The sequence below is a fragment of the Calliphora vicina genome, chromosome 3 (assembly GCF_958450345.1).
Source record: "Calliphora vicina chromosome 3, idCalVici1.1, whole genome shotgun sequence".
Lineage (NCBI taxonomy): Eukaryota > Metazoa > Arthropoda > Insecta > Diptera > Calliphoridae > Calliphora > Calliphora vicina.
In genome coordinates, this window is record NC_088782.1 from 6078988 (window position 1) to 6139935 (window position 60948).

The 60948-nt window shown below is 30.4% G+C and overlaps 2 protein-coding genes across 3 annotated transcripts; both read right to left on the reverse strand.

Moving 5' to 3' along the window:
• Positions 1 to 13383: 13383 nt before the first annotated feature.
• On the reverse strand, positions 13384 to 14968 carry loj (logjam). The gene is made up of 5 exons (XM_065503268.1): positions 14770 to 14968; positions 14606 to 14683; positions 14264 to 14527; positions 14036 to 14203; positions 13384 to 13970 (listed from the first exon to the last, which is right to left on the reverse strand). The coding sequence occupies exons 1-5, from the start codon at positions 14911 to 14913 to the stop codon at positions 13914 to 13916; spliced, it is 711 nt and encodes a 236-aa protein (XP_065359340.1). The 5' UTR covers positions 14914 to 14968; the 3' UTR covers positions 13384 to 13913.
• Positions 14969 to 32275: 17307 nt separating this feature from the next.
• Positions 32276 to 60396, reverse strand: LOC135954258 (protein SCAI). 2 transcript variants are annotated; one of them, XM_065504340.1, is made up of 10 exons: positions 60282 to 60396; positions 46186 to 46327; positions 45938 to 46120; positions 39940 to 40170; positions 39724 to 39846; positions 34916 to 35044; positions 34539 to 34852; positions 34213 to 34467; positions 33945 to 34142; positions 32276 to 32637 (listed from the first exon to the last, which is right to left on the reverse strand). In XM_065504340.1, exons 2-10 carry the CDS (start codon positions 46281 to 46283, stop codon positions 32393 to 32395), a joined length of 1776 nt encoding a protein of 591 aa, XP_065360412.1. In that variant the 5' UTR covers positions 46284 to 46327; positions 60282 to 60396; the 3' UTR covers positions 32276 to 32392. The 2 variants fall into 2 exon arrangements, with proteins under 2 accessions (XP_065360412.1, XP_065360411.1); XM_065504339.1 differs by having other exon boundaries at positions 34916 to 35059.
• Between the last annotated feature and the right edge of the window lie 552 nt (positions 60397 to 60948).

A 60948-nucleotide genomic window follows, 5' to 3' on the forward strand; every position in this document is an offset into this window, starting at 1 on the left:
TTTTGAAACACTAACTTCTTTGTTTTATTTCCAGCTTGCTACAGATCACGACAGTAATATAGAATGTATAACCAGTATCAGTACATGTCCAAATACTCATATTATATATGCAAATTTGTATAGTGTATATTTTTTTTTAAATAAGTAAGTACATACTTATTTTGTTACTTACACGCTTCAATTATGCCACGCCTCTAACTAGTATAAATAACACTTTAAAATTTTGATAAGAAATCTATTAATTATTTTGCAAATTATTCCTCCCCTTTAAACGCCCCTTAACGTATATAAAAAAACCAAATTACAAACCATTAAATATACATACTTAAAATGTATAAAAAGAGTATGTTTTGTATGTATTGTACATGAAAACGTATGTCGATAATTAGTAAACACAATAATCTTGGTATTAAATCAGTTTACTAACAAATGTAAAAAACCCAAGTGAAACTGTAACTCATTCCCATTGCTCTTTTATTTATTGTATATATTTTTCTTCTTATCAAACAATATGCGTCTCATTTTGGGATCTCGTTATATAACACGCGCAAAGCCATCCGCCAAGGACTTCCGGTACGCGCGGCAAATACCATTTAAATCCAGCCAACAATAAATGCTACATTTGCCTTGACTTGCAAACAACATGGCTACACACTCAAACACACATACCGCCTTCATTGCGTATACGTTACAGGGTAATAATATCTACCCGTACTTGGAAGTAGCATCAATGATGCGATTCATTCTCATGAATTTAAAAGAATTCTTCTTAGAAAAACAAATAATCGAAATTCATTAAAATGACTCCCTCAATTAACGTATTTGGGTATTTTGAAACATGTTAATGCTTGCAGTTTTATATGAATAAAAAAATGCCTTGGTAAGTTTTTTATTTATTTTCTTTTGGAATATTTCTGTTTAGCTGTTAAAACAGGGAGTAATGTTGATTATTGGTGTGTATATCCATTTATTTTTCAATTTGCGTGATAATCTCTGTCTCAGCCATATTTATACCTTTTTGTGAACATAAATTTACACACAGTTACCGAAATACAAGCAATTATAATGTTTGTTACAATAAAATAGGCGTGTGCAGACAGTTTATTATAATGTCAAAGTGACATTAAGTGGCTAAAAACATCACATTACATATTTTTAACATCTTTAAGATTTCTTCTTTGGAAGCTGCTTGCTAATCAAAGTATTCTTATTTAATATTGTTCACAACAAATTGTGTAGGTGTAACAAATAAACATTTGAGCAAAATGTAGGACATTGTCTTTTTCATAGAAAATATAAGACTTAATTAATTTCAAAAAGTTTTGTAGTGCACAAACTGAAGAGTCAACACATCAAGCATAAAGATGTTAAAATTTAGACCATTCACCAAACAGATTATGTATATAGAAAATAAAAAACAATGTTTCTTCCAATTAAATAAGTTTTTAATTAACCTTAATTTAAAAATGTTTATGCTAATATTTGTCCGTTGTGCTTAGTAAATTGTTATTATTAGGCCTTTTCGTGTGAAAGGCCTTATATATGAAATATAATATCGTGCAAATATCCGCAAAGGCTTCGCTGGATGGCGAATATTCGAAATGTCAAATTTTCCATGACTCTGGCGCATAAATCATGCCGAATTTGGCAGATGTCATGTGTTATGTTGGCTTTGAGGGCTGCTGTGATTTATGGCTAATTCGCACAGACCTGCTACTTAAAAAAGACCCACAAAAAAGTCTCTCGGTGGGCAGTTCACATCACATCCACGTGAGATGACCATGCCCACAAATTGCAAGTGCAGAATGTCCAATGTGGCATGAGCTTTTATTTTGTGGTACTAAAAAGGGACCTTATAGGAGCCCTGGACATTAAAAAATTACTGAGAAAATGTTAATTTTGGTTTTGTGTAAATAATTTGTTTTAAATATATTTTTAACTATTGTAATCAAAATATATATGTATTACACGGTGCGACAGTGACAAAAAAAAACTTGTAAAATGACCTAGCGAGGGTATAGGTCTTGTTGAGAAACATCCTCTAATTCAGAAATTATTCGAAAAAACCGTTTTCAGTGATGTTCGTCAACATAACGAAGTGTAACTCAGTCAGTTTTGTCTGATCTTAATTATACCCTTCACCTTCGTGAGAAGGGTATATATAAGTTTGTCATTCCGTTTGTAATTTCTACATTTTTCATTTCCGATAGCGGAGTCAATTAAGCCATGTCCGTCTGTCTGTCTGTTGAAATCAATTTTCTGAAGACCCCAGATATCTTCGGGATCCAAATATTCAATAATTCTGTCAGACAGGCTTTCGAGATTTCAGCAAAATCGGTCCACAAATGGCTGAGATATGAGGAAAAAACCAAGACAACCCCGATTTTTGACCTATATCTGGATTACTAAGACATTAATATAGACAATATGGATATCTAATGATAGATATTTCAAAGACATTTGCAACGACGTATAAAGACCATAGTAAGTTGGACCTACAATGGCTCAAAATCGGAAAAAAAAATTTTAACCCGAATTTTTTTTCACAAAAAAAAAATTTTAAAAACAAAAAAAAAATTTTTAAATTTAAAAATAAAAATTTAAAATAACAATCGAAAAATTTTTTTTTACAAAAAATGGAAAAAACAACTGGAAAAAAAATTAAATTTTGTTTACCTAAAAATATTTAAAATTTTGAAGTATAATTTGGTGAAGGGTATATAAGATTCGGCACAGCCGAATATAGCACTCTTACTTGTTTTTTAATGGATTTAGAAAAAAACTGATTACGCTTTAAAATGAATTTTATGCATACATTTTATGAAAGTTTAATTATTCGCCTTTCCGTAACTATTTAAAATTTGTTTCAAAATAACTCAAAATTTTGAGGGCGTTTAAAAATCCTTGAAAACGGTTTTAACGGTTTTAAACTTGTTCGCTTTTCAAGTTTAAGGTTTTATTACCTACTAAAAATTAGTAAATTCTTTTACATAGGAAAAACTCTTTCACAAAAAGCGTTGCTTACTGGTATTGAAAATACGAAACATAAAATTTTTCTAAAATTCTCGAATTCATTATTTTCACCTTTGGTAAACAAAATAGAACCATATCATTTGACAAATCTCTTGGTATTTGTTTATAAGCTTCACGAAGGACCAGTAATCGATACATAGTTTATCGTTATCTATTTATTCAGATATTGCAAGCTTTTTTAAATCTTCATTGCACTTCAATTAGAAAATTTTACTAATTTTTTTTTCTTTGGACCAAATTAAAATTTTTATTCAAATGCTTAAATAAATCTGTTGACATTTTTAGATAAAACAAAATTTAACGTACTTTAACGGTTTTTAAGTATCGGTTTCTAAATATGTTAGTGCAGTAAATTATGTGTCAACTTCAGATAAAGCTTTTGTTAATAAGGTTATTAGTATTTTTAACTTTTATTATTAAGTGAAAAGTTTATAAATTCGTCTATTAGATCATAGAGAAACATAGAGCGGAAACTAGAAAAAAACTCAAACAAAAAAATTACTCAAAATAATCACACATACGAGTGTTGTTTTTGTTTTCACATAGTTTTTTCTACTAATACATTCTCACCACTTAGGTTTTTGACAGCTGAGTTAGGTCTCTGACAGAAGAGTTTCCGCTCTATGTCTATTATCTATGTATTAGATTGAATCTGAAAAATTTCAGAGACCTTAAGACGAACTAATGAAATTATGAATTGAAATTTAGTTTTGACTTACAAAAAATATATAACTTTTGCTAGACATGGTATTAACAGTTCTCTATACCAAACTATTTTCTTCCGAAATCAGCATATGTCGGCAGTTTCTAAAAAAAAACTATTTTGCTAGGTTGCCAAAATCAGCATTATCCACATTATATTTAGATATAGCGGAGCTGACAAAAGAACCGCTATTTATGATAATTTTTGTTCGAATATTTAAATAAAATATGAATATGAATATGGAATTCAGCATGAAAAGCAGCTTGGCTCAAATTAAAACCTGGAAGGTCGCAATTAATATTTGGCAAAATTTCTGAAAGAACCAAACAAAAATGGTCTTCTATTATTTTCGAAAATTAGTGTATGTCAAATGTTAAGGGTGATTTCCAAAGAAAAAATTTAAAAAAAATCATTTAAAATGGTCCAGCCGCTTGGCCACCAAAATAGGTGAAATTTTCTATAGTGAATTTCATGATTTTAACTAATGCAAGCCAAAAACTTTGAATGCGTAAATAAACCATAAATGTCTCATATCACAAACTGTAAAAAAAATACTGATCCTCATCGGTGAGTGCTGTTAGAGTTGTCAGATGGTCTTTCAATTGTTCAGTATATTTATCTATATTTATAAAAATTAAATGGTCCATGTATGTAATGACATCTCGTGAGAACGGCTCGAGCGATTTGGCTGATTTTTTTTATTCGATTCGAAATTTTCAGGAGATGGTTTGTAAAGAAAAAAATTCGGGGTAAAACTCGGATTTTTTTTTATTTTAATCCAGTCAACTGTAATAAAAAAGCTCCCTAAAGTATGCAGTACAAATTTTGATATTTTATTTGCAAATAAATAAGAACAGGCTTGTGTATGTGGGTTGGAGAAACTTGAAGAACTAATATTAGTAAATGCTACCGGGCAAAGCCGGGGCGGTCAACTAGTTTTATATAATTTTGTAAATGGTTTATTAAAATCGTAGCATTAACATATTTTCAGGATTTATATAAAAGATCTTCCAATAAGGTTTTCAGAACATATTTCGAATTGACTGTCATTTATTCAGTTTATTTTGCCAAATCACCATGGACGAATATAGCATTCAACAACATGTGCAAATGATAAAATTGTTTTATCAAAATTGGTGTTCTCTGTTCTACCCTAATTTTCATCAAAAATCCTGTTTCGTGATGAGGCTCATTTCTGGTTAACAAACAAAATTGTAGAATTTGGGACAATATCAATCCACATGAGATACAACAGCGTCCAATGAGGCACGAAAAAGTCAATGTTTGGTGTGGATTTTTGGCCGGCTGCGTCTTTGGTCCATATTTCTTTGAGAATAACGTTGGCCAGGCCATCATTGTCAACGGAGAGCACTATAGGTAGATCAATTATCAATTATCCATTATTTTGTTTGGCCTGAATTGAATATATTCACACCAACTTCACGTGGTTTTAAAAGGACGTCGCTACGTGCCACATGGAGGTAAACTGGCCACCAAGATTGTGCGATTTGACTCGGTTAGACTTGTTCTTGTGGGGTTTTCTTAAGTAGCTGGTTTATTCGAATAAGCCGTAAACAACAGCGGCCCACAGTGATATGGGTTCATAAATTTTGTTTGTAAAAAGTAGAAGGAGTGCTCCTATGATTATAAAATTTGGTACACTTGGCTAGTTTCATATAGAAAAGCTAGGTCCCTTTCTGAAAATAGTTTTATCGTTCAAAACTCACATAAAAATAATAGTATCGTGATGAAATTCGACATAAACAATATTTATATAAACCCAAATCTATCTGTTAAGTTTCATAAGGATGGGAGCATAATTGCTCCTATCCCCCATATAAAAAGTGAAAGCCTAAAAGTATGCAAAACCTTTTATTGTAAATATGCATTGCAATTTATTGTAAATATTCATAAAAAATACGTGAGTTTTATCACAAAATTTATAAGTTTGTTCAGCGATCGCAAAAAGTCGCAGAATTTTTTTACATAAAATGAAAGAAAATATTCCAAACTTTCATTTAGTAGTAGTACTAACACGGAGGTAGACCGAGCTAACTTATTTTTTTTTCTAATGAAAACTGCAAATGCTGCAAATTTTTTGATGCCATTTTGATTTGCTTAGATCTCTTAAACTATATATGTAATTTAAATATTTTTTCTTTCCTATTAAACTCAAAATACTATATTTTAATAAAAATGCTCTGAAACTATTGGTAGTTGAACCATATTTATTGTATAAATAACTGAAATGTAGTAAAATTTTCATCAGTTATCGTTGTATAATATTTTTTCGAAAACAAATCATGGTTTTCTACTAATGAAACATTTCTCTACAGAATTGCATCATTAGATTTCTAAAAAATAACTGTAAAAAATAGACTTTTTGTCAAAAAAAAATACCACAGTTCGATGATATGTCACACACACTTTGTTTTATTTAAATTAAAAAATAGGAAGCGCTCAATGAAAGATCTCTCATGAGTCTTCGAAATAATTTACACATGATACACTTATGTTTACAGTTTCTTAAAATAATTGGTTAATTTTTAAAATGAACCAAGTTACGTATGCTTTTGGATATTTAAACTTGCCCTGTCGATACATATGTACATATTATGTACTATGTTTTAAAAATTCCACTTACCTTGTATTGTTTAATAGATTTATCCAAAATGTTAATGTTTGTTTATATTATTTATTTACTATGGAATATCATGTGTGTTTTTATAAATTGCCAACAAATAAAACCGACGGATTTGATTGAAAACAGCGGCGACAACAATTTATAAATAAAAAGGAAACGACTTATCGCATTTTAATTGCGCGCAGTTTTCACACACTTTCACTAACGAAACGGATATTCAAGTAATTTGTCAACGACCACAAACAAATTCAAATAACTATGTATACGAGTAAAAAACACACAGCCAAATCGGAAAGGAAGGTTTGTTTGTTTGCCCTTTAACGTATGCACTATTTATTTTCTTTAAGACGCGTCACTCATTCACTCACTGGCTTAAAAGTAGATATGACTACTTACATACAGGTGCACGAGAATAGAATGGTATGAGTTTGTCTGAGTGTATTAGTTTGAAATGAAAATGAAACTGAAACAAAATTTCAATAATTTCCGCTTAAAAATTTCCGATTCCTCTATAAAGGAAGTAGCCGTCGTCGACTTCTTTGTCGTTCTTATTATTTCTTGTTTTTTTTTTCAGTTTGATTTTTCGTATGTGTCCTGGCACTACACACAAATAAGTAATAAGACAACAACAACACAGCAACAATGTCACCAACAACTACAACAACAAAAAGTCAAATGTAATGTCAACTGTTTTCTGCAAGGAAGCGCGAAGCAACAAGCTCTAGTGGCCAACTTTTTCGTATTGCGGTAACAAATGTGGTGCAGCCAGCACTTTGTTGTCTGATGGGATATGACCACTTGCTGACAGACAATAAAGAGTTCCGTTCGTACGTGGTACGTGTTCTTTTAGCACGTTTGCAAACCGTATGAGAGCGAGCGCACCTTTAAGATTTCAAGTTAATTTTTTTTTTGTCGACCAGACCGTTAAAGGTTTAAAATTTATTTAAACATGTCCTGGCATTGGATTGTCCTGACTAGTTGTTCTACTCATTTGTTTTTATTTTATTTTTTAGTTATTTTAACCACTGAAGACGACACAGACACGGACACAGAGTATATGTTCGAGTGCATTTGTTTGTGTGCTTACAATGTACCTATGTCTGTTTGACAAATCCAAATTGTGGGTGGATGGCGGTAAAAATGTCTGTCTTACTGTTGTTTTTATTTAGTGCCAGCTTTCTCCGACAACACTTACGATGCCAGTTTTTGTATGTGTTTGTAGGAAATTTATCTCGGAGAGTTTGAAAACCGCAAAATACATTCGGAATGTAAGTATGTTTGATTTCTGAGAATGTGTGTTAATGCAAAAGGATACAATTGAACAACAACCTACCAACTACAACCACTTTTAGCCGTAATTGTTTTTAACGGGTTTATTATTGTTTTTGTTGTCTTAGAACTACAACAATGAGAAAAACAAACATAAAACAGCATCTCTGCCTACTCTAACATGTTTTAAAAATGAAAAATAAAATACGATTCTACTACGTACGCGTATTAAAATGGTGTATGATGATGAATGATGGAGTACCGAATTCCTTCGTGCTAACGGTAGATCATCCATCCATTTCATTTAAAAGATGGCGTCATTTGTAGTGTACGTAGTGTGTGTGTTTGTGGGGGGATGGGGATGTGTGAATTTGTGGTTCAATAATGAATTACTCCTCCCACAATACACAGAATTACATATTTGGAATGCAAGTGTTTTACCATCATCATCATCTGAGTTTCCAACCTAAATTATTTCACAGTGTTTCTGTATGTATGAGTAACTGTACGTGTACAATAAAGATTATCAGTGCTTGAACAACCACCAACGTGGTTGCATTTAACAGAGCCATCTTTTCCCATACCGTTTAACACAAATGTGTGTGTGCTGTTGTTGTTGCTGCTGCTGCTTTTCAATAATCCTAGATGAATGAATAAATGTCCTTTTTGTCATCCTTCTTCTTTGGCACAGCCGTTTGTGCGGTTTGTGTTTGGCGGTTTGATAAGCGACTGCGCACATCATGGCTGTTTATCTCTTGATGGTGGGCGGAGTCACGCACTGTACTCATTTGTTTATTCATTCTATCACAGTTCTACTCTAGATTATTTTCAGTTTAAAATTGTTTTTGTAAAATGCCAACAATATTTGCAATTATAAATATCTGTGTATGTCTGTTACAAGAGCTTCTGCATATTCAATGTTTTCTATTTAATAAGGTATTTTATCTCACTTTAATATTCATCTAAAACGCGTGAAAGTTAAATTGTTTAATTTTAAAATTGTTCAGTAGCGAGTAACAACAATTGCTAGTCGTGTTAATATTGTTTAGCTGAAGACATGTAACATATTATTTGTATGAGTTTTTTATGAGCTTTTCATTCATTATCGTGATAAAATAAATAAAAATTGGTTTGTTTTCAGATTCACTGTCCGCATTATTTTAAAATTTGTTCCAATAAAGTAAAGAGAAAACAGATTCGTAGCAGCAACCAAATATGTTGTCAATCGAATTATTCGACTGTACACATACAGTTTTTCGGTTCTACCAACACAAACTCATTTGATAAAGCAAAATTTCGGTTGAAGCAACCAAACTTTTGCTACCATTTCAAAAATTTCGCAGCCTCAACCTATAAAATTCGGTCACTATGACAAAATATTTTGATTGGCAACAAATTCGGTTGCTACTACGAATATTTTAGCTCTGTGTGCGTTAGTTAATTATGCTGTTTTCAGTGTTGGTTTATGTGTGGTTAATTAGCTGTTTACAAATTTCAAAAATCTTAACGTCCTTTACCATCCGTTTACACTCGTAAAAACACTTAAGCTTAAGAGGTCCATAGCAAAACGCAATACATAATACAACTTTTTAAGTTTTTAGCTTTCTCGATTGAATCCAATTCTACACATTAAAATTAGGGTTGTCGTTCGAATAAAATTTATTCGAATATGTAATTGACAAAAAAAAATATTTTTATTCGAATGTTGAAAACATTCTAGGAATGGTTAAAAAATGGTTAAACATTCTAGATATAATTTATTGGTTATGTTAGCCAAACGCTTTAAAAATTCGCTCAAACCTTCGGAATCTAAAGTTCTTCAATCAACAAATACAGGGTGGTTGATGAATTTTGCACATTTAGAAACTGGAATAACTTTTTTTGAAATGCACAGAATTTATTCAATCTTTTTTCATTTGAAAGCCCATTGAATTGTATTGAAAATAGTTTAATTAGTCTTAAAGATAATTGAATTTAAATGCCCACCCTGCTCGTTGATGCATGTGCGGCATCTTAGCAAAAAGTTGTTAATTTTCTGCGTGATTTGACCATAATCGGTTGAGCTATGTGCGTAGTTGCACTATCTTGTTGAAACTACACAGAGTTGAAAGGAATTCTCTTTCGGCGTAGTTCCGGTAGACAATTCTTTTAGCATGCTCAAGTAACGGTCACCAGTAACCGTAACGTTCTACAATACAGCGTGAAGAAACTGCACATCACACTGTGACGCGATTTGGGTGCAGTATTTCTAGGTTGGAACCACTCCATGTGCGACAATTTTGTTTGTTTACGTTGCCGTTCAGATCTAAATGAGCATTTGCAGACATGAAAAGTCAATTCAGTTGTTTTGAGGGAAGCGAATACTCGAGGAAATTTTAAAAATTAATCGATGAACTCGAATAATAAAAAAATTATTAACTTTTATTCGAATAAAATCAAACTCGAATAATTGAAAACCCTAGTAATCATATTAAAGTTAAAAAATTTTAGTGTAATTCCATTCATTTCCAAAAGTCCAACTGTCTTTTATTAAATTTATTATTTTATGTACAAAAATGGAAAAGTGGAATTATTGCGTTTTGTTATACATAGGGTTCCTAGTTGGGACAACTTTGCCAGGAATTTCCGGGAATAAAGTTACAGTATTATTTCTGCACATATAAAACAGATTCTTTATGATTTGTTGCCAATCGAATTTTTCAGCCACAACAGAAAAATTTTGAAAAATTTTGACTAAATTATTTAACATTTCTAGTGGCTCTACTTAAAACACATACAAATTCTAAGTTCTTAAAGAATGTATTAAGATGCTTAACATTAAAACTTCGAAGGTTATTTATTAAATATATTTAGAGAAAATAATAATTTGAACCATTTGTTTATATACATTCTGTTTTGAAAATTATATTTCGCAACGAATCCGCTTGTAATTTTTACATTTTTCATTTGAGATCTCATGAAATATATATAATCAAAATTTCGTTACCACAATTAAAATAAAAATTTCAAAATATTAAAGACATTTTTAATTTTAATAATTGAGTTTATTGAAATCTACAGAATTTAAAATATACTTTTTCAACTTATCACGAGAATGCAGAATAGTTTTCATTTATTTGTACATTGTATATTGAAACACATTCATTTATTTGTCCATATATCACTTGGCGCCGGGATTCAGAAAATAAGGCCATAAGTAAAGATTATCAATCTGATTAATTTTAGTAAGTTTTTATTCGGTAAATAAAATGGTTTGTAAAATTCATTGTATTAAAAATTCAAAGCTTATATTAGAAAAAGTGCATAGATACAAATTTGTGTTGCGATATCTCAATATCAATTGGAATCCAATTTCTCAATTTTAACTGGAAAAAATGCCAAACGGGAAATCCCAGAATTTTCAAATCCCTTAAAACAGGAAATTTTTAAAATCCAGAAATTTTTGTGTTTTGTTCTAATATTTTGTGAAATATAAATTTACATTATTTTAATAAAACACTAAAAACTAAGAACAAGTAAGGAAGTCATATTCGATTGAAAATCATCATACATATGTACATATGTATATACTAGGGTATTCAATCGATTAACCGTTAATCGGGTATATCGTACTAAGGGGTCACGTATCGAAATAAGGGTATATCGTACGTGACATAAAACGGAAGTCATTTTGAGATACATGTAGAAATATGCGAAAATGTACATGTATTTGAAACTTTTTTTGCATTTATATGTACAGAACTTAACGAAACTATCAAAAGTATTCAATATCTAAAACAATCCAAAAAGGACACCAATGGTATAACGATAGATTTGATATGCTTAGAAAAAACTAAAAAAGAAACTGAAATATTGGATATTCTTTATCATGCTTTCGATTTCTGCAACATCTACAATCAGCGAGAGAGTTTTTTCCAAATTATGTTCTATAAAATCTAAAGAAAAAAATCGTTTAAAAGAAAAAAAATAAATTATATTCTTTTTTTAAAAGATTATTTCAGAAGATCTCACTTAAATCCTAAAAAAAAACTCAAATGTGTATACAAAAAGGATCTCAAATACCATATTTGCTATTATTTTTTTGTTTTGTTTGTTTTTTATGTTTTTGTACACAAAATTCGTGGTTGTATTTTTAATATAAAATTAAAATAGACATTATTCGGTTAATCAAATAATTTTAAATTAACTGATTATTAACCGAATAAATCTAAACCCCGATTAATTATTTGCTCGGTTAACCGATTAAACTAGAAACCCGATTAATTGAATACCCTAGTATATACCAACCACATGCGCAAGTTTAATATACGTACATAGTATGTCAACTAGTCAACAGTTATCATTATATGTAATTATTTAATTATAAAATAAATCATTAACTTTTGGAATTGATAATACATTTCTAAGCCAATAGAAGATATTCGTTAGACAAATGGCAAAAGCTCTTCAAGATTATTTACTAAGGATGACATTTTTTTTATATTTTTCTCTGTTAATAATCTACAATATTTTTAAGGTTCTTAATAAATACTAAATTTTAATTAGGGGTCAATTTTTTTGCTTATTCAAGCCCACCACTGTGATATTTATGTGGAAAGCAAAAACAAAATTACAAAAATTTTAAAAACTAGTTTTTGTCTTGGGCCTAACGAGTTTTCCGACTAGTATTCGACTCTCAGGAGGTTCCAACCCTCTCGTCAGGTTGTCAACTATAACACAAACAAAAATAGATTTTACAAAATCTACACAAAACACAACGACACCACGTCATGTCAGCCCTCCCAACCTTGTCGTAGAAACTTCCGGATCCCTAAATTCTACGACCCAATTATTCTGAGTACAAAATCTAAACGATTTTGTTTCGTTCGAGTTTGAACATCTCTTCCAATTTATCCAGCATTTTCCCTCTTCACCCGGCTTTCAGCTAAACATAGTATGATAAATATCAGAAAACTATTTTGATTAAATGATTGTTTTATTACAATCATTTGTTTTACTTTCAAAAACTTCCATTCTTTTATATGAACATTTTAGAATTTATAGGTTTGCCTCTCATGACCATACACTATAATTGACAACAATTATATCACATTTTGAACGAATTTGTTGTAATCTAATCAGATACTTCACTTTTGTTTTCACGTGTCCCATTTTGAAATTCTAATATAGCAATATGAAAAGCCTATTAAAATATTTTTTTCTATTCCAAGTTAATAATCCAATAAGCCTCAAAAATTCAAGCACTTGAACATTTTGTTGAAATTTGACTTGAATGCAAATGTAATTATGTATGTTTTAAACTTGAAAAATATTTGAAATACATATTTGGTCAATTCACAAGGTATCTTATCAGTCACATTGTCATGATGTCCTAATATATCACGACACGGCGGCTTGGCTTAACCAACTCTTAGGCATTCGGCGCAGGTCTCTGCTGGTTGGTTACGATAACACAATAAACATAGCATACAAAATTATATTATTTTAGGACATTTTTTGCTTGAAAAGCAATAAAGACCATTATGAAATATTAGGACATTATGACAATTGTGAATTGACCAATTATGTAAATATTTTTCAAACAAAAAACATGTGGCTTGAATTTATGTTTCCTTTTTACTAGAGAATGCTATTGATATAAAGTTTAATACATACAATTGCAATTCAATTGCTTGACTATAATTCAAGGCTTAATTACACTTGCTTTCAACTTAAATTCCAGTAAAAATATTGATTCCTCTTAAAGTAGGTTAATTTTTATTTTTTGTTTCTATAAAAATACACTTCATTTATGTTTTACAAAATAAAATATTTAAACGCATAAAGTTATAAAGTAGATCTCAATATTTAAAAATAATGGAACAATGAATATGGAGTGCATACAAACATACCAACGAGTACACAAAATCAAAAGATGTAACATGAGCACACTGGCAACATACTGATTAAAATATAAAATATAGCAATATAAAATTATGTAAATACAAATTGCAAATGCATAGAAATTTGATCTTAAATACACAAATTCATAAAATGGAAAAATCACTTATTACAAATCAAATTATTAAATAATTTTGTTAAGATAACAGGCCGAATTCCAATGAAGATCAAAAGGTATAGTTAAGGTCCTTGGACGTAGAAAAGTGCAGTTAAAAACAAGTAATGAATGATACAATTTTTACTAATGTTCATGATGGCAAAGTCTTTTCTTTCATTTATTTTGTAAGGTAGGGCTTTTGTTTTAATGATTTCCTCATTTCATTACTAAATGCGACTGCGGGAACCTTCTTTCACACTAAACAATTTACGAACAAAGAACACCTTGAAAGAAAAAGAATATTTTAACATAATTTGTTGGAATAAATAAAATCAAAGATAAAACATACTTGGACAGAACAAGTAATCATAATGACTATAATTTGACAAATGGAAAACGATTGTATGTAGGAATTGTTATCAATAACTAGGGCATAATCACGGGCTTCGCGATTTCTACTGTGATATTGATAGGCCAACATGTCATTGATGTTACGTTCCACAGTTCCAATGGTGGTCTAAAGAAATAAAACAAAATTAGAAACATTGCAAATCTAATAAATTTGTATAAAACTCACTGTGAAATTCTCCATATTGAGCTGCAATTCTTCAATTTCTTTGGCGTATTTATCCCAGGCATCATACTTGACCACCGTAATGTAGATATTCACGAGTTTGCCAGCAAAACGTGAAAATTGGTTGTCAATGCACACAGAGTAATAACCGCCAGGCGACACTTGATCAGTGTAGTCAGCAGTAGCCTGCCATTGGTAGGGCTTTACTATTTGGCCGGCGGGATTACGAACGGCGAAACCAGCCATGCCATCACCACCACGAACAACCTTTTAACAAACACATATTGTATAAAATATTTAATAAATGAACACAATTTCCTAGGTCTTCTTTTTTTAATAACTCACACTAAAGGACACATAAAACGTTGCTCCCGGTTGCACGTACTGATGGTAGCAATCTTCTTTTCCGGCATCTATGTGGACCTGTTGCATGCGAGGATGAATGAAGAAAAACGACAGGCATGAACATTTGACACTCTGTTTTACTGCGGAGTTTTTGCAATATTTACCTTGTAGTCCATTGCTACAGCCGGTAGATTTTCATACCATGGTTTAGGCACTTCCTGTGATACAATTTGTGTTGCAACAATTTTTAAAAATATTATTAAAATAATTGCGCAAAGGGAATTTGTTTGCCACGTCGAAAAATGCATTTTGTCTTTCGTCTTGTTTTGATTAATAAACAACACAAATACAAATTGGCTTTCGCTGTCAAACGAATTGCAACAACAAAAAGCACTTGATTGACGTATTTGTGTTATTACTTTAAAGTGAATGTCTGACGAATTGTCAAAATATCAACTCTGTGTATTTGCTACATTTTACATACTACTAAATAATAGATGGCGCTAATAGCAATGTGAGGAGAGAAGTGCAAGTATTCTTGACAACAACCCATCAGTGATTCAGTTATATTCCAATTGTCAATATGTGTTGCATACATCAGGGAAAATTTAATTATGAACTGGGATTTGGAAAGTGGTGGCAAATAATTATTTTTGTTTCGTTTTTAAATAAATAAATATATTTTTAGTTTTAATCATTTTATTGTTACATCTTTCTCACTAAACATTTTGCCAAGAACGCTATAAAAGAGAAATTGGCATATATATATTTGGTCGATTCACAAGGTATCATATCGTGTCATATTGTCATAATGTTCTAATATTTGAACTCTATATAGTTCTCTACGAAAACCATACTGTATATAGAGTCTATATACAGTATGGCTTTCGTAGAGAACTTTCTACCCTACCTCTCTTTCAACCCTATCTATTCTTTTGGTGATGACTTTAACATTTGCCATTCATATTTATTCAATTGTAGATCAAGCCTGTAGATCAAGACTTGGGGCAATGAGGCAAAACATGATAACGCTTAACCAAATGCTCTGCTTCATCTGGTTTTATGGATGGTGTAAATATTATAGAATCAGAAGCTCTTGATGTTCTAGGCATGAGTATTCAGTGCGATGTCCGATAGACAAAACATATTTTTCAAGTGTCGAAGGAATCATTCAAGTGCATTGGTTTTCTAAAACGGCATAGGAAATACTTCACTCCTTCTGATATCCTTACTATTTACACCACTGCATCGACGTCTATTTTGGAGTTACTCGACCGCGTACAGGAGAGGGCGAAGGTGCTTATCTATTGACTCATTGCAGCATCGTCGCAATGTGGGTTGTGTTTTACTATTCTACCGATACTACAATGGAATGTGCTCTGTAGAAATTAGGAAACTTGTTCCCGAAACTCGACAAGGGCTCATCAATTCGTGGTCGACTGGACCGTAGATCGCACAACACATTACAGGGAAAATTCGTTATTTAGCCGTACAGTCCGTATGTTGAATAAGCATCCTTCTTTCCTGTCACTTTCAATATAGGAAAATTCAAATCAAATGTTCACAAACACTACTCCCTCTATCCAACCTCTCCTAACCTATAATATTCCATAAGTAGGGGTCATCCCCTGAGTGCTGGTCCAAGCAAGTCGACATAAAATAATTTGTTTGCAAAAGTCCTATGTTAATTTTTCACATATTTCAATTTGACAGTGAACAGTGGTGCAGAAAATTGTTTTGGAAATAAATCTGGCATTTCTAAATGGCCGCTCAAATCGGTATAAAATTTTACGTGGGCGTAGACAAGGAGTATTCGAGTTTATGTTATTAAAATGGACCCTACAAATGCCATTTTTTTTGTTTCCCATCCGATTTCAAAGATTTTTATTTTTTTATTTTTGGAAAGCGCTCGGCTAGTTCTTGAAAAAACGTGCTTTATAATTTCCGAGTTATAGGCATTTGAAAATTGAAATTTGGCCATATATTGGCCCGCTTATTTAAAAATATAGTTCGTACTTTTGGACCGAATGGACAGTTAGACAACTAAATTACCAGTAATATACAAAATATTTCAAAGCAATATCAAGCATGGATCCAAAAATAAACGATTTTCTATTTAAAAATTAAAAAATAGTAGATTTTTGCTGTTTTTTGTGTTTTTAATAAAAACAAAACTTTCTTTAAGAGCATATAACAATTTTATGTTTTTCTGTAAGGTACCTTTACGGTACCTATTTTTCGAATAGGCGTAGGGGAGCCCTTCGGAATTTAACCAATTTTTTATCAAAATTTCAACTTTGGGACACATGTTCTAAAATCCCAAAGCTGGGATCAGAAAACAGAGAGCAGCTTTGGAAACCTTGATGTGTTCCCTATTTATCCCCAAAGTATTTTTCCAGCCCCAAAGGAAATGTCGACCGGGCAAAATTTTAAAATTACCTTTTTGGGATTTTCGTTCCAATTGTTAGGAATTGCGGGATTCCTTTTGACAAGTTTTTTAAAATTTGTTCATTTTTTGGAAAAAAAAATTTTTCGAATTGTTTTCTTAAAATTTTTTTTTAAAAAATTTCGAATTGTTTAAATTTAAATTTTTTTTTTGTTTTTTTTTTAATTTTTTTAATATTTAGCGAAAAAAAACTTTTGGTGAAAAAAAAAATCGGGTTAAAAAATATTTTTTCCCATTTTGACCCATTATAGGTCCAACTTACTATGGTCTTATATACGTCATTGCAAAGGACTTTGAAATAACTATCATTAGATATCTATATTGTCTATATTAATGACTTAGTAATCCAGATATAGGTATAAAAATAGGTCATAAATCGAGGTTGTCTTGGTTTTTTCATTATATGTATCTCAGCTATTTGTGGACAGATTTTCTTAATTTTAAATAGCAACTGAGCCGGAAGAATTCCGGAGATGTTGATGTATGAATCGTGTATGTAACTTATTTGGGGGCTTCGGAAAGTTGATTCAACAGACAGACGGACATGCCTTAATCGACTCCGCTATATATAAGGATCCAGAATATACATATATACTTTATAGGGTCGGAAATGAAAAATGCAGAATTTACAAACGGAATGACAAACTTATATATACCCTTATCACGAAGATGAAGGGTGTAAATACTTTGAAAATTTCATTGAGTTTTGTTAATAAATAAAGATTTTATTGCATTTCTTTATGCCTATAAGAAATGTTTTTTCAAGACGTTTAAAAATTTTACATGTCGAAGGTACCCTACCACCATAGCGCCGTCCCTGGAGCATTTGTAAAATTTTATACCGATCGGACCAGCCGTTTAGAAATGCCATATTTATTTCCAAAAAATTTTGATTCTTGTATGCCCACCATCAATATGTGACAATAAAATATTTTTCTAATATAGTGGTCAATTATGGATCGATCCTTATAAAACGTTGGTAGAAAGATTTAGGTTCATATAAAATTTGTTTATGTCCAATTTCATCACGATATTAATTATTACAAGACAATTATGGGGTACATTTGTATGGGGCCAGATGGAATCATGGACCGATATTGCTTATTTTCAATACCAAACCTTTGGGTCCAATCGTATTTTCAACAGACAGTCAGACGGGCGGACAAGGCTACATCGTCTTAGAATCTTATGAGGACCTAAAATATATATGTGGGTATGCGACAAATAATTTGATGTGTTACAAGCGGAATGACAACATCAATATACCCCCAAATTTGTTTATGGTGGGTATAAAAATAGATTCTGAATGCAATGCTTCCCAGCTTCGAACAGAACGGAACAATAGCTTAGAGATGTACATTAGAGTGACAATCAGTTGTATGGAAAAAAAATTTTGTTAAAATTTTGAACAGTGCCGGGTGGAATATTGTGACACTAGGCCTAAATGTTAAGTGCTAAAAATTTGAGCCAAATCGGGCAACGATTTCTGGACGCGCATCGAGGTCAAAGTTCAGATATATGCAAAATTTTACTGTTAATATGGAATAAATAGGTGAAACTCGTTAACTTTCTGCATTGTTTTCTAGAAATGTGTAGATTTATTTATATTAATGAATATTACATTAAAAAAAAAATTTTTTAAATTAACCCTGTATCTCCTTTGGTTCAAAATGACCCAAAAACTGTATTATCGCCAAAATTAGAGAAAAATGCAAATTTTTCAGTTTTTGAAAAAATTTTGCTACTAAATAAATACTTTTGCAATTGAATGCAAAAGAATCGAAATATGTACGTAATTATCGTTGTAATGAGATATAAATGACAAAATTTGATTAAAAAATTTTAAAGTTATTACAAATTCGCCAGCCCATTAATGTGTTTCAGGCCACTTGAACAAAAAATTTAGGAAAAAAATTAAGATATTTCGAGAAAAATTAAAATAAAAGCTCATTTTTACTTAAAATATGTCCATATTTACTTGTATATGAGTTTTTGTCTTCGTAGGATACCGTTAACCTATTCGAAGGTATGACCAAAAAAAATAATTTTGTTTAACGGCTGTTTCAAAACTCCATTTTCAAATTTTTAAAAATTTTGTTAAACAAATTTCAGATTTTTTCGATCATCACATTGGGGTTTATTTAGATCAAAATAGGGAATAAAAATATGAAAAAATTATGTCAATACCTCTTACAGTTTTTCCGTACCCGCGATTTAAATTTTGCGTTTTTCAAGAAAAACTAATTTTTTGTCCATATTCAGGCGAATGAGTCCAATTTCCTTAATGTTATAAATTTTAAGTAAAACCTATTCACAATATTATAGTCCTTGTAATTTTAAATACGTTCTGAAAGTTTTACTAAAATCGGAAAACGATAACCTTTGAATCGTGAAGGTCAAAGGTCAAATTTTTCAATATTTGGAATTTCTAAAGAAAATATACTGAAATGTTATATACTTTTGGGCCGATTTTCATGAAACTTAAGGAAAATATAACATAAAGTCCAGAATTTAAAATAACGGCAAAAAAAATGGAAATTAACCCTTAGCAGCACTTGGGGTCCAAATTACCCTCAACTTTTAAAATCACGAAAAACACAACCATTTTGACCCCAAGTCCTCTTAAAGGTTAAAATCCATTTTTGCACTGTTGTTGTAAATGCTAGACACCAATATATATTTTCCTCAAGTTTCATGAAAATCGGCCCAAAAATATATAACATTTCAGTATATTTTCATTAGAAATTCCAAATATTGAAAAATTTTACCTTTGACCTTCACGATTCAAAGGTTATCGTTTTCCGATTTTAGTAAAACTTTCAGAACATATTTAAAATTACAAGGACTATAATATTGTGAATAGGTTTTACTTAAAAATTATAACATTAAGGAAATTGGACTCATTCGCCTAAATATGGACAAAAAATTAGTTTTTCTTGAAAAACGCAAAGTTTAAATCGCAGGTACGAAAAAACTGTAAGAGGTATTGACATAATTTTTTCATATTTTTATTCCCTATTTTGATCTTAATAAACCCCAATGTGATGATCGAAAAAATCTGAAATTTGTTTAACAAAATTTTTAAAAATTTGAAAATGGAGTTTTGAAACAGCCGTTAAAAAAAATTATTTTTTTTGGCCATACCTTCGAATAGGTTAACGGTATCCTACGAAGACAAAAACTCATATACAAGTAAATATGGACATATTTTAAGTAAAAAAGAGCTTTTATTTTAATTTTTCTCGAAATATCTTAATTTTTTCCCTAAATTTTTTGTTCAAGTGGCCTGAAACACGTTAATGGGCTGGCGAATTTGTAATAACTTTAAAATTTTTTAATCAAATTTTGTCATTTATATCTCATTACAACGATAATTACGTACATATTTCGATTCTTTTACATTCAATTGCAAAAGTATTTATTTAGTAGCAAAATTTTTTCAAAAACTGAAAAATTTGCATTTTTCTCTAATTTTGGCGATAATACAGTTTTTGGGTCATTTTGAACCAAAGGAGATACAGGGTTAATTTCCAAAAATTTTTTTTTAATGTAATATTCATTAACATAAATAAATCTACACATTTCTAGAAAACAATGCAGAAAGTTAACGAGTTTCACCTATTTATTCCATATTAACAGTAAAATTTTGCATATATCTGAACTTTGACCTCGATGCGCGTCGAGAAATCGTTGCCCGATTTGGCTCACATTTTCAGCACTTAACATTTAGGCCTAGTGTCACAATATTCCACCCGGCACTCTTTGAAATCTAAAAAAAAAAAATCGGCTGTCACTCTAATGTACATATGTACATATATTGTGGATTTAAATTAAATAATTACTCAATTGACCCTTAACATTTTTACCATGATTTATTTGAAAAAAATTAGATCATTAAATTAAAACAACAGTCTTTTTTTTGTTTCCAAACATGTGCTTTTTTATTTTATTTACCAATCATAAATCTCCTTCTCTTTTCTTTTCGTTACTTTTCTATTCATTTTATGTTTTTTTTTTGTTTTTTTTGGTTTTAATATTATATAGTTGTTGTTTTGTTTATTTATTATTATTATTTTGTATAATTTAAATGCATTGCTATGTTTTTTTGTTTGTTTGTTTATTTGTTTATTTATATTATTATGTTTTTTTTTGCTTTTGTTTTTATTTTTTATGCTCAATGAATGATTATTATTTTGTGTGTTCTCTTTGTCTGTTCTCTTCTGTATTGTTTGTTTTGGTTTTTCTTTGCTAAATATTTTTGCTAAATATTCATCAACGTCATCATGATTTTGTGAAACGATCAGTGATTGAAGTTCATGAATGAAGTTGTTTTTGCCTATAAGTGTGTAGGTATGTATCTGTGTGAGTGTAAGTTTGTATCCTTGTGTGTAAATGAGTGAATGAATATTTATTTTGTTTGTTTGTTTGTTATTTATGCATGTTGTATGTATAAAGATGCGATTGACAATTTGTTGATAATACTACAATTTTGTTTGTTTATTTAATTATTTATTTGTTGTTGGTTTGGTTGCATTTGGTTGGTTGGTGATTGATATTTTTTTGTTTGTTATTTCTTTATTTATACAATGAAAATAGTTGTTACTTTTTTGGAATTATTTGAAATTTACTATTTTTATATTCAAATCATTAGAAACGCCAATTCAAATGTAGCAAAAGCAAAATATACACAATTTTATAAAGAAAACGTGGTTATTAATGAAATGAGAATTTGTTGTTGATTAAAATTGAATAGCATGAGAATTTTTAATTGTGAGCCTTGATTTTTTTGTATTACATATTTTTTTTAACTTTAAATTGAAAAATAGTAAAATTAGTTTTTAAATTTTATTTAATAAACGGGGCAGAAAATATAAACAAACATAAACCAAATTTATTTATGCATTTTTCTTGTTATACTTTTTGGTTTAAGATTTTTTTTTGTTAGAAATAGAAATCGTAAAAAGGACAAATAGTAAAATAATGCTTGGCTTACGTATGGTTTTTTTTTTGTTTTGTTTTGTATTATTTTATTTTAGCTTTAACTTTTTTTTTAATTTTTTTTTCAATTTGTTTTTATATGTAAATATAATTTAGTTATATATAATTTTTATGTATATTTTGTTTTGGTTTAATTTGTTTTTAATTATTATTATTATTTTATTGAGTACAAATGCTAATAATATACATACAGTAATTTGTTAATAATTATTAATAATATTCTTTTGTTTTTAACTTTCAATATTGCGCCTATAATTCTGAATGACACCCCGAATCTGTCTGGTCCGTCCAAACTCATGTTTTCTTTTGTTATTGGTCATCTTCTGTCCCCATTTCATTTTATTCGTTCTATTAAATTACATGTTTTCGCAAAAAAAAAATCGTGATGAAAAAATTATAATTTGAAAAATTTAGGTGAACAAAGTAATTTTGCTTTTGACAGTGGAATCAAAATCTGATTAAATTACTACTTGTCCTACAAGCCTTAAAATTTTATTAAAACTTCACATTAACTGTCTTTCTCATACAATTGTTAACATTTTGGCAAATTGTCGTAGCGATCTTAATGGTGAAGGAAGTTTGACTTAAACAGATCCAAATACGTGCATAGCAAAGCTTCTACGCTAGAAAAATGTCTAGGAAATTCCCGGAAATATTTTTTTTATAAATTTTCAGGAAATTCAGTATACTTTTTCTTCTTAAAGCTACACTATTCAGATTCGTAGTGATGACCTAATTTGATGTTGATCGAATGATTGCATTATATTCATAGATTTTTTCGGTTCTAGCAATGGATAGGCAGTTTACAAAGAAGTATTATGAAATAACCGAATTTTTGTCACCCCAACTAACATGTCCTAATATTTTTTAATGAGATATTAATAAGACATTGTTGATTTTATGCTAAAGATCAAGATCGGTCAATCATACCAAAAATAGTTATTTGATCCTTCTTTGAAAACACAGGCAAAAGTCTATGAGACTTTTAATTCCAAAACATTTTAGTGGTTTTTGGTTTATTTTAGTATTCAAAAATGTCAGGGAAAGGATTTGATTACTACTTCTTGGGAAGGGATAAAAATGAGTCATTAAGTGCGTAGGTTCAAAATCTTAAGGAATCAAAATCTCCACTCATAATTTTCAAAACCTTATAATCAGAATAAAAATGTATGTATGTATGTATGTGCTTATTTGTTTTATTCCTTTTGTCAAGCATTAATTGAGGTTATAATTGTAAAAAATTTAAATGAGGAAAAATGTCAACGAATCAAGGCAATTGAAAATTCTCTCAAAATTTAACAAATCCAGTATTTTTTATTTAGCCATTATGTTGCCACATTTCTAAAGTCTTCGTTTGACCAATGATAAGACTTCTAAAATGAAAATTATTTTGCATTGGGGGTCTGGTGTCTTTGTGCCTGCAAAATAATGCATTTTCACAGTCACAAAATAGTTTTAGGTGGATAAAGAACATGCGTGATAGCTCTGAGTTATACAACTCAGGAATTGTGCACCGTTTTCCTAAAGGAAGGCTAATTCCAAGATCTTCTATGAGCCTTTTTAAGCGGAATCGGTATTTTGTCATAGGTTTATGAGGACAAATTTGTTAAGATAAGTTTGTTCTACAAAACAGCGTAGTAACTCACAAAGCCTAGACAACAGATGCCTTTTTTATCTATCAAAATAAGTTCAAGTATAGATATTTTGATTTAAAACACAATTGTAAGCTACATTTCCGTTCAATATTTTTTGATTTTTCAAGAATTTAAGTCTAAGGCCGGGTAACTTATTAAATTTTGAACAAAGTTTAGGGTTAATAAAAGATAAAATTCATTTAATTTGTATGAAAAAAAATAGATTTAAACATTGATTAAGCCTAAACTATGTTTAAAATATTGATAAGTTACTCGGCCTAAGAGAGAGACAAATGTCTTTAAATATAGCGCTACACTTTCCTAGTTAAAAATAGACATTTATAAAATTATAGCTGCCTTTCAGCCAAAACCAATCCCAGACATTGTGTGTTTCAGAGAAAAAATTCTAAAGTACAAGGTGGCGCAAAAGTAATCCTCCTATCAGAAAATGCTATAAATTTTGCGATTGGCCCCTAATGCCAGTTCTGTTTTGACATTTGTGTAGTAAACACATGCGAAATACACGTTAATAAACAAAGTTACGCTACACTGCTCCAGAACGCCATCCTTAATCACCACTAAGAGGAAGATGATTTTTCATCAAAAATAATCATGAGTGATGAGGCCCATTTCCATCTTATCGGGTACGTAAATAAGCAAAATTTACGCTTCTGGGGCACTGAACCCACGAAGAGCCATTACACCCGCTCAAAGTCACTGTATGGTGTGCTGTTTTCGCTGGAGGAGTCATCGGACCTTTTTTCTTCGAGACGTCGCGGGCCAAACGGTTACCGTGAATGGTGAGGATGCATTTTCCGGGCGCCTAATCTCCCGTTTTGGCGATTTGCACTGGCCAGCAAGATCGCCAGATTTGACCGCTCCAGACTTCTTTTTGTGGGGCTTTTTGAAGTCGCTGGTTTATGTCAACAAGCCTCAGACTCTTGCAGCTCTTAAAGACAATATCCGTCAAGAATGTGAGGACCTATTGCCGGAAGTTTTGGGCAAAGTGATGGAAAATGCCATAAAAAGGGCTCAAATGACAATCAACTGTGGCGGCGGCCATTTACATGACATCATATTCTCGACTTGATGTAAAAAAGTTAAAAGACCAAATAAAAATAATAATAATAATAATTAATAATAATTAATTACAGCCAAAAAACATCGGAAATTTACTTTTGCGCCACCTTGTACAATAAACATTATTTATCACTATTACCCCCATTAACACGAAGCCTGGCTAGGTGTTAACTAATAGTTATACTGTCGATTAAAATTATTTTTGTATGAAAACTGTCAGAATAACTATTAGTTAAAACACAACCAGACTTCGTGTTAACGGAGGTTATTAGTATAAAAAATACTATTAATAATGTTGAGAAATATCTGGATTACATAAATTACAGCGGACCGAAAATTCCATTACTGTCACTCTGTTAACGGTTAACCGGGTTTTTCAGATATATCCGTACTCGAAATCGGCTTTTCAGATAATACACCAGTTGCAGCTAACGAACCAACAGCTAACCCAACATATTTTGGAAAACATCATTAAACAAATCATTGATAGCAGACTACGTCGTGATTGGGGAGAAATTGGAAAAAGTGAATTTCGACTGCTCATTAATAATTAATCATATGATAAATACTATGGGAACTCATCCTCATCATCAATTTCAATAGTAAAAAAGTTGTTTACAGAATTTCGTTGTGGCCGTACAAGCATATGCCGAACGTTCTGGACGCCCAGTTGAGTTCTCTACCCTCAAAACAATTCAAAAAAATCACGATATGCTGTTGGCCGATCGGAGATTGAAAGTGCTAGAGATTGTGGAAGCCATATGCATCTCACATGACCTAAGCCGAGAGACCTTAAAAGACGATTTTGCATGTCCGAAATGCTGTTTGAACTAAAGAAAATCATTTTCGCACCGAATTATTGCGAAGAAAAATGGATCCATTACGATAACCCGAAGCGTAAGAGATCGTATGTGAAGACCGGCCAACCAGGCGAATCACCCCAAAGCCAAATATTCATGGCGTTAAGGTAATGCTCTATATTTGGTGGCAACAAATGGGTCCCAGACCAAATGCAACTGTTTCATTTGTAGCGAGCATTGGCCGAGAAACGCCCATAATATGCGGCCAGATATGAAAACGTAATATTACATCATGACTACGCTCGACCACATGTTGAAAACCCCGTTAAAAACTTTTTAGAAACACGTGGTTGGGAAGTTTTGCCTCACCCGCCTTATAGTCAAGACCTTGCCCCGTCTGACTACTATTTGTTTCGATTGATGCAGAACGCTCTCTCTGGAATGCACTCCACTTCAAAACAGAGCATCCGAAATTGGCTTGATTCATTCTTGGTCTCAAAAGTAGAGCAGTTCATTTGGCGAGGAATTTATATGTTGCCGGAAAGATGGGAAAAGGTCATAGCTAACAATGGCTATGAGTAAATTTATATTGTAAAAATGTTTCAAAATAAAAGCTAAAAATTTGAAAAATTCATGCATTTTTTAATCATACATCCAATATTTCAGATGTCTTCAATTGTAGTAAGAAACTTCCATACGATATAATTGGAGAATTCAAACGGTCTGATATTAGGTCGTATTGTCATAATGTCCTAAAATATTTTTTTAGTTTAAACAAATTTTTGTTGTGTTTGAAACAAAAAAGTTCTAAACTAATAAGACTTTTTGAACTATGTTTATTGTTTTGTCACAAAATAACACATTTTTTGTTTGCAGCACAACAACAATTTGTTTAAACTAAAAAAATATTTTAGGACATTATGATAATACGACCTAATAGCAAACCGTTTGAATCCCCCAATTTACAAATCTCTGACAAAATTAAATATAATTACACATTTTTTAAATAAAGTTGAAAATTGTGTAGTTAAAGTGTTAAATATTTGTTTAAAAATCCCACTGTCTTGAGTATCTTTCAATTTGAGGAGATCAGGCTGTTAATGTTTTGAAATATGGTCATGTCCATGCACTTGTTTGATATATTTATTAAGTCATTCGTTCCTGCTAACATTCCTTTAAACTTTCCTAAAATGTTTGTTGTTTATAAATTATTAAAAAAATCATTTAATAAATGAAAAAGAGAGAAAATAATAAAATATTTATATAATTAATTTAATAAATAGTTTTTTTATTTTTTTTTTTTGGTTTTTCATAATTATATTTATTAAAGTATTTTTGTTGTTGTTTTGCCTTATACTTACACACATACAAACACACTCTATATACACATATGCACTTTAGAACGACTGATAGAAAAAAGTGTTTTTGTTGCTCCTTGATTGATTGGAATATTTGTATTTTCTTCCAAAATATCACATACAACGCTATTCGTCATGTTTAATATAGCCCTTTACATTGTGATATTCCATAATTTATATGAATTTTCAAGAATTGTTAAGGAAATGTTTAATATTTTGAAAATAAATCTAAACATTTCCACTAAAGATTCTAGAAAAATCATATAAATTATGGATTATTACAATATTAAGGGAAAGCGGTTAAGGGACAGGAGGAATATTGCGATGTACGAGGTTTGAAGAGCCCTTTCAAATGCACCTCATATTATGCGTGTTGTTTTGGAGAAAAACTACAAATATTTTCAAAAATCTAAAAAAAATGTTTTTTTTTTAAACGAATTTATCACTACACTAGGGTTCCAAATTCTCCATGGGGCAGAATCGAAATTTTTTGGAAATAAATCTGGCATTTCTAAACGGCTGGTCCGATCAGGATAAAATTACGTGGGCGTAGCAAATTTTTTAGTATGAAAAAGTGCAATATTTTGGAAGGACGAAGTTTTAAGGTAACATATTTTTGAATCTAATAGAGATATTGACTTGAATTTTTTTTTGTAAGACCAAAAATTAACTCATCTAAACAAAACAATACAGCTCGGCATAAATGTGGATCAAATTGTTCCTAATATTTGCAATTCTATTAAAATTTTGATATAAATTTTAGTTTTAGAAACTCAATGAATATGTAATATGTAATAAAATCTTTATTTATTAACGAAACTCAATGAAATTTTTAAAGTTTTTTATGTTTATCATTCTAAATAACAAGGTGTAAAAAAACTTGTCAAAACGTCAAAAGAAATCCCGCAATTCCTAAAAATTCAAGCGAAAATCCCGAAAATGGTATTTTTACAATTTTGCCTGTAGGGCAATCTCTCTCGGGTCTGGGAAAATACTTTGGAGGTAAATAGGAAACACATCAAGGTTTCCAAAGCTGGTTTTTGTTTTATGATCCCAGCTTTGGGATTTTAGAACATGTGACCCAAAGTTGAAATTTTGATAAAAAAATAAGTCAAATTCCGAAGAGCGTAGGGATGACATATTCGAAGAATAGGACATGTTTTTTATATCAAAATGTTCTCCGTAAAGATATCTTTCAGATAAAAATAAAATTGTTATATGTTCTTAAAGACATTTTTTTTTAATTAAAAAAAGAGTTAAGTCACCTTTTCGCCCCAAAAAAACAGCAAAAATCAATTATTTTTTGAATATTTAAATTGAAAATCGTTTATTTTTGGATCCATAATCGATATTGCTCTGAAATCTTTTGTATGTTATTCATAATTTAGTTGCCTAACTAACAAAAAAATGCCAGTCCATTCCGTCCAAAAAAACGACCCATATTTTTAAAAAAGTGGACCAAGGTATGGCGAAATTTTAATATTTCAATTTTGAAATGCCTATAACTCGGAAATTATAAGAGGTAAATAGCAAACGCAAGACCTAGCCGAGCTCTTGCCAAAAATATAAAAATGTTTGAAATCGGATAGGAAACAAAAAAATTGCACGTGTTTAAAAATGTTTCATATCGAAGGTACCCTAATTTGAGCCCCCATAGCGCCGCCCCTGGATCATTTGTATGGCCCATTTTAATATCTTAAACTCGAATACTCCTTGGCTACCTCCACGTCAAATTTTATCCCGATCGGACCAATCGTTTAGAAATGCCATATTTATTTCCAACAAATTTTTATTCTGCCCCACTGTGCATTCCTGGGAAATAATAAAAAAATCTTTGTATTCTCGGAAATTCCAAAAAAAGTAGTATTTTTCCAATTACCTTAAATTACCACCTAGTGATTCTAATATATATTTCACGTTGACGGGGCGGTTCATACGAGACAAAATTTGCCAACCACTTTGATATTAATTTATCAAAGACGACTGATACAAATCGGTCAACCCATTTGTTTCGGAACAAAATGAATACATTGTACCAGCAACTTCGGGCTGGTACAAGTTCATTTATTTGTATTATATACTAAGTATCTAAAATATTACAGCTTTAGTTATCCCGATTCTGTACCGAGATACATATCACCAGAACCGTCTGCAGCCTGTACCGACGAAACGCATCACCAGAAATATTGCTTTTGACAAACTGCCCAGTTAGAGTGTCATGCCAATACATCGTACCTTCGAAGATTATTGAAGTCCTGCAGAATCCGATATACGCATTGCTAGAACCGTCTGCATCCGATCGTGTTATCGTAGCTTTTCGTAATTCGTTATATAAAACGTATTATATATAAACTGTATTAAATATTAAATCAATAAAGAAAGATATCATCGACCCCAGAAAGGATAAATCACTTGTGTTTTCACTTAAGGTTTGTGGATCCGTAAGTCTACCCGGGACTTACACAGAGACAGTGGGGAATGTAAGAAAATATAAAATCTCTGTTAATGGTTGGTGCTTTGTTTATGCTTTGATATTTATAAAAATTAAGTTTGAGTGTCTGTAATTTCCATTCACTCTTTAGTTTTATTTCTATTATATCTTTAGTTTTTCTAAAGCCTTTTGGGAAAAGGTATCCTGATTATCTGGCCTAAGCAACTAGTGAAATGCGCATAGGAACTAGCTTTTTTTTTTTGCAAAAATGTCGAATTTTTTGACAACAAATCATATGCGGAAAATTTTGCTTTACTTCTTTAATTTGATTAAAAGCGCCGCTGAACACACCGATTGCTCTCCGAAGCTTATGGTAAATGTGTTCCATCGGTTTCAACGTGCCAAAGGTGGTTTGTGCGGTTCAGAAGTGCTGATTTTGACAAGGAAGATCGCTTAGGCCAGCCAAAAAAAGTTGGAAGATCATGAATGTGAGTTATTACTCCATGAAGATTTTTGTAAAAGCTACTCAAGCAGCAATTTCAAAACGTTTGCAAGCAGCATGATTCATCCAAAAATTGGGTAAGATACGAATTTAAGCCGAGAGACCTTGAAAGAGGATTTTGCATGTCCGAAATGATTCATTACTATAAACCGAAGCATAAGAGATCGTATATGAAGCTGGACCAACCAGCCGAATCGAAACTAAATCCAATTATCCATGGCGCTAAGGTAATGCTCTATTATGAGCTGCTGGCCACCATCACAGGGAACCTTTCCGAATGCAACTGATTCGTTTGAAGTGAGCATTGGCCGAAAAACGCCCAGAATATGCTGCCAGCCATGAAACCGTAATATTCCATCGTGACAACCCTCGGCCACAAGTTGCAATACCTGTCAACAACTATTTAGAAATAAATGTTTGGGAAGTTAAGCCCACCCGCCTTTTATACCAGACCTTGCCCCGTCCGACTACTATTTGTTTCGATCGATTCAGAACGCTCTCTCTGAGATACGCTTCACTTTGGAACAGAGTACCCGATATTGGCTTGATTCGTTCTTGGCCTCAAAAGCTGAGCAATTCTTTTGGCTCGGAATCCATATGTTGCCAGAAAGATGGGAAAAGATCATAGCAAACAAAGGCCAATAATTTGAATAAATTTATATTGTACAAATGTTTCAAAATAAAAGCTAAAAATTTTAAAAAAATCCGCATTTTTAAGTCACACACCCAATAATTAGCTGGAAACGAAAATATCAATGAATATAATCGAATCATTCAATTAGCAATAAATTTGTTTTCTCTGTGTACAAATAATAATGTAGCTTTATAACAAAAATTCCGAAATTTCCCGGGAAATTTTTCCCGTCTAGGAACCCTACTCTAGACTTAACCCAATTAGGACCAAAGCCCCAGAAATTACTTACACTTGCTTTCAACTTGAATTCCAGTAAAAATGCTTATTGGGAAATATTTTTGAAAACATCATCCCAGTAAGCACCAAAGCCCCAAAAATTCAAGCACTTGAACATTTTGTTGGAATTGGACTTGAATGCAAATGTAATTATGTTTTAAACTTTAAAAATATTTGAAAAAATTAAATATTTTTCAAACAAAAAACATATGGCTTGAATTTATGTTTCCTTTTTACTGGAGAATGCTATTGAAAGAAAGTCTAATACAACTGTAATTCAATAGCTTGACTATAATTCAAGGCTTGAATTACACTTGCTTTCAACTTGAATTCCAGTAAAAGTGCTTATTGGGATAAATCAAACAAAGTGTTATTTTGAGGGGGGGTAACAATAACACTTTTTTCTTCACCATATGAAGAGAGTCGCTCTATATATAAATGTATATAAGAGCGTGTGGGTATGTCTGCAGTATAAATGGTTGGTGTCTAGACTAGTATCATCGTATAAAATTATTATTATTTATTTATTTATTTGTTTATCGTTATTTTTTTATCATCATATTTAATATTAATAATAATTATTATTAATTGTTTTTAGGCAAAAATATATGTATGTATACACTATAAAATGAGTATATTTTGGTAGGACAACAACGGAATTTTTGCAGTAACCGGCAATTTAATATTTTTTTTGTTTTGTTTTAATATTATTTAATTAATTATTTAATCAGTCACTTCCGTGTTGTTGTTTAAAAATATATATTTATATATATATACTTTTATTTTTATTTATGTAATAAATATGTTTTTTTTTTATTTTTAATAATTTGTTTTTGAGTAGAAAATTAATTAAATTTATTTTTAATTAAATATATAATTTTGTTTTTTTTTTTTTGAAAAGATTTGTATGGCCGCTTTAAAAAACAAAATGAAACGGTTAAAATAATGTTTTAAATTGTTTATTTATTTGTATCGCTCTATAGTTTTGTAATTTTAAACTTTTTTAAATTTTATTTCTCAAAGTTTTTTTTATTTAATTTTTTGGTATTTATTTATTTGCATCATCAGTAATAGAAGCTCAGCATTTAATTCAACTATATTTTTCTTTACTTTTGTTGTTGTTGTTTGTGGTATTTGTTGTTGTTGTTGCATATAATAAATATGTTTAATGTTTGTATATATGTATGTAAGTATTGTATATGTATGTATGTGTTGTTATTATTATGTTTGTTTTTTTTGTTGTTGTTGTATGTATAAGTAGATTTAATTTAGTATAAGTTTATGTATATTTCTCTTAATTTCTCTTTTTTTTATATTTTGAGGAGGGTTTTGTTTTAAAAAAGTCATATTTTTTTATTAGCAAAATATTAAAAAAAGTTAAAAAAAATAATAATAGTAATAATAATGATAATAAAATCAGAAATTAGAAATTAGAATTTAGTTTTGAAATTAGAGTATTAAAGAAAATTCCATACTCTTATTATTGCAGCGGGAGTATTATTGTTGTTGTTGTTATTATTGTGGTTTTGTTTCCAAGAATCATATAGAATTTGTATAAAATATACTAGACTTAGAATCAGAACAAGTAGCTGTTTGTTGTCATATACAACACATTTAGGAGTAAATCATCAGTCGCATTCGGGTCCGTCGGAGAAATGACCGCGCACATCGAGCGCTGTTGCCAATTGAAATATGATGTGTGACAGTGTGGGATGCTCCAGTAAATCTGTGGATGGCAATGGTGGTTCGCAGCGTGGTCTCATATGTCGTCCACGGAAGCCACGATGTAATCGAAGCACAACATCACAGAACACAAAACGTAATATCAGCGTACGTAAGAAATCGTCACCAAAGAACTGGACATACGATGAATCTGAAATATAATAGAGATAGAGAGAGAATAATTAAAAATATGTAATTAGCAGGGAAAGTAAAGAACGGTTATCAAGAAAATTTTAAATCAACGAAGACCTATGCTGTTATACTATATCAATATAGTATTCGTATTGACGAGCTCTTTCAGAATCTATGGTGGTATTAAAAAATTATCTCTACTTGAGATAATTTTGAGAAGGTCTACAAAAAATATGTGTAGGTTATCGCTATTAGTTGAAGAGATATTCAGGTTTATTGATTCATTTTTTTTTTAATTTTGCTCGATCTTTTCATGGTTTTTTTTTAGATTTGGCGGGCCTACGAAATTTATTTTTAAAATATCAGCTATATTGGCGATAAAATTCTAAATAAAATAGATAAAACTTGCTAACAGTTATCTGTTTCCTATAAAAAGTTATACGCATCCAAAGTTGGAACTTGTAAAAAGGTCCGTATTTTTTAAGTTTTTTCCCAAAAAAGCCCATTTATGTTTTCTTTTGTAGAAAAAAATTTTCTTCGGGACTATAAAGAATTTTTATATGATCCTGAAAGATAACTTAATGCAAAAGCGTGTTTTATCTTCATCGAACATATCAGCTGACATATCACCCCACAGACCTATCCAAACTTGGCCAATTTTTAAAAAAAATTTGGGTTTGAGTAAAAAATTTTAAAAAGCCAAAGCACGGATCCACGAAAATGCTCCATATTTGTATAACCCCATATGTTTCTTAAATACTTACTAAACTTGTTTACTATCACACGGTAAATAACGTCACAGTAGGCACTTTTCTGAAAAAAACTCAGTTTTTGGAACACATTTTCCCCGTTTTAGGAATTTCGGTATTTGAAAATAAAAAATGTAAAAAATTCTAATGCCATTGCTTTAAGGACATTTGAGCCTATATTGGTTCCAAATTTTGTTATGATATCTTTAACTATTAAAATTTTACATTAAGTCAAATTTTATATTTTTATTCGTGGAAACTCACCATATTATATTTTTTTAGTTTTTAAGGTAAATGTAGTGCCAAAATTTTATAAAATTATTTAATTTTACTAAAATGTCAATCATCAAGTCATAATGTTTTCAACAATATCAAATACTTATATAAAAAGCCTATATTTACTCCTCAGAAGTTCCACAAACCTTGCCCCTTTTGACAATTTTGTACGTTTTTTCATATAAAGCGTAGTAAAGTATGAGCAGATTTGAAATATTTGTACTAAATAATATAAAACAAGAAAGAGCGAAATATTCGTCTATAATCGAATTTGATATATCGTAAAATTTAAGCTAATTACCTATATAGCCTTGGTCAATTTCATCGATGCGACATCTTGTTACTAAACGCGAAGCTTCGGTTATAAAATGATCCACATATGATTGACAACGCTCCCAGTGGTGTATGGGCACATCGCCAACGTTGCAAATGTAACACAATGCAGTTAGAGGAGAATGCAGGAATAGAGTAAATAATGAACCATGATGCTGGACTTCAGCTAAAAAAATAAAAAAAAATAAATATTTAAAAAAAATCATTATATTTGAAGTTTAAAATTAGACAAAAACCTTGAAATGCTGGTGGTACATCTTGAGGTGACATGAGAACAACTAAAGGTTGGCCAAAATAACGGGGTATATGTTGAAAAACAAATGAATTATCTGAATCGATGATAATGAACATCGGTCTACGGGTGAAGGGATACAAGTCGCCGGGATATAAACAGTGCGTTTCTTTATAAGACTTCCCTCGACATGCCAAACCGCCACCATCCACACCGTCACGTTTAACGCTGGTGGCCAAACCACCCAATTCATAACCATCTAGAAATTGGGAAAATATAATATTTATCAAGATATTTTTGTATTTGAATATTGTTTAAATTAATACTAACAGTCTTCTGGATGTTTTGTGGTTGAAAAACAACCATCTGCCGACATGTATAAAAGTAAAGCGCCTCCTGGAGGCAATTCTTTAAAACCACTAGCTAAGAATACCAGAAGTTGACTTATCGAAGGCTTATACAATAAATATTTATGAGGATTGTCTCGATAATGACGGCTATTTTCTAAATAACCCTTGGAACCTGGAACACCATATGGTGGTATACGACTGGCCGCCGGACTGGCATCGTGCCCGTGCAGGCCATGTGAAGCACTCATAGGATGTGTAGTTTCAGTTGGTTCCCGTTCTAAGGTCTGTAACATTCTGTTTAAACAAATATCAATGTGTGCTTATAATATAATGAAAGTGTACGGATATAATACTTACCTAAACATGTCCATTGTTAACTCGGAAAATTTGGCTTGTTCACATGCTGAGCCCACTATAAGTATCTCTTGCAGACTTAGAGTCATGTGGGGCGATCTTTCACATGGCGGTGTCGTTAACGGCGACAACCTAGAACCGGAACCACTAATCATCAATGGGTGAAGTTTTACTATTTAAAAAAGCTCTTGCAAAGGCCCGTGCTTTCACAGAAGAATTGATTTAATTAATGTGAGAGATGCTAATGATATTTGTGATTTACAGGTGGACATGGATGGATGGAGATGGTGAATTCATTTTGCAAAATCCTTGCATTTCACATCCAAAACACACACCTTCTTTCATTCTTCTTTTTTTTCTTTCTTTTGTTTTACTTTAACATAAATGAAACATTGAACGTGCAAGAATTTTGATTTTTTTTTTGGTATCGATTCGTGATGTTTAATGTTTTGGACAATGAAAAGGTACGAAATCGAAAATATGAGGATTAAGAGGAAAATTGTGAAATTTTAACAATTCTGCCAAAAAAAAAAAATTCCTTGAATAACCACTATATAGATTTGATGTATCATAGCTACCTACATATGTATGTACAAAAATGGTAAAATTTTTCAATTCTATGAAGAGATTTTGTTGTAAAAACTTTTAAGTAAAATAACATTAATTACTCCGTTTGAGAAAATGAGCGAATTCACTTTAATGTGAATAAATTTGAAAAAATTATTAGATTTTTATGGTCGATATTTTATTTTGTTGTTATTATATGATTTCATGATTTTTTTAAAACAAAATAAAATGCTATTTTCATGTAAAAAATATATTTTTTGCTTCAATTTGTTATTATAACTCCGAAACTACTGAGCCGATTTAAACGCAATATATGTATGAAAATTTGTACATAGCATGAGGAAAATGTTTTCAAAACTCAATCAATCGAAAGAAGAACATTAACTACTCAATTTTATGTATATTAAACAAAAAACTAAAAGTTTGTGAAAATGAGCGAATTCACTTAATTGTGAATAAATTCGAAAAGAATCAATCGATATTTATGATAAATATATCATTTTGTTCCTATTTCATGTGGCTTTCTGATAAAGCAATAAATCTGAACAATTTCTGACGGTTTAGATTTTTCATGATTTTTTTAAAACAAAAAAAAATTGCTATTTTCATTTAAAAAATATATTTTTTGCTTCAATTTGTTATTATAACTCCGAAACTACTGAGCCGATTTATACGCAATATATGTATGAAAATTTGTACATAGCATGAGGAAAATGCTTTCAAAACTCAATCAATCGAAAGAAGAACATTAACTACTCAATTTTGTGTATATCAAACAAAAAACTAAAAGTTTGAGAAAATGAGCGAATTCACTTAATTGTGAATAAATTCGAAATGAATCAATCGATGTTAATGATCAATATCTCATTTTGTTCCTATTACATGTGGCTTTCTGATAAAGCAATAAATCTGAACAATTTCTGACGGTTTCAATTTTTCATGATTTTTTTAAAATAAAAAAAATTGCTATTTTCATTTAAAAAATATATTTTTTGCTTCAATTTGTTATTATAACTCCGAAACTACTGAGCCGATTTATACGCAATATATGTATGAAAATGTGTACATAGCATGAGGAAAATGCTTTTAAAACTCATTCAATCGAAAGAAGAACATTAACTACTCAATTTTGTGTATATCAAACAAAAAACTAAAAGTTTGAGAAAATGAGCGAATTCACTTAATTGTGAATAAATTCGAAAAGAATCAATCGATATTTATGATCAATATCTCATTTTGTTCCTATTACATGTGGCTTTCTAATAAAGCAATAAATCTGAACAATTTCTAACGGCTTCGATTTTTCATGATTTTTTTAATATAAAAAATTGCTATTTTCACATAAAAAAAATTTTTTTTTGCGTCAATTTGTTATTATAACTCCTAAACTACTGAGCCGATTGAAACGTAATATATAAATGAAATTTTGTGCATAGCGTGAGGAAAATATTTTCAAAAATTTGTGAATATGAGCGAATTCACTTAATTGTGAATAAACTTGAAAAGAATCAATCGATGTTTATGATCAATATCTCATTTTCTTCCTATTACATGTGACTTAGTAATAAAGCAATAAATCTGAAAAATTTCTGACGTTTTCGATTTTTCATGAGTTTTTTAAAAAAAAAATTCGTTATTTTCAGATAAATAATATTTTTTTTCATCAATTTGTTATTATAACTCTTATGTAGTGGTTTAAAAAGCCTTTAAAATTTTTTCAATGTTGTTGCCTTGTGTTATTGAAGAACTTTTGAGTTTTGAAGTATTTAGATCAGTTGTAGGCATAGAGAGAGAGATTATAACAACAAGTTATTTATTTTATTTCTCTGTTGTACTCTGGCCAGCTATTGATTATAATTTGTGTTGCTTATTTGACCAATTTGATGAACTTGTTCGCATTAGTTTCATGTTCGCATTATTTTCGACCAATGATTTAGATTTACTCAATTTGAACAAAACATTATGATCAGTGCCTATTATTCACAATGAGAAATCCTTATAATTCTCGAGTTTGGTTTGATTTTACTTGCGAACTAATTTTAATTCATTTTCTTAAATTGCTATACAATTAAAGTGTTTTATTTATAACACACTGAAATATATATGTACATGATCTTTTTCCAATATAGATATTGAACAATTTCTTCTGTCTGCCCAAGACATTGAATTGTTTATTTTATAGTTTAACGTCGAGACTGCTCCAACATTCAAATTTCAAAGTAGCAGACAGATGTTCTGACTTGATATAATATAATTTAAAAGATTTTCAGCTATGTTTCATTGTAGCGAAAAATAATAAATATGTATTTCTGATTTCGTACCTTCTCTTTATGTTTTTCGTATGCATGATTTAAGGTGGCACTTATTTTAAATTTACTTTTCTCATCCGATATTTGGAAACAATGAATTTTGAGGCTTGATAAAACAAAAAACAGTTTGGATGAAAATTCGTTTTTTCCTAAAAATTATCAATCAGATGTTGGAATCGATGTAATGTATTAAGTATATATCAGAGCTGTTAATTAATCATTAATTTTTCATTTTAATTCGTTACGAATTAGCTGAATTTTGAATTAATTCTTTTCATAACAAAAAATAATTGAATGAAATTTGAAACAATTCAAAAGAATTACTCAGAAATGAATTTCAATTCATTTCCAATTCAAATGAATTTGTAAAAATGAGTTTTAATACGTTTTCAATTCAATTGCAGTTCAGTTTGTCATATTCATTTCAATTGGAAACGAATGGCAATTAATTTTTACCAAATTCATTTGAATTAACTCAAATTAATTAATTCGAAATTTGCTAATTCTGTGCATGAATAATTCGCGAATTATTTCAAAAATGAATGATTACAACTCTGGTATATATCAACTGAAAATGGATTTAAATATAAATGCCTCTACTTGTCCGATCCATAATTTCCAGATGTTCAAAGACAAAGTCGGATCCAATGGAAATTAATTTAACAAATCTTCAAGTTTCATCTCTACACGCAGAGAAAAAATATAATTGGGCATGGTTACTGTAACCATTTAAATAGTGTTACAAGATTTTTAACAATATTATAGTCACAGTAACTATTTACATGATTGTGGTAACCATAATATGGTTAATTTACGATTCACATGATTGTAGCAACCATATATATGGTTACAGTAAACAAATATATGTTTGTGGCAACCATATTTATGATGAATAATTTTATCATAATATGTTGTTCTCAGATTATGATAAGCCTTAAGCCGAGAGCAACATAATATGATAAGTCCTTCATCATAAATATGGTTGTCACAAACATATATTTGTTTACTGTAACCATATATATGGTTGCTACAATCATGTGAATCGTAAATTAACCATATTATGGTTACCACAATCATGTAAATAGTTACTGTGACTATAATATAGTTAAAAAACTTGTAACAGTATTGAAATGGTTACAGTAACCATGCCCAACTATATTTTTTCTCTGCGTGTTTATCAAGGAATATGCTCTTAGGACTCAATTCAGATTGAGACAGAATGATCAAATCAATATTGAATTGTTGAAAATTCTTCATTGGAGGAGATAGTGCTTCCAGTTTGAGGTTGAAAATGTTTGGCCGACTCAAGTTCGGCTTGTTGAGAAGCGATAAACAAAATCGAAATTATTTGTATATAAATTTTAATTTATTAAAAAGTGCCACCCTAATTATGAGTGAATATTAATGTAGATATGTTTGGTACATATGGAAATGATCGATATTTTGAAAGAGTGAAAATGTATGTGTGTGGGTGGGTGTGTGTTTGTATTTGTGTGAAGGTGTGTGTGTTTATTTTTGTATGTTTGATAGAATGTTTGTAACGGCAAATGTTTATTTGTGAATGGGTGAAATTGTTTCAAGTCTTCTGTGATAAGCACAATATTATTTACTGCCATTAACAAAAAAAATATAAAATATATTTCAACTTAAAATTTACTTATAAATAAAATCTTATACGATAGTAATAATAATAATTAAGGAAACTTAAGCAAAACTAGTATACCTCCCCAAATCATATATTCAAAAAAAAATATTTAAAATTTAGTTTATTTTTCAATTTGGAAAAATTGTAATGAAATCATAAACAAAATTATAAAGTTAAAAAAAATTAATCGAATTATTGTTTTGATCATATATTTTTAAATTTTTCCTTCCCAAAGAAAGCACGGGCAAAGTTGTTTGTAACTTAGAGATAATGGTCTCAATAAATTATACCTGTGTGAGAGTACGATGGGATTGGAATCCGCATGAAGAACGGCTACAGCTGCCTCAGCTTTAATAAAACCTTTGATTTCTTCCAAAACTAAGGACCATTCTAAATGATCTTCAGGTTCATAACTGCAAAATGTTTGATATAAATTAAATTATTAATCATTTAATTATTAAGTACATTTTTTTTAGTAATTATTTTAATATTATTTAAATGTTTACGTGGTGGTATATTCCTGTATTTGTTTCTCCAGTTCTGTAACCAATTCGCGCACTAATTTCATTTTCTTCAATAATAAACAAACCACTATAAAACGTGCATAATAACGCAGCTTTTTCACCATTAGATCGGGCCGATCCTCTTTAATCGCTCGGGAATAATACGCTCTACCTCTAATAGCGGCATAAAATTGATACGCTTCATTCAGGTAATTCGTTTCACTGGTTCTTAAACTGTAAAGGTATTAAATTAAAAAAAAAATAAATGTTTACTAAAGTGGTTTTGTATACAAATTAAATAAATTAATCATTAGTTAAATATTTTGTAATTGGATATATTGATTGGTTATATTGGCTAAAAGTAATTCTATTATTTTTTTTTAACAAAATATTATTTTTGCAAAACATAAGATTTTTGTTTTCTTGAAGACCTGATCAATATCGAGCCCTTAGCGCCAAATTATCGTAAGCGACAAAACACAAATTTTACAGGAGAAGGTTTTTTTGATTATTTTGAAATTTATACATAGAATTAAAAATGTTATTATGCGATATAATATAATTTCGTTCAAGCTATTTGTCTATTTTTCAAAAATATTTATAACTTTTGACATTTAAAAATTCATGGAATACTTTATAGAAAAATATGACAAACAATTTTTAATATTGGATTTTTGCATAGATAAAAATTTTTCGAATTGAAATAAAATATTTATTTATGAATAGTTTTTAATGAAATTTTACAGTTATGTAGATTTTTCTATTTAAAATGGAAAAATAAAAACGAATTTTGAGATTTATTATCAGCAATCCCGCAATTCCCAAAAAAGTGTTGATAAATTCCAAAAATGCTAATTTTTAGTTTTTTGGCTATAATATCCATACCAGGGTCGGGGTTATCGGGACCCTTTACAAAATAATTAGAAACATATTGAGCCACCTATAATCGGTTACTATATTTTGATATCGGATACCCAATTTGAGAATTTTTGCCCAAAGTTTTATTTTACATAAAAAATAGGTGTTTTTTGAAAGGACCTGGTCCCCTCGGTAACAACAATTTTGAAATTGGTTTTCCTTTAAAATATTTTATCAAAACTTAGTTTTCAGAAAGTAGAAATTCCTTATACATCCTCTTAGAAATGTTTTGCGACAACTTAAAAAGAAAAAAAGTTATTTTTTCCCAAAAAAAATAGCGAAAAATCGCTTTTTAAATTTTTTTTTAAATTCAAATGCATATAACTTTGGATTTAGTCATTATTTTTAAACAGTTCTTTTTCCATTTGACACATACATGTGTTGTTAGTCCAATAAAGGAAAACTAGAGAAAATCGGGAAATACTTGGATACGCTGTTATCAAAAAAATGGAGTAGGGTGGGTAAAATGTTGAAAATTTAATTTTCAAATGCGAATATCTCCTAAGCTATTATAGATAATTGATAGCTACGCGGAGGTTTTTTGTAGTACTCGATGAGAAGATTCTACATGTATAATTTTTTTGAAATCGGAACTCAAACCAAGAAATAATATCGTTTTAAAAATGTAACATACCCGAGGTGTCCTACTTTGAGGGCCCTTGGTCGCGCCCCTGGTGGGCCCATGAGGTTCACGTTCAAAACTTAAACTCGACAACACATCTTCTTTGCGCATGTGAAATTTCATTCAAACCAATCTAACTATTTAGAAGTTACAGATTTATTTCCCTCTTTTTTTTCTATACCACTGTGTGTCGCTTACGATAAAATTTGTTTACTGTAAAATATAAACATTGACTTACGATAAAATCTTACCCCCTATATTTTTGATGTTATTAACAATTTTGATATTCTGAGAACGCCATGTCCGTCATTCTGTTGAAATCAACTTTTCGAAGCTCCCAAATAACTTACATTCATGATTGATACATCAATATATCAGCTATAGACCAACTTAGGGTGCTATTTAAAATCGGACCACAAATGGATGTAAAATGGTATAAAAAATATAGCATGTAAGTGGCTGGAATTTAGTCCAAAAATAAAGAATAAAATATGTGATCGAAAGAAATTTGGTCACTCAAATTTCGGATTACATATATAGGGTTTGGCCCAACAATCATGGACGTTTTAAAAGTTAGGTTATTCATTTAAATGCCTGAAATTTAGTCCAAAAATGAAGAATAGCATAAGTGATTAAAAAAAATTGTCGTACAAATTTCGGAATACATATACAGGGTTTGGCCAAACAATAATAGACGTTTTGAAATTATCGGAAAAATTAGGTTATTCATTAAATGCCTGAAATTTGGTGTACATTTAAGAACAACACACTTGATCACTCGCAAAAAGTATTAGAAATTGCATGCAACAGGGGTTGGCCAAATAAACAATGACGTTATAAAAGTATCAAAAAAATATTTTGTAAATGGCTTCCATTAGGTTTATAATTAAAAATAACATAAATGATACATTGAAAGAATTTCGTCATACAAAAACATGGTTTGGCCAAATCAGCATAGACGTAAATAACTCTCAAACTTACATAATTTTTAAAATTGACCAAAAAAATAAAATGTGTAAATATGAAGGCACTGAAATCGTTCTGGTTATTGGAATGGCAAATAATTGCAGCTGAAATTTATAGTTCTTACTCTTGATACTTAACAGTATTATATGTAATTTACACGTAACCTCTAATAGCCTCTTTTAATTTGTGCTGGCCTTTCAAACTTATTTTTAATTTAGTTTCTATAGATTTAAAACTAGTTGCTAATCACTTCACTTTTATATAAAAAGAACACACAAAAACTCCGTAATAACCACGTGTTATGGCTAACTGCTAAATGTTTTACAACAAGTAAGCTATATTCCCTTACCGAATGCCAAATTGTATTTCACCCTTCACCAAATTGTATTTCAAAATAAAAATTTTAAATATTTTTAGGTAAATAAAATAATTTTTTTTCCAAAGTTGTTTTTTCATTTTTTGGAATTTTTTTTAATTTCTATTTTAATTTTTTTTGTTGGTGAAAAAAAATTCGTGTTTAAAAATATGTTTTCCGATTTTGACCCATTGTAGGTCCAACTTACTATGGTCTTATATACGTCGTTGCAGAGGTCTTTAAAATATCTATCATTAGATATCCATATTGTATATATTAATGAGTCAGTAATCCAGATATAAGTCAAAAATCGAGGTTGTCCTCGTTTTTTCCTCATATCTCAGCCATTTGTGCACCGATATTGCTGATTTTAAAAAAGAAAACTTCTCGAAAGCATGTCTGACAGAATTATTGAAGATTTGGATTCCGAAGATATCTGGGGTTTTCAGAAAATTTATTTCAACAGACAGACAGACGGACATGGCTTAATCGACTTCGCTATCTATAAGGCTCCAGAATATATTTACTTTATAGGGTCGGAAAATTATATTGTGGAAATTACAAACGGAATGACAAACTTATATATACCCTTCTCACGAAGGTGAAGGGTATAAAAACATATGCTAATTTGCAAAAAAAAAAACTTTAAAGAAAAAAGCACAGGCTACTTCGATTCAATAGTAAAAAAATCACATTTTTCTAATATTAAAATGACAAGAAAAAACCTTTGACTTTACAGCACTATAAATAACCATATAGTTACTTTATTGCCAAAATAATAATGATACATACTGTATATTCTGAAGTGTTATGAAAAATTTACCATCAAAATTTTATAAAAATTAAAAAACAAAAAAAAAAACATTTTTGGCCGGAATTTATACAATATAAATTCCGGACATTGTTAGTTATGATCTTTTCCCATCTTTCTGGCAACATATGAATTCCGAGCCAAAAGAACTGCTCATCTTTTCAAGACAATAACGAATCAAGCCAATATCGGATACTCCTTTTCATAGTGAAGCGTATCCCAGAGAGAGCATTATGCATCGATCGAAACAAATAGTGCGGGTGAGGGAAACATCCCAACCACTTCATTTTAGATAGTTTTTAACTTGTCATGATGGAATACTACAGTTTCATTTCTGTCATGTTCTGGACGTTTTTCGGCCAATGCTCGCTTCAAACGAATCAGTTGCAGATTTCAGCAGCTCATAATAGATAGGACCCTTTTCGTCTCACCAAATACAGGGCATTACATTAGTGCAATGGATATTTGGCTTTGGTTTCGATTCGGCTGGTTGGCCGGGCTCCACATACGATCTCTTACGCTTCGGGTTATCGTAATGGATCCATTTTTCATCGCAAGTAATGATTCGGTGCAGAAATGATTTTCTTTTATAACATTAAAGCAGCATTTCATACATGAAAAATCATCTTTCAAGGTATCTCGTCTTCAATTCGTATGGTACCCAGTTTGCCTGCTTTTGAATGAATCCTACTGCTCGCAAATTGGAATTGATGCTTGTTTAGCATTAATTTTGCAAGTTCTTGTTGAGTTTTACAACAATCTTTATGGAGTAATGCCTCCAATTCTTGGTTTTCAAACTTAGTTTAGCTGGCCTGGGTGATCTTTGTCTTTCGTGTCAAAATCACCACTTCCGAACCGCTAAAACCATATCAACCAAACCAAACGTTGATACCGTTGAAACACATTCACCATAACCTTCGATAAACAAATTAAAGAAGTAAAGCAAAACCTCCCGCATATGACGCTTTGTTGATACAAAATTTGACATTTTCGAAGCAAAAAAATGTTGTTGTTTAATGTTCAATAACTAAGTGAGAATAAATCGCAGATGTCTACCCTTCAAAATCAAGACGAAAGCCGCGTTTAAAAGATTCACCACCTATTCTAAATCCCGCATTTTTAAGTCAATATGTTAAAAATTTACTCTTTTTTCGCCGCTAATGGGAAGGATAAACGTTATGCTAGTAAGAAAAAAATTCATATCAGAGTTTTTAGTTTTTTTTTTTACTAATACATTGTCATCACTTAGGTTTTTGACAACTGAGTAAGGTCTCTCATAATTTTTAAAAAAAAATTATTTTTTATATATAAAATCCCAGCTATTTTTCAAAAATGTATTTTAAGTGTGATACAAAATTATCCAAACTTTATTAACCTCGGCTGGTTGCCCAGTAGTTTATTCTGCCAAACTTTCTAGCTATCTTAAGAATGGAACGGATGGTATAAGCTTTTACGACATTGATAATTTCAGACTATAACGGCATCCTCTAATAAATTCTAACAAAGTCTACACGCAACTCCGAGGCGAGCAATTGACATCATTTTACGAATGCCATTTACTATAATTTTCTTTTGTTAAAATTTCACAAATTACAACTCTTTTAAAAGATTTGCATGGATTTATTATTCGCTAAAACATGTGAATTGTAACACCCTAAATCACGATGGCTGATAACATGGTTATCGAATCTCGTGAGGTAGAATCGATACTTTTAAGATAAAACGTGTTCCATGAATAATGGAAATGTTAAAAGATACTTGTATTTGGACTACACCAAGGCGTATTCATTACAAGGTGCTGTCGATAGCACAGCTGACTATTTTTTTCATCACTTGTTTACTGACTATAGTTGTCAAATTCACTATCCAGCAATTAAGCAAGTAGTCAATGTAGCTCTTTTAGACAGTAATTGTTATTAATGTCTGAGCACTTGGCTGGCTCCCATTTATATATCTTGGGTCATTTGACACGTCAGTGCTCTTTGTAGTGCAGAGATGAGTCAATTGGTTACTCTATACATCCCATGTAAACTAGTATAAATGCAATTGTCACCTAAGTGTCTCTAAGTAATCTATAATGTTGCCACTTTAAACGTATATTTTGTAATGCACTTTAGAAAGTAGTTCTTTTACGCACCAGAAGTAATCTATTGTAGAGTTGTCGGAGGAAGGTTTGTTAACAAGCTTTTGGTTATATGAGAGATGTATTTTTAACTGACTATTTGATGTCGAAATAACAGCTTAACAAATCCTTAATCCTAACTTATTAATATCAGTTATAATATTGTAGGGGCACCGTTCTGCTCTAATAAATTTCAATCACACTTACTAGTAATGATAATAAAGCTGTCCAATTTTGCTCGCAATTTCTCCAATTTGCCACCGTTTCAAGCCATATTTTGAATCTAAGACCATGCGATGTTGTTGCTGAAATTTCCATAATTTGGTGTAGACATCAAAGGTGCGACCAAAATAGGCCTGCCACTGACGATGGCCGTACTGCGGCAAATCTCTGCATTAATAAAATTAACAAATTAAATATAAAATCTTAATTTCTAAAAACAGTAGAAAACATACCTTAAACCATTAAATAGTTGTTTGGATTTTTCCAGCAAATGTATAAACTCCAAGACCAACTTTCTATCCTGTTCTTCTGTGGATTCCATTTTCACCATACCGTTCTTTAATTCAGTTGTGTTATGTTGCTGTCGTTAAAGAACTGCAATGAATTACAAATATTGAAATATTCAAGCATAAATATTTTATATTTATACACAGATTTATTTAAATTGATAAATTGCTAACGAACACAAAGAATAAATATATAAAAACCATAATACTACTACATACTAAATCGTATTAAATAAAACATTGGCTAAAGTAATTTAATTAAAAAAAATAATAATATTTAATAAAATAAAAAACGAAAAACAGTCAGGCAGGCAGGCAGGCAGCTTTTGTTAACAATAAAATAAGCATTTTGATTGAATTTTATTAAAGTTGAATTGATTTTTCTTTTACCCTATACTCTGTACTAGGACACTATGATCGAGGAAGGAGAACTTTAATTAAATAGTTCTTGTTTTCTATTCTAATGACTGATGGAATCAATATTGACCGATTATAGTTTGATTTTATTATTTCTTTAGGTGATTTTTTTTTGTGTTGTGTGATTGTAATTGTTTTCAAACAATCATAAGCATATTTCCACATGTTACCATATGACTACCAAAGAGGCCTCTAAAAACACTTGATATTTTATAAACGAGAATATTAGTGCACTTATTATTGCCAACAAACGATTGAGTACTTAAAGTATTCATTCATATGCTACACACAGATACAAACACACACTCACACACACACACACTTTTGTATTATTAAGTCCCTCAATAGTCACTATCGGTGGTGCCACAAAAAGAAGCACAATACTCGTAAAACCTACAAACTAAATCAACCAGCCTAGACTAAAACTGATTTTCACACAACCAACTATTCATTCATTCATTCATCCCCATTGAGATGAAATTCAATAATTTTTTTTTTGTTGTTTTGTGTTTTTAACTGGGTGTAAAAGTAGTCACTCATACTCGTACTATGATCTATAGAAAAGGAAGATGATGATAAAGATGACATCATATGAAACAATATCTGATTTTTTTCCCCCAACAATGTTTGTATGATGTGCAAGTATTTACATACAATGAGATACCCAGCAGTTAAGCAAATAGTCAATGTATCCCTTATTGTTAGTAATTGTCACTAATGTCCCATCACTTGTCTAACTCCAATTGATATATTTTGGGGCATTTGAAATATATGCGCTCATTGTAGTGCAGAGAGAAGTCAATTGTTTACTGTATATATCCCAAGTAATCTAGTGTGAAGTCAATAGTCACTTAAGAATCTCTAAGTAATCTAGAGTGTAGTCACTTTAAACGTTTATTTTGTAATGCACTTTAGAAAGTAGTTATTTTACCCACCAGAAGTAATCAATTTGAGAGTTGTCGGAGGAACAAGCAATCGGTTATTGAACTGTCTATGAGATATCTATCTAACTGACTATTTGAGGTCAATGTAAAATACATGTACATGTAAAATAACTAGTTATGTAGCTAATCAAGTAACCAGTAAAGTAACTAACTGGCTCTATGTAACCGGTATTTACATCTAATGCTTTGATTACACTGTGTGCATTTTTTTAACCCTCTAACCGGCCAATTTTATTTCGAGGTAAAATAATATACCAGGTTATTATTTGAAAAAAAAAATACGTTGGAATAAAAACAAACAAAAGGCAAGTGCACGTTCTTGTTTATCATAATAAGTAAATTGTTTGTCTCTTTACACATATTTACCGTTATAACGGGAAAAATAACCAAATAAAGCAGCATTACATACATTTAACATACCCGCCTAAAAGCAGCCTTTCCGGTTAGAGGGTTAAGTCATGGAAATATACCCATATACGGACACCAGTACGTGATAAAAGACCAAAAAAAAAGACCCGTGTCTTCCAGTTTTGCCCAAAATCATGCACTTTTTTATGGGCCCCCAAAGAAAAAACTAAAGGAATTAAGTGTTTTGGGCCATAAATTATTATAAACTAAAGCATACTTTTAAGGCAGCCTTAAAAATATTTAAATAAATCAAAATTCCGAACTGTTTGCAAGATATGAGCCTGAGAAAATTATTACTTTTTGCGAAAATGACATCGAGGCCCCAAATCTTTGGCGGCCGATAAAAAAGTGCATGACTTTGGGCTAAATTGGCAGACACGGGTATTTTTTTTTATCTTTTATCACGTAGTGTTGTCAGTATATGGTTATTAAACTTTGGACCAGCTATTAGATAGTCTCATTGTAATTAAAAATGGTCTATTGACCCCCTATTTAAGACATATATTAAAAAAACTAATCACATAGGTAGTTATAGAACTAATTGTCACCCTAAATGATAAGTAAAATCACTAGTTCTGGACAATCACCTAGAACTGCTGGGTACAGCTACATCTATAAAAATGTACATATGTATGGACATTTTAGGCTTGGCAATTACTCGATTAATTGCAAATTCAATCGAATAATCTATAGTAAAATTAACAATAATAAAATCTAGAGAAACAAGTAAGAGAGCTATATTCGGCTATGCCAAATCTTCAATATCCTTCACCAAATTATTCTTTAAAATACAAATTTTAAATATTTTTAGGAACACAAAATTAAAAACTATTTACCAAAATCTTATTTAATGTTTTTAAAAAATATTTTTTTAATTTTTTTAAAAAAATTAATTTTTTTTTTAATTTTAATAAAAAAAATAAAAAAAAAAATTAAAAAAAAACTATTTTAGAAAAAAAAATTTTTTTTGTTTAAATGTAAAATATAAGTGCCATATATAATCACTTTGTAATCAATTTGGCCATTCTTGGCTTACAGATTATCAATAAATAAATTGAATTGAATTGAAAATATTATTTCCCGATTTTCACACATTATATGTCTATTGTAATATGGCCTTATATACGTCGTTGCAAATGACTTTGAAATATATATCATTAGATATCCATATTGTCTATATTAATGGCTTCGTAATTTAGATATTGATCAAAAATAGGACAAAAATCGAGGTTGTCCTGGATTTTTCCATATATCTCAGCCATTTGTGGGCCGATTTTCTCGATTTTAAAAAGCAACCGAACTAATCATTAGGTGGCGGATTTTCATGCATTTATAAATAAAATTATGCGCCTAAGAATATGCTTTATTAAAAAATAATTATTAAAGCATGAAACCAAACATACAGAACCAGTATTGATCTAGTATGTTTTTGTTGTTTTTCGTTGTAATAACTATTTCATTTAAAGATAGATCCCTTGCCTACCTTTAGGCGCATAAATTTATTTATAAATGCATGAAAATCCGCCCCCTACTAATCATGTATATAAGTTATTTGGGGCATACGGAAAGTTGATTTCAACATACAGACATGAGGACGGACGGACTAGGCTATATAAAGATCCGGAATATAAAGACTTTGTGTGGTCGCCTTGCCACTCATGGTGAAGTGTATCAAAATGAATTAAGTAAAACTAAATTATGTAAATTATTTTTAGAGGTATTTAACAAAGTCCCATTTTGTAAGTCTAACAAAACTGAATAAACCCAACATTCGTTTAATCGAATAATTTGTATTCTTTTGAAAACACTAGTATAGATTTACAAATGCATATGATTCAAATATAAATTGATTGGCAGGCAGACAGACAGGCCAGGCCGTTTGACTAAGCGAAACTTTGTATTTACAATATATACAAATGTATGTATGTTGTCATACATTTACGTTTGCCTATTAGTACAAAATTGTATTTAAGATCTTTAATAAATAACAATCTAATCACTCATATAAACTACTACAATAACTTAATGCACTTGCCATCTTTTCATATTATAACATTATTATTCAATAATTAGTTGTTTGTTTGTGAGTGTTCGCCTAAAGTAATCGATAATTCACATAATATTCATTCAATATGAATAAATTATTGTAGATGCATCCATTTCTATTTTTTTTGGCATTAAATTTGTAATCAAATAGGAGATGAAATGCAAAAGTAAATATTTATGCCAGAGTTCACTTTGGCACCAGCTTTCTATTGAAGCAAATAGTTATATTGCTCGAATATAAGTAAATACTCCAATTGTGTGGAAAATAATAGCAGTGTATGGCATCCAAAATATAATCTACCGAGATGAAAATTTCAAGGAAATGTAATGCCATGCTGATTTGTATACTCTTCAAGTAGTATATTAATTAAGGTTCCCCTTCAGATCTGATATAAATAGCTGATCTGGAATCTGATATAAATAGCTGATCTGTCATCTAATTTGATACCAAATCTGATATCTGGATAACGAAAATATGTCAAAAGTATACTAGCTAGCTGACATTTTCCACAAATGCTCTCTGTTGATAAAGTTTGTTTGGTATTGAAAATGGGCAATATCGGTCCATGATTTCACCTAGCACCCATACAAACGTCCCCGCGAAATACTATTTCTGCAGTCATAACCTACATAAACTGCACAAACTAGTCTGAAATTATACTATAAAGTATGGCCATGAAATCGGGTAATATTTGTTGTCCCTAGTCCCCATACAAGGCCCCCACTCAGAAAATGACTTGTACATTCATAATTGTCTTATAATAATTAATATCGTGATGAAATTGGGAATCAACAAGTTTTATAAGAACCTAAATCTTTCTACCAATAACTGATCAAAACCCCTAAATAACCCCGATATCTATATATATAAAAATGAAATGGTCCATCTATGTAATGGCATCACGTGAGAACGGCTGGAGCGATTTGGCTGATTTTTGTTTTATTTGATAACTCGGAATTTTTTTTTTGAGTCCAGTCAACTGGAATAAAAAAGCCCCTAAAGTATGCAGTACAAATTTAGATATTTTATTTGCAAATAAATAAGAACAGGCAGGTGTATGTGGGTTGGATAAACTTGAAGAACTAACATTAGTAAATGCTACCGGGCGAAGCTACTAGTTTTAAATATAATTTATTATCACATATTGATGGTGGGTATACAATATTGGGTACAGCCGAATATAATACTCTTAGATGTTGTTATAATTTATTTCACTTCAAAGGCGTACGTTCTTGATCAAGGGTATACCTTATATACACAAGTTGTTTAAGGGTCTCAGAAAGTTGATTTCAAGAGAAGAAGATAGTTAAATGGAAGAAAAAAAATTTATGTAAATCTTCAATGGGTGTTGGAAAATGTTTCACTAATATTTACTTTTAGTAATACCATACAAATTGTTATTTTACTTAAAGCCAACTTGATCAAGTGAATATATTTTAATGAAAATAAATCATGTTGACTGGGTTAAGCGAAAAACTGTTGGCGCCTTTGTGAAATAATTGTTGGATTTATACTAACTAAAGTGATGGCCCTAAATAGTATTTATAAACATACATCCATGCATATACATTAGGGTGATAGCCTAATATCAAAGTGTGCCTGGTGGAATATTGTGACACGAGGTTTAAAAGTTAAGTACTCCCGAAATCGGACAAAGATTTCGGGACGCACATCGATGTCAAAGGTCAGATATATGCAAAATTTTACTATTTATATGAAATAAATTTGTAAAACTCCTTAACATTCTGCATTATTTCACAGAAATATGTAGATTTATTTATATTTATGAAAATTACAATAAACAAAATCTTTTGGAGATTAAACCTATATCTGCTTATAAACTGTATTATCGCTTAAAATTCGGAAAAAATGCAAAATTTCAAGTTTTTGTAAACATTTTGCTACTAAATAATTAAATTTGTAACTGAATGCACAAGAATCGAAATGTGTAAGTAATTTTCGTTGTAATGAGATATAAATGACAAAAATTCGCTAGAAAATGTTAATGTTATCAAAAAAATCCCCAGACCATTAAAGTGTCTCAGGCCACTTGAACAAGAAATTAAGGAAAAAAATTAACATATTTTGAGAAATATTAAAATAAAAGCTTAGTTTTACTTAAAATATATCCGTATTTACTTATTTATGAGTTTTTGTCTTCGTAGGATACCGCTAACCTATTCGCTGGTATGACCAACAAAATTTAATTTTTTTAAAGGCAGTGTTAAACAAATTTCAGAATTTTTCGATCATCACATTGAGATTAAAATAGTGAATAAAAATATGAAAAAATTATGCAAATAACTCCTACAGTTTTTCCATACCTGCGATTTAAATTTTGCGATTTTCGGGAAAAACTAATTTGTGGACCATATCGAATTTCCTTACAGTTATGCATTTTTAGGCCGGCATACTCTGTTCTGAAGTGGAGCATAGCCCAGAAAGACCGTTGTGCATCGATCGAAACAAATAGTAACCGGACGTGGTGAGGTCTGGACTATAAGGGGTGAGTCAAAATGACTGAAACTCCTCTTTCTAAATGGTTTTTTAACAGGTATTGCATCATGTGACCGATCGTTGTCATTATGAAACAATTCGGTTTTATGTCTGGCCGCATATTGTGGGCATTTTTTGTCCAATTCTCTTTACAATAGATATGACCCTTTTGGGCCCACCATAGACATAGTTTTGGTATCTATTCGGCTGTTGTTGCATCCATTTTTAATCGCAAGTAATGATTTATTTGGCTGCTTGAAGCATTTCGGACATGCAAAATCGTCAAGATCTCTCGGCAACAATTCGTATGGTACCCAACTTTTCTGCTGCTCCTAAACGTTTTGAAATTGCTGCTTGAGTAGCTCCCAATAATTTTGCAAGCTCTTGTTTAGTTTTACAACAATCTTCATGCAGTAATGCCTCCAATTCTTGGAACTGAAACTTTTATTGGCTGTATGGGCCGATCTTTGTCTTCCGTCTCAAAATCACCACTTCTGAACCGAACAAACCATCTCTCGCACGTTGAAACAGATGGAACACATTCACCATAAGCTTTGGTGAGCAATCAGTGTGCTTCAGCGGCACTATTTTTCAATTTACATTTAATAATTGCCAAATATATCTCTATTGGACGAAGATTTGGGCAAATTTCAGTGTTTTGGTATAACAGTGTTTTGGTATAACATCAATATTATATGAGAAATGACAACTTGTCAGATGTCTTATAAATGACAGAAATCGCTTGTCCAAGAACTCTTTTATATATAATTCTGATGTAAATGTTAAACATGTTAGAAAAGCTTGACTCTTCAAACCTCACCAGGGGTTTGCATGCCAAATTAATATTTTTATCCAAATTTACGTATGTACATATATTTAGGGGCTACACAACTTCGAGCTGCAGCGACGTAATATTTTTGATCTGGTATCTGCCGAAAATCAGATTTTGACTAACTTTGAAATCGACAAAGTCGGATTTTCTAGATATTTGTTCACAATTTTATCTCAAGCTTGTTTTAGCATTGTGTCTACACTTTTTAAAACTAAACTTAATGACTTGCAAGTCATTTTGATAACAGGGGGCGTTGCACAGTGGGGCAGAATCAAAATTTTTTGGAAATAAATCTTGCATTTCTAAGCGGCTGGTCCGATCGGGATAAAATTTGACGTGGCGTAGCCAAGGAGTATCCGAGTTTTAGTTATTAAAATTGGGCCTACAAATAATCCAGGAGCGGCGCTATGGGGGCTCAAAGTAGGGTACATTCGACATTTAATATTTTTAAACACGTGCAATTTTTTTGTTTCCCATCCGACTTCAAAGATTTTTATATTTTTGGAAAGCGCTCGGCTAGATCTTGCTATCTTGGGTGTGCTATTTATCTCTTATAATTTCCGAGTTATAGGCATTTCAAAACTGAAATTTTTTAAAAATATAGGTCGTAATTTTGGACCGAATGGACTCGAATTTTTTTCGTTAGTTAGACAATTAAATTGCAAATATCATATCATAAAATAAACGATTTTCAATTTAAATATTCAAAAAATAGTTGATTTTTGCTGGTTTTTGGTGAGGTGAAGAAAAACTTTCTTTAAGAACATATAACAATTTTATATTTTTCTATAAGGTATCTTTACGGAGAACATTTTGGTGTAAAAAACAGCAAAAAACGTCCTTCGGAATTTCACCTATTTTTTATCAAAATTTAAATTTTGTGCCACATGTTCTAAAATCCCAAAGCTGGGATCAGAAAACGAAAAGCAGCTTTGGCAAGCTAGATGTGTTTCCTATTTATCGCCAAAGTATTTTCCCAGCCCCAAGGAATTGTGGACCCTATAGGCAAAATTGTAAAAAATACCATTTTTGGGATTTTCGCTTGAATTTTTAGCAATTGCGGGATTTCCTTTAACGTTTTGACAAATTTTTTTACACCTTGTTATTTAGAATCACAAACTTAAAAAACATTGAAAATTTCATTGAGTTTCGTTAATAAATAACGATTTTATTACATATTACATATTTATTGATAGTCTAAAACCAGAGACCGAAAATAATGGGTTCACTTTCATTTCAATGGTAAATTCTCATTCGCAGCCATTTAAAATTTTTTTTTTGTGATATATCACTGAGAGAGCGATTTATTCGAGAACATTTTAGGTTTGGGGTGGAGAGAAACAGAAAAGAAACAAACACAAATAATCTGGATGAGTGATTTATAATTTATTTTTTTCGTAAAGGTCATCTTGTGACTTTTATTTGCGAACATGAAAAATAAATCGCAAAAATGCATTTTAAGCAAATCAACGCTTAAATATATAAAATTTATCAAAAGATTAATAACAATTTAAAAAAAAATTCTGTTTACTGTTTTCTGTTACTCAGTCTTCATTACTTCATACTTATCATATTATTTCCATAATTTGTTAAAAATTACTAATAATATGTGATTGTATGTAAATAAAAGAGAAAGTAACAGTTATTAAGAACAAGAACAAATGAATTGTTTATCTCACACCAAACCATTAAAAGACAACAAAAACGAATAAAGGTCATACCAAACCATTTAAATAAAAATCATTTTATAACTGTTATTTTCAGTGATTTATTTTTATCACAAAAATATAAATCACAATTTGGGTTTTTTGGTATATGGACGAGTTATTTTCGATCTCTGTCTAAAACTAAAAATTGTATCAAAATTTTAATAGGATTGCAAGCAAATATTAGGAACAATTTGATCCACATTTATTTTTTTGTTTACACAAAAAAATATAGTTCGGAATGATTATAGTTCCGATGATTATGGCTACCGAAAAGTGGGCGAATCGATTTTTGAATTTTTTGTGGCAGACGGATGGAGAACCATTTTAGACCTTGGCAGCATCGAAAATTGCAAAAGAGCAAAATAAGGGTCATCCTAATTTATATCTATTATATTCTATTTGATTGTTTGTGTGTACCAGAGAGTTTGTATGTGCACGTGTAAAGCTCATAGTGGACACATTGATTTTCATTCTATGAAAACTGGGTCACAATAAAACCCATCATTGTTATTAGCAGCAGATCCGAATTTAGCATCACGCAATAATAAAAAAAATGTTTGTAGTATTTGCATAAAACAAAAAATAATAGAAAAAAACCAGCCGCTTGTTTTATTTTATTTTTACTTTTAACTCCACAAACATTTAAGGACAAACTCGGAAGCATATATTTACGCATACAAACGTAAAACTCACACATTAATAGAATAAACATAGAATAGAATATGATGTAGCTAAGAGTTTACATATGTATGTAAACTAAAGGTATGGGCACACATTTATGTATGTAGGTTTATTTCTAGCAGAGCTTAAGGCAATTTGTTATTTTTAGTTACATATGTATGTATGTTTTTAATCATGTAGCGGATGGATTTAGTAATTGGCTTGTCTGTCATTCCTGTTTTAACACGTTCAAATATTTATGTTTCGCTAAGCGTTCTGGAACGTAAAGCTCATTGAGAGATTTGAATTCATTAACAAATTGTGTAGAGAGAGCCTTTATACTAGAGATATCGTTTAATTATAGCCAACCAACCATACGCGATCACTAGATCATAGAATAGAAGTGATCTTCTGTGTCGTGTGCCTGTGTAAACAGCTTGTGGTTGCTAGACTTTTAGACTCCTTTACATCTGGGTTGTATCATCTACTCATACTTATGATGTTGATTTCTAAATGAGCTCTTTCTTGGCTCTTGAAAACAAAAAAGATGAAATAGTTCCATACAAAATACCAAATTCATGTGTGTGTGTTTATGAGAGTTTGTGAGTTGGCAGACACATTCATTTATTCATTCATCTCATCTTATGTGTTAAACTCTCAGTCGTATGAATGTTTTTCTTGTTTCCTGTTCTGTTCTGGTTTTAGACGTTGTTTTTGTGTGTTTTTTCTTTTTAATTTTCCTTTTCATCTACTCTACCGCCGTATGACAAGTAGTTAACTTTGGACGAGATGATGCTGCTGCTGCTATTGCTACTGCTATTGCTACTGTTGTTGTTGGGGTGTTATTCAGTGGTATCTTAAATGTCAGACAGTTGGGAGTCTTGTTGAAATTGGGTCAAAATTTACTACCAACACATATGTTAAGAATCTTTGTAACACACATACACTTAATGGAAGATTCGAAGCAACTCTAATAGAAATACGAGCTTCGAATTATTTCAGAAAGAGGCTCGTAAAACAAAAAAAGGGATAACAAAACAGAATGACTGTTGTTTGCAAAATCAATTTCGTATGGATTTAAGTTTGTGTTTTATTTTCTATTTGAATCCAATTTGCATACAATATTACAAAAAACATTGACATTTTTATTTCATCATTGATTTAATCGATTTTTTATTAGTAGGTATTTATTTGATAGTCATATAAAGCCAATTTAATTTAATCAAGAAATCAACTGGCAAAAAATTACTTGAAAATATTGATTCTGAAAAGTTCGAGGATAAAATAAAGATCACTTAAGTTGATTGTGAAATGATAATGCTTTAGCATTTTGCAATCGATTTAAGTGAAAAAAAAAAATTACTTGAAAATATTGATTCTGAAAAGTTCGAGGATAAAATAAAGATCACTTAATAGTTGGTTTAGAAAAAGGCCTTTTGAATATTTATCCAAATAATGTCTGTCTCCTTAAAAATGATTATGAAAATAATTGGGGCAAAATTAAAAAATTTTAAAAATAATTTGAAATTTTTTTTTATTAAAAAACAAGTAAGATAGTATCGTCATATAAGGTACTACACCGAGTAGTATAATTTATTTCGGAAGTGAACCGTATATGGGAGATATTAGTTAGTACTTTTTATGGGGTCAATTTTAAGTAAATGCCAATAAGAACTCTTCTACCCGTTCGGTGAAGGAGGAAATTCAAGGCAGCATCAACAAAATTCAGGCACATTTATATACAACTAGTTGACCGCCCCGGCTTCGCCCGGTAGCATTTACTAATGTTAGTTCTTCAAGTTTCAACAACCCACATACACCTGCCTGTTCTTATTTATTTGCAAATAAAATATATAAATTTGTACTGTATACTTTAGGGAGCTTTTTTATTACAGTTGACTGGATTAAAAAAAAAAATTTCCGAGTTTTACCCTGAATTTTTGATTTTTTTTTACAAACCATCTCCTGAAAATTTCGAATCGAATAAAAAAATCAGCCAAATCGCTCCAGCCGTTCTCACGTGATGCCATTACATACCATTTCATTTTTATAGATATAAATTATCATGAAAAATTTTGAATCTATGAAACATTTTCTCTAATTTGACGAATGACTTAAAATTTATTAATTAACTTTGATTGCTCTTCTTATATAATCTTGGAGATAATATATTTTTATTTGAATGAAAAACATTTTTCAGATTAGAATAAAAAATTATTCGATTAATCGTTGAAAGTTGAAAGTTAAACTTTCTTTTGTAGCTTTTTATATAAGAAGAAAGCTTAATAATCGAGGAATATGATAGTTTTATTCGAATGTCCAAAAAATAATAAAAAAAAATATTTGATCAAGGTTGTTAAATACTCGAATAATTCTATTTCTAAGCTAAAATTTTATAAAAAAATCTTAATAAAAGTATGTTGATGAAAATTCCAAAAAAAAAAATAAAAATTTAAGAGATAAATTTATCTAATAGAGTGTTTCATATTAATGCTTTAAATATTTATTGGGTGTACGACTTAAAAATGCGGGATTTACATTACTCGGTTTTTGTTTTGAATAACTTACATGTCATCATTTGAAGGGTATATGTATATCTGTTAATTATTTTCACATAGTTATTGAACATTAAAGTGTAAACAATAACGTTTTTTTTTTTGCCAAAAAAATTTCGAATTTTGCACCAACGAATCATATGCCGGAAGTTTTGATTTACTTGTTTAATATGAAAAAAACTACCTCTGAAGCACACCAATGATTGCTCACTAAAGCTTATCGCGAATGTGTTTCATCAGTTTCAACGTGCGAAAGATTGTTTGTGCGGTTCTGAAGTGGTGATTTTGAAATGGATGATAAAGATCGCCCAGACCAGCCAAAAAAAGTTTGAAGTCCAATAATTGGAGGCATTACTTCATGAAGATTGTTGTCAAACTCAAAAAGAGTTTGCAAATTAATTACGAACTGAAGCTGAGAGTTATTGAAAGACGATTTTGTATGTCTGAAAAAAAAGAAAATCATTTTTGCACCGAATCATTATTTGCGATGAAAAATTGATCTGTTACGAAGCGTAAGAGATCGTATGTGTAGGCCGGCCTACCAGCCGAATCGACACCAAAGCCAAATATTCATAGCTCTAAGCAAATGCTCTGTATTTGGTGGGAAATAATGTCTCGAATGACCAAATGGGTCCTATCTAGAGCATCACAAAGAACCTGTACCGAACACAACTGATTCATTTGAAGCGAGCATTGGCCGAAAAACGTCCAGAATATGGAAAGCGTTATACTTCTTTAATTTAATAAAAATTATGTACAATGAAGTGCTTGGGAAGTTTTGCCTATATAGTTGAGATAGCTTTTTCTTAAATCATTCAAAAAATAAAAAAAAATTTTCTGAAATCAAAAACTTTTTTGACATTTTTTTCAAAATGGGCATTTTTTTCTCTCAAAAGAAAGTTTAGATATTTTTCTTGAAAACCTATTTGGTATTTTATTGGGATGTATGTTGAATATCTATCAAAATAAATGTTTTGTAACTCAAAATTTTTGATTTTTTTTGCAAAATCAAAAACTTTGTTGACTTTTTTCCCAAAATGGGCCATTTTTATTTTTTTCCTCAAAATATAGCTTGGTTGTATTCCTTTAAGAGGCTTTTGGTCTCATATTTTGGGAAAAAAGTTCGATTTTGCAAAAATAAAAATACAAAAATTTTATGTTTTGAGTTACAAAATATTTATTTTGATAGATATCCAAATCGCACCCACTAAGAGACCAAAGAGGTCTTCAAGGATTTTGTTGAAAAATGTGTCTGAATTACTATCCAATAGAACTAAGCTTTCTGATCGAAAGACATCGATTTCAAAAGTTGGTTCACTTAAATAATTTACAACTTTCAATCATAAAATAAGTCGTATTTCTAAAGAAAAAAAATCGTTTTTTTTTATTCAAATCTTCTTTGACAATCTGCAATGAAATTCATTTCCTGTATTATTTATTTCTTTGATAGATATTATTATTAGTTAGCATTAGCACTTGCAAATAAATTTTAATGCAAAATATACTGGGAATCAAATATAGATAAATATACCAGGCCAACAGCATATTCTTTGTGTATGTATATGAAAATACACATGTTTGTTTGTGTGTATGTATGAATTTGCTATAAAAATGATAGTAATTGTAAAGAACATAAAAGCAGAACCGAATTATTGGCTAAATATATATGTAGCTTTTTGTTGGGGTGGGGGAAAACAAAGATCCCACAAATACTCAACTATATGTAGGTAGTTAGCTACATTTATGCAACCAGTAATGCGCACTCTAATGTAAAATAACTAAAATGAAATGAAATAAAATAAATCGGATGAAAATGCTCGTAGAACAGGAGCAGCAGCTAAAGACATGCATTAACACCACAATAACAAGCAAAAAAAAATATAAAAAAATAACATGAATACTGACTAACAAAAGTTGGTAAAAATTGGAAAATATTGTATGTTGTAGTGATATTTTGTAGAAAGAGGAAATTACCTGTGTGTACAGCAGTAACTCATGGTTTAATGTTTCTTAAAGTTTCTTGCCACGAAACTTTGAAATGATCTTCGTTTGTGTGGGATGGTGTTGTGTTGTGCTGTTTCTGTTTCAGTTGTGTTTTTGTTGTAATTAGCTGGTTAAGTTAATTTTTCTTTTATTTTAAAGTTGTTTTGGTTTTAAAAAATAAAACACATTGTTGTAAAATCCAACTCCAAACATTGACAGGAGCCACCCATCAACTTGGTTGCAATTTGGTTGTTTATTCGCTCGATTACTCCGACTCCGACTCCTTTCTTTGTTTTTTGTAGATGTGATTGACAAAATGTATACTGTTGTTGTTGTTCTTGTATGTGTGTGCGTGGCTTTTTGTGTTAGTATGTGTGTGTGTGTCTATGTTTGACTGTTGAAGAAAAAACGGGCAGTTTTATTGAGTTGAGTTGAGTTGTTGTTTTTTTTTTGTTTCATATAAAAAACACTACATTTTTTTAAGGTTTTTTTCTTGTAAAAAAAGTGTTTCTGCTTTACTACTTTGTTGATATATGTATTTATTTAGTTTAAATTTAAAAACTTTTTTTTTTATTATTTTTTCATTTGTTTTAATTAATACACGAAACCAATGCGTTTTCTTAATAATTTTTTATTTTGTATTTTTTTTACTCGTTGT

What these genes read in the sequence shown, in the direction of transcription:
- loj (XM_065503268.1), bottom strand. Translation starts at nt 14,913, where the DNA reads ATGCATTTTTCGACGTGGCAAACAAATTCCCTTTGCGCAATTATTTTA. An exon ending in TCAATATGGAGAATTTCACA is followed by an intron (nt 14,204 to 14,263) that starts GTGAGTTTTATA and finishes TTATTTCTTTAG; the next exon opens with ACCACCATTGGAACTGTGGA. An exon ending in TGATTACTTGTTCTGTCCAA is followed by an intron (nt 13,971 to 14,035) that starts GTATGTTTTATC and finishes TTTTCTTTCAAG; the next exon opens with GTGTTCTTTGTTCGTAAATT.
- LOC135954258 (XM_065504339.1), bottom strand. Translation starts at nt 46,283, where the DNA reads ATGGTGAAAATGGAATCCACAGAAGAACAGGATAGAAAGTTGGTCTTG. An exon ending in CAACTATTTAATGGTTTAAG is followed by an intron (nt 46,121 to 46,185) that starts GTATGTTTTCTA and finishes TTATTAATGCAG; the next exon opens with AGATTTGCCGCAGTACGGCC. An exon ending in CCCATCGTACTCTCACACAG is followed by an intron (nt 35,060 to 39,723) that starts GTATAATTTATT and finishes ATTGATGATTAG; the next exon opens with TGGTTCCGGTTCTAGGTTGT.